Source organism: Petaurus breviceps, unplaced genomic scaffold (genome assembly GCF_028583685.1).
Source record: "Petaurus breviceps papuanus isolate PSGF00001 unplaced genomic scaffold, PetGlider_PUasm1.0 90731, whole genome shotgun sequence".
NCBI lineage: Eukaryota > Metazoa > Chordata > Mammalia > Diprotodontia > Petauridae > Petaurus > Petaurus breviceps.
This window is the reverse complement of record NW_027187325.1, coordinates 4916900-4988988: the sequence shown is the minus strand read 5'-3', so window position 1 is coordinate 4988988 and position 72089 is coordinate 4916900. Positions and strand designations below refer to the sequence as shown.

The 72089-nt window shown below is 35.6% G+C and overlaps 1 pseudogene; it reads left to right on the top strand.

Annotated features, from left to right (window-relative positions):
* Positions 1 to 47284: 47284 nt before the first annotated feature.
* On the top strand, positions 47285 to 47941 carry LOC138145279 (large ribosomal subunit protein eL29 pseudogene; annotated as a pseudogene).
* The last annotated feature ends 24148 nt before the right edge of the window (positions 47942 to 72089 follow it).

Sequence of the window (72089 nt, the reverse complement as noted above, 5' to 3'; positions counted from 1 at the left end):
CAGGTCAACTGGGAAAGAAGTCTTTAGTGGAAAACTCCAGGGCATGTATCTTGGCTCTATACAGTTTGCTATTTCTATCAATGACTTATATGAAGGGTAAGATGGCACAGGATTCATAGCTAACACAGTGGATGCTATCATCCACATTTAAAAAGATCTCAGTAGATCAGAACATTGGAAGAAATCTAAGAAGATGAAACTTAATTGGAAACCCTGCAGAGTCTGACTCATGAATTTGGAATTTGAACTTCACAAGTATAAACTAATAGGGATCATGGGTATTTGTGAGCCTCAGGAGAAACTTGAAAATTGTGCCACTCTGTTAATCAAATGGAGGCTAAGACATTAAGACACTTCACTAAGATACACGTGACTTGACATCACAAAAATCAAATATTTATAGACCAGGAAGAGTGGACTTTTAACATATGTACAGTTAGGGACAGGAAATGAACCAATGATATCTTTTTATTTTGTAATTTGTAATTTTTATTTTTCAAATGCTTTATTAATTTCAGATTTACATCATTCATTCCCACCAGATTTTGAGTTACAATTTTTCTCCCCGTTTTTTCCCCTACCCACCACCCCAAAAATAGCAGTCCCACAGGATATCCCCTCCTCCAATCTTCTCTCTCCCATATTTTCTCCCATACCCCTTTCAACTTTTTCCGGGTATCTCTATGTCCCAGTGGCTGTATATCTTATTTCCCAATTACATGTAAAATAGTATTAATAATAATATATATATATGCATATATATTTGAATATTTTATTTTAAAACTTTGAATTCCAGATTCATTCCCTTCCTCCCTTGTCACCCACCCTTACTGGGAAGACAAGCAGTTCAGCATAGGTTGTACATGTGTGGCTAATGCAAAACAATAACAAAGTAGAAATATTGTAAAAGACTGACTTTATTTCCCTCCCTCCTATCCCACCTCCCACTTGTTCTATTCTCTACTTTGATCCCATTCCTTTTCAAAAGTGGGTGCTTCCAACTTCCATCCCACCCAGCCTGCCCTCCCTTCCATCATACCCCCTCTCATCCTCACCCCACCCCTACTCCCCTGGAGGGTGAGATACCCTGTTTAGTGTGTATTTCACTCCCTCCTCAAGCCAAATTCAATGGGTATAAGTGTGACCCATTCCCTTTTGCCTTCCTATTCTTCCCCTCCCTTGTAACCATTTTCCCTTGCCTCTCCTATATGAGATAGTTTACCCCATTCTGTCTCTCTCCCATCTCCTCTCATTATATTCTTCTCTCACCTCTTAACCTTTTAAGTACCATCCCTTCCTGTTAATTTGGTCTTGTGCCCTCTATCTATGTATACCTGTAAACAGATATACACACATTCACATATGTATTCATAAGCCCATATACCCTCATATATATTCCCTTCAACTACTGAGAAAAGTTTCCTAAGTTACAATTATTGTTTTTCCATGTAGGAATGTTAATAGTTCAACATTGATAAGTACCTCATGATTTCTTTTCCCTGTTTACCTTCTCATGCTTCTCTTGCTTCTTGCGTCTGAACGTCAAATTTTTTTTATACAACTCTGGTTTTTTCAACAAGAATGCTTGAAATTCCTCTATTTCACTGAATGACCATATTTTCCCCTCAAACATGATACTCAGTTTTGCTGGGTAGGTGGCTATTGGTTTTAATCCCAGCTCCTTTGACCTCTGGAATATCATATTCCAAGCCCTTTGATCCCTCGGTGTAGAAGCTGTTATCCTGATTGTGTTTCCACAATATTCAAATTGTTTCTTCATGGCTGCTTGTAATATTCTCTCCTTAATCTGGGAATTCCAGAACCTGTCTATAACATTCCTAGGAGTTTTCTTTTTGGGATCTTTTCCAGGAGATGATCAGTGGAATCTTTCAACCCCGACTTTGCCCTCTGTTTCTAAAACATCAGGGCAGTTTTCTTTGAGAATTTCCTGGAGAATGATTTCTAGGTTCTTACTTTGATCATGGCTTACAGGTAGTCCAATACTTTTTAAATTATCTCTCCTGGATCTATTTTCCAGGTCACTGGTTTTTCGCATGACATATTTCACATTGCCTTCTATTCTTTCATTTGTTTGGATCTGTTTAACAGCATCCTGATTTCTCAAAAATTCACTAGCTTCAATTTGCTCCAATCTAATTCTGAAGCAATGATTCTCCTCAGTGAGCTTTTGAGATTCTTTTTCCATCTGACAAATTCGGATTTTTAAGGCATTGTTCTCCTCGTTGCCTTTTTGAGCCTCTTTTGCCATATAAGTTAGTCTATTTTTTAAGGTGTAATTTTCCTCAATCAGGCTGTTGACTCTCATTTTGTAATTTTCTTGCATTGTTTTCATTTCTCTTCTCAATTTTTCCTCCACTTCTCTTATCTGCTTCTTAAGGTTCTCTACAGCTTGTAACCAGCTTGTATTTTCCTTTGAAGCCTTTGGTGCAGGAGTTCTGACACACTGTCTTCCTCCTGTTTCATTCTTTGCTCCTTTTTGTCCCCAAATTAGGAGTCTAATGTTGGAATCTTCTGTCTGTTTTGTTTCCTTTGCCTGGTGCTGTTGCTCCAAAGTCACTTGACCACTGGGATTTTTGCCACAGTAGGACTCTGCCATCAGACAGTGGACCATTCGTCCCAATTGCTGGAGTGTTCTCAGCTGCCAGAGGTATTAGACTCCGAGGCCTCCACATGCTCTGGCAAGCTGGACACACACCCCAGTACCTCCACCGTAGACTGCAATCCAGATCCAAGCAGGTTAAAGCAAGAGCAATTACCCCTCAGACTGGTGCTTGGTCCCCCTACACTCTGCAGGTCAAAAGCTGAAGCTGCCATGTGGCACTAGCTGGCTGTGCTGGTGTCTCGGTGACTTCTTGCCCCGGGGACAAAATCCATGTACTCCCACTTACTGCGTCCCAAAGTCCAGACTGCACTGACCTGTCACTTTTTCCTTCACATCTATATGTTGATAAATCTGGAAACCATAGATGCTGCTGATCTGGAGTCCCTCCGACTGGCGGCTGGTCAGACCTGCCCTATGGCTAATGCCTTAGTGTGGAGCTGGGCTCGGCTTCCAGAGTGCTGTGCTGGCCAATTCCTGCCAGCCTGCCTGGCTATCCTCAGCGGGAGGTTAGCTTCTCTGTGTCATTTTGTGGGTTCTGCAGCTCCAAAGTTTGTTCAGAGTCCCCTTTTTACATGGATTGGGGAAGGTGGAAGTCGGAGCAGCAGAAAGGTCCTGCTTCTACTCCACATCTTAGCTCTGCCACCCTGGACCAATGATTTCATTGATAAAGTGACTTCCCAGGTAAGGAAGTTTCCTCTTCTCATTAGCAGAGTCATAGCTTCTCTGCAACTTAATAATTTTAGGAAGTTGGTAGAACATTCAAGGGCCAAGGTCATGCCAAAGTTTGTGTAATCAGTGCCTCTCAGAGGTAGGACTTGAACCCAGGCCTTTCAGGGTTTGCAGATAGTTCTCTATCCATCCACAGATCAAATTATATATGTGTGTGTGTGTGTGTATATATATATATATATATATATAATAGATACTCCCAGATACAAATTTTTTTGAACATGTTTTCTGTCTTGTGTGTGTGTGTATATATATATATATATATATATATATATATATATATATATATTAATATTTAAATCATATCATAAGGGCAGCTAGGCAATAGAGTGGATAATGCACCAGCTCTGGATTTGTAAGAACTTGAGTTCAAATCCAGCCTCAGACAATCAATAGCTATGTGACCCCAGGCAAGCCACTTAACCCCAATCACCTCAAGAAAGTATGCCATGTTTTCATGAACTGCCTCATATGCATATTCATAGAACAGCTTCTTCCAGAATATTTGCCTTCCTATTGGCTAATGCTCAATGCCCTAGTGAATAACGTATTTAATGGAATGAGGAAGATCTGTGCTTGAATCTAGTTTCCGTAAATTTATGCTCCAAAAGTGAATTCACTCTTTGTAAAATGGGAATAATCACAACCCCTTCCTCACAGGGTTGTTGTAAGGATCAAATGAGATAAAATATGTAAAGTTCTTTGCAAACCTAGACGTGCTATATAAATGCTGGCTATTTGTGTTAATGCTTGAAATCATCCTGACAATATTCTTTATAAGTAAAAAGTAATTTTACATAGCTGTCATGTATGATAAATATTATAGCTTTAGCTACCTTAACCTTTTCAACCTCTTGCTATTTAGTTCTCCTTTTTTTTAAAATTTTGTTTTTAATTTTATGGAATAAAATAAACATTTCTATAGCATAGTATAATAAAAATGATTGTACATCAGGCTGTGAATCTACTATGCACTATGCATATGTATGTATATAAAATTTCAATTTTTTCTCTGGGTGTAGATAGGGTCTTTCTTCATATGTCCTTTATAGTTAATTTGGGTATTTATAATAGAAGAAATAACTCACTCAAAGTCCCCTCATCTATAAAATTGGGGAAATGATATTTGTACTGTCTACTGAATTGTACTGTTAAAACAAAAACATTTTTAAACTTCTGATTACTGTATAAACCCAAGTTTTGGTTATTTATTACTACCTTCCCTCAACTTACATGTCTAATCTTATTTTCTAGTAATACCAAATTCAAACTCTGCTCTCTATAGATTACTCTCCTTCACTGTTGTCAGCATAAATGTATGCTAATTTAAACTTGGAAACCTTTGTTTATGCTGTTCTTCACTCTCTCCCCATGCTACCCAGAGTGTCTTTCCTTTTCCCCTCTATTGATGCAGATCCTACTTATCCTTCAAATTTAACTTAAGCCCCATGTACTCCACGAGGTTTTCTGGATTATTCCAGCCCATTCTATTCTTCTCCTTCTCAAGTCACGTATGACACCTGGATCTCTGCTACCCTTATTACTTGTTTGCTTAATATGTCTATGTCTTACAACTTCAAACAGACTGTAATTTTCTGCACTGTCAGATCTTATGCTCCTTTGATTAGGAATGGGCACACAGGGGTTGCTGAGTGAATGAGTGAAGATTTTACAATTCTGAAAAGAACTGCAGAGATCGCCAGCAAAGGAAGTAACAAAACTAGAAATGCTTCATACATTAATATAAGGTAAATTTGTTAGTCAGTCCTATTGGGGTCCTAGAAGAATGAATTGGATTTTGTATTATTCCCATAGAGATAGACAAAGGCCTAGGGAGCTGGGAGGAAATGATGGAGTCTGTTACAGAAAGCCGAAATGGAATTCATTATCTTTGCAGGAATACCCTCAGTGAATATCAAGGTAGAAATTGCTAGTGTTAGTGAAAGGAAGGAAGGAAGGAAGGAAGGAAGGAAGGAAGGAAGGAAGGAAGGAAGGAAGGAAGGAAGGAAGGAAGGAAGGAAAGGAAGGAAGGAAGAAAGAAAGAAAGAAAGAAAGAAAGAAAGAAAGAAAGAAAGAAAGAAAGAAAGAAAGGAAGGAAGGAAGGAAGGAAGGAAGGAAGGAAGGAAGGAAAAAAGGAAGGACGGAAGGAAGAGAGAAAGAAAGAGAGAAAGAAAGAAAGAGAGAGAAAGAAAGAAAGGAAGGAAGATAGGAAGGAAGGGAGGGAGGGAAGAAGGGAAGAAGAGAGGAGGGGAGGATGGGAGGAGAAAGAAAGAAAAGAAAGGAAGGAAGGAAGGAAAGAAGGAAGGAAGGAAGGAAGAAGGAAGGAAAGAAGGAAGAAAGGATAGTATGGAAAAGAAAAAAATAAAAGAAGGAAGGACAAAAGAAAAAGAAAAAATGAAATCCCATTTGTCTGATGCCACAGAAGAAAAGAGCATGCTCTTTTTCCATGTCTGATGATGTGATCTGTGCCCGGGAGGACTTCACTGTTGTCATCTGTAATCTCTGTGTTGTGTTTATCTGGAAATTCATCTGTGCTTATCAGAAAATTTGTGGTTTTAAGAGCCATTGAGTCTTCTAGACAAATAAGCCACTGCCAGGTTCACTTAGCCTGAAATTAATTTTTCTGTTTTAGTTCCTTTTTCTCTTGGTCTGTGAAAGCTTTGTCCATCTGCGTCAGTTCAGGTTATTGCTGTAGCCCCTGATGTAACTGTCCTCATGTTTATATAGCACTTCCCAGGTTGCCAAAGATTTGCATGACTTTTTTTTTCACTGACTTCATTTAGACCCAAAGTATGCTTTTCTTTGAGGGTCTCATCAATGCTTATAATAATCAGAGCAGCTCACATTTTCAGTTTGTCTTACATATTATAAATGCTTTACATGCTTGAAATGAGATAGAATGCAAATTAAAACACTCATTAAGTACTTACCATGTGTTGAGCACTGTGTTAAGTGCTGGGAATACAAAAAGAAAATTTAGGAAGTGAACAAAGGAAAATACAATTATTCCATTTTTGCAGGTGACATGAAAGTATATTTAGAAAACCCAAGAGATTCAACTGAAAATCACATACAAAATTTATTAACTTCAATGAATTTACAAGATATGAAACAAATTTACATAAATAATGAACATTTAAAAAATATTACTGACAGAACTCTATAGTTCTGTCAGTAATAGAAATTCCATTTAAAATGACTTTAGAATGTACAAAATACTTGATAGTCTATCTACCAAGACACACACTGGGACTATATAATACAACTACATAATATATTTTAAGGATATCACATCAGGATTAAATTATTGATAAAACACTAATTTATCACGAGTAGGCAACACAAATAATAAAAATGATACCTAATTTAATATACTTATTCAATACCATACCAATTAAACTCCTAAAATTCTATTTCCTACAACTAGGAGAAAAACAATTGAAATTAATCTGAGGAAGAAATGGTTTGGAAGGAGGGGTATCAGTATCATATCTCAGACTATAATACAAATGAATAATCATTACATAATTTGTTTCTGCTTAGAAAAGTAGGAAGATTAATCAATGGAGATGATAAGGTATACAATTTGATGGAAAAACTGGATAGCAGTATGATAATAAATGTATCACAATGACATAAAAAGTAATTTTATTTAAAAAGTAAGGAAGAATCTGTTGGGTATTGTAATGGGAATGCAAATTTGGAAGATCTTCCCTGCCCCTAGGCTAAAATGCACCAGAAGCCTGGGGAGGGAGGCTTGTTTTTCAGAAGATACTTTTTGATTGGTCAGTGGGTCAATAAGGTTGTTACATTCTCTGAGCCAGGAGAAGGCTATATAAGCCCTGATGTGTAGCTTTGTTTTGGGACTCACTTTGAGAAGTGTTCTGTGATTTGATCTGAATTCTGGGAAGCCGTTGTTGAGAGTCCCCCGGCTTTGAAAAACCCAGAATGTGGAAACCCAGATGTTGACTGGGTATGGATGTAATGGTTGGACAGTTTGGAAATCTGTCTACTTGATGTTTCTGTCTTGATAATTATGCCTGTATACTTTGAGGTTCAGGGTGCTGACCTTTTCTCCTGAACAAGGTAAACGATATATGTCTGACTGATTAAAGTAAGCTTGTTAACCCATTTTGAGTTGCTTTCCTTTAACAAAGCAGATCCAAGAACCTGTGGTAGCTGCAAACCCTGAGGACGCTTGGGGTGCTTGCTGCTACAGGTATGTGTGTTTGTATACACACATATTTTTGTATGTGTATGTGGGAGAAATATACATACATACATACCTATCTATCTATAACTCATTGCTAAATAAGGTATGGAGAAAGATAAAATGGACAATTTAGGTTACATAAAATTAAAATATTTTTGAAAAAACAAATCTAATGCAGCTAAAATTAGAATAGTAGCAGGTAACTGAAGGGGAAAATTTTTGAAGTCATTTTCTCTGATAAAGGTTTCATTTTCAAGAGATAGAGTAACTGATTCATATTTGTTTCAGTAAAGATTAATCCTCAATAAAAGTTTAAAGGATAGGAAAAAGCTGTTTTCAAGGGGAAAATTTGTTATTGATAGCCATATGAAAATATCTCTAAATCACTAATAATTAGAGAAATGCTAATCAAAGCATCTCTCAAATTCCATCTCATACCTGTCAGATTGGTAAAGTTGACAAAAAAAGAAGTGACAAATGTTGGAAGATCTGTGTGAATTCAGACATATTAATGCACCATTGGTTAGAGGTATGCATTGGAATAACCATCCTGTAAAAACAGTGGGAAACTAGCCCCCAAAATTACTAAGCTGTTAATATAGTAGCTACTTTATTAGCCCTATACCCCAAGCTAATCAAAGAAAGAGAAAACACCTTATATGTGGACTCACACACAAGTATATTTGCAATAAATATATATGGATATACACACATATATATGTATTTGTACATTTATCAACTCTTTTTGTGTTGACAAATAAATGGAAACTAAGGGAATACTCATCAAATGGGAAATAGCAAAACAAATTATGGCATATGAATAATGAAATACTATTGTGTCATAAGAAATGAAAAAAGAGAAGTCTTTAGAGAAACTTCAGACGACTTGTAAAATTGATGCAAGTTTAGTGAGAAAAGACGAGAGTGATTTATATTATATCAAAAATTATAAAAGTAGGGGCAGCCAGGTGGCTCAGCAAGCAAGAGCACAGGCTCCAGTCTCAGGATGATTTGGGGATCAAATCTGGGCTCAGATACTAAGCACCACACCCAGAATAACTGGCTGTGTAACCTTGAGCAAGTTACTTAACCCCGATTGCTTTAAAAAAATTTATAAAAGTAAACAATTTTGAAAACTTAAGAACTGATTGATGTCATGACTATTTGTGCTTCCAGAGGATTGATGATTAAAAAAAATATGGGAATTTATTTTACTTGATGATGCTTATGTAACAAGAGGTTTTTTTGGGGGGGGGGCTAGGAGCAGGAAAATGTAAATTCTTGATAATTGAAATAAAAAAAATATTTCAACAGTCTAGCAGGAAAAAAAAATGGTGATTTTTTTATGGTGATGAGGAAAGCATTCCATAAAAATAGGAGTCTGTTTTGAGGGAGTTAGGGACATGAAGCCATGTACTTAGGCCAGGTTTATGTGAATGGTTAGGAACTGATACAATCAATTTTTATTTCAAGTACTCAATGGCATATTTTATTCTTTCTGCAACCTCTTTCTTGTAGCAATAGCTGGTTTTCATTTATAGACACACATACACATACATGCATGCATATAGCCTGTCCTGCAATTTGTTTCTATACTACATTATATAATATATCTCTCTCCACACATGTCCTCTGTCACACATATGCACATGGCATGTTATTTTTGTATGACTTAACTACTTGTGCAATCACAAAAAGTCTATTTACCTGCTTCGGTATGCCATGGAGGTAACCATCTAAGGTTAAAGCATAATCTTTTGTAGATTCCATTGTTCTGGAAAGATTTTCAGCATTGTCCTGGAAACATAATAAGTCTGCTTTCTTAGGGGCAGCCCATTTAAGTATGTAGAGGTTCATTGTAAGGAGGTATGCCATAAAGGGATTTATATAAATATGACTTTGTCTATTTGACAATGGCAAACCATTACATAGGAAGGAAAAAAAAAAGATCCTCAGCCATATGTGGCCCCCTTCTTCAGTGACAAAATAGTGGAAAGGAGTCACAGAGAGTTAATCAGTTTTGAGATGATTCATAAATATTAATTAAAATCTTGATACTTTAAGAGTAAGACCCTTGTTTGGCACCTAAGTAAACATACTACTGGAAGAAGTAGAATTTAACTTTCATGCTAAAAAGCAGAAGTTTTTTTAAACATTTTTTGAGTTGCGAACCCCTTTGGGAGACTAGGGAAGCTTATAGACATCTCAGAATCCCCCCCAAAATATACTCACAGACCCCAGCTTAAAGACCCTGCTATAACTGAAATCAGACAAAAGATGCAACTGGATGATTCTCTTCAAGAAGTCAAATAAGACAATTGGGTTTACTATGCACACAACAATAACAAGAGACATCACTTCATGGGACATATTACAGTTCTTATAATTAATATTTGCAAAAGATTATCATACAATAATGTAATATTTTAATAATATAATATTGTAATGTAAATACAATAATTCAATACAATAAACATTTACTAAGTACCTTCTGTGTGCCAGGTGCTATAATAAGTGCTAGAGATAAACTAAATAGGTGAAAGCAAAACAGCCCCTGCCCTCAAGGAGCTTATAATCTAATAGGCAGATACAATACATAAGAGGAAACTGCAAAACGGGAGAGGCGAGAAGGAAGAGGAGGAAAAAGGAAGCTATTGTTGGGGCATGAGACTAAACCAAGCAGTTCAGCAAGTGGAAAATGAATAGTTTGGCTGGACTTTGGTGCCTTCTTTAAAGGGAGAGTCCAGAAGAAGTTGTTAAACCAGATCTATTTATTTCAGATGACTAAATGGTAGAAAAACATTTAGAAAAACTTGATGAAAATTAAAAGAAAAATCTCCAAAATAAGTTAGCATATATATTACTAGTAAATAACCTGAATCCAAAGGTGTATAAGGTGAGGATGATAAAAATTACCGAAGTAGGAAAATCAATAGACAAGGAATGAGAAATAAAGAGGGCAAACTTATGCAGGCTACACAGAAACCTCCTGCCTAGGTATCAGAAATCCTTCTCTTCAGAAAAAAAAATAAATGTCATTCACCTTGGTGAACACTGAATAACATCATAAAAATCAAATAAATTATATTTTAATGACCCCTTTATATTTTTCTTTATTTTTATTATTTTTGTATAAATTAATTCATGTATTTTTAAATTTCAACATTCATTTCCACTAAATTTTGAGTTCCAAATATTCTCCCCATCACTACCCTTTCCCACACCCCAAGATGGCATGCATTCTGATTACCCCTTCCCCTAGTCTATCCTCTTCTATCATGTCCTCATCTTATCCTCTTTCCCCTTACTTTCTTGTAGGGCAAGATAGATTTCTATACCCCAACGCCTTTATATCTTATGTCCCATTTGCATGTAAAAACAATTTTTAACATTTGTTTTTAAAACTTTGAGTTCCACATTTTCTCCTTTCTTCCCTCCCCACCTACCCTTATTGAGAAGACAGACAATTCAGTATAGGCTATACATGTAGATTTTATGCAAAACACTCCCATAATAATCATGTTATAAAAAAACTAACTGTATTTCACTCCATCTTATCCCCCCCCAAAAAAAATTTATTCTATTTTCTTCTTTGACACTTTCCCTTTCCTTTTTCTTTTTATTCAGATTTTTCTTTGTGCTTTTTGGAGCGGGGAAGACAGGGCAATTGGGGTTAAGTGACTTGCCAAAGGCACATGGATATGTGTGTGTGTGTATGTGTGTGTGTGTGTGTTAAGTGTTTGAGGCCGGATTTGAACTCAGGTCCTCCTGACTCCAGGGCTGGTGCTCTATTCTCTGTGCCACCTAGCCTCCGTAACACTTTACCTTTTCTAAAGTCTTTGGTTCAGATTATATCCTTCTCCAATCGGCTCTTCTTTCTACTATACTATCCCCCCCACCCTATCCCTTTCCCTTTTACTTTTCTGTGTAGTAAGATACCCAACTTCATGTGTATGTCATTTCCTCCTTAAGCCAAATCTGATGAGTGTAAGGTTCCTTCATTCCCTCTCACCCCCCCAATTTTCACCTCCATTGTGAAACCTTTTTTTCTCTTGATGAGATAATTTGTTTGATTCTATCCCTTTCTCCTTCTCCCAATATATTCCTCTCTCACCCCTTAATTTTATTTTTAGCTATCATCCCTTCATATTCCACTCACCCTGTGTTTGCCATCCATTCATCTGTCTATCTTCCCTCCAACTACCCTTATACTGAGAAAGGTCTCATTAGTTACAAATATCATATTTCCCTGTAAGAATGTAAGCAGTTCAACTTTGATAATTTCCTTATGATTTCTCTTTTCTATTTATCTTTTTATACTTCTCTTGATCCTTGTATTGAAAGTCAAATTTTCTATTAAGTTCTGGTCTTTTCATCAAGTATGCTTCAAAGTCTTCTATTTCATTGAATATCCATTCCCCCCCCCCCCTAAAGTATTATACTCAGTTTTCCTGGGTAGATGATTCTTGGTTTTAATCCTAGTTCCTCTGACCTCCTGAATATCATATTCTAAGCCCTTTGATCCCTTAATGTGGAAGCTGTGTTATTCTGATTGTTTTTCTACAACACTCAAATTGTTTCATTCTAGCTGCTTGCAATATTTTCCCCTTGACCTGGGAACTCTGAATTTGGCTACAATGTTCCTAGGAGTTTTCCTTTGAGGAGGGTAGATTCTTTCAATTTTTATTTTACCCTTTGGTTCTAGAATATCAGAGACATTTTCCTTGATAATTTCTTGAAAGATGTTATCTAGGCTCTTTTTGTTCTCATGGTTTTCAGGTAGTTCAATATTTTTAAATTGTCTCTCCTGGATCTATTTTCAGATCAGTAGTTTTTTCAATGAGATATTTCACATTGTCTTCTATTTTTTTTTTTCATTTTTTGGTTCTGTTTTAATATCTTGATTTTTTTTTTTTATAAAATCATTAGCTTCCATTTGCTCCATTCAAATTTTTAAGGAATTATTTTCTTCAGTGAGTTTTTGGACTTCCTTTTCCATTTGACCAAATCTGCATTTTAAGGCATTCCTCTCCTTGTTGGCTTTTTGTACCTCTTTCACCATTTAAGTTAGTCTATTTGTAAGGCATTATTTTATTCAGTATTTTGGGGGTCTCCTTTTGCAAGCTATTGACTCGTTTTTCATGATTTTCTTGCATCACTCTCACTGCTCTTCCCAATTTTTCCTCTACTTCTCTTACTTGATTTTCAAAATCATTTTTGAGCTGTTCCATGGCATGCAAACAATTCTTGGAAGTTTTTGATGAAGAATCTTTGACTTTGTTTGTCTTCTTCTAGTTAAATGTTTTGATCTTCTTTGTCATCCAAGTAAGATTCTATAGTCTGAGGTTTTTTTTATGCTGTTTGCTCACATTCCCACCCAAATCTTTGACTTTCTAACTCCTTTTCAAGGTAGGACTCTGCCTTAGGTGGGGGTGGGGATGGGATGGGTATACTGTCCCAGACTTCAGGGGTTTTGTATCAGTAGCTGGATCCACTACCTTCTGTGGATCCAGAGATCCAGATGAAGCCACTGCTGTTGCTGCCATCCCAGATGCCACAGGCACTTTAGCACTCCTTCCCCCCCTCCACAATGGGTGGGGATGGGGGGGCAGGCCATGTTCCTCTTTCACCCAGAGTTTTCCCACTGACCTTCTATTCTGTCTTTGGTGTTTGGGAGTTGAGAGGCCTGGAACCCTCCCTGCTGCCAGTAATTCAGTCCATGAGGACTTCTCTGGCCCTATCTGTGCTGGTATAGCCCACACCACATTGCACTCTACTCCCAGAGTGTTGCAATAAACACTTCCTGTCAACTTTCTATTGGAAACTTCGGCTGGAGATGTGTTTCACTCTGTAATTTTGTGGGTTCTGCAACTGTAGAATTTATTTAGAGTCATTTTTACAGGTATTTGGAGGGGTTTGAAGGAGAGCTCAAGCAAGTCCCTGCTTTTATTCTACAATCTTGGTTCCAGCCCCACCCGCCCACTCATTTATATTTATGGAATATTTCCTAAATAAGGTTTCTGTGTATAATCAGACCACCAAAATGCTAGATATCCAAATTAGAAAAAATAAAATGAAATGTAATTAAACAAATTCATCTTGGCTTAAACTAGTAATTGATGATGAAAATAAGAATATATCCAAAAAAGACATTGACACAGTCTACAATATTTTAGTTTATATGTTTAAGTGATGTAAAATAAATAAACTAACAAGTAGATTAGAAAGCCTATAAAGCATATCAGTCAGCAAACACTTGTCTTGCCAAGTGGAGTGATATTACAGCCAAGGGTAAAAACACTTTAGAATATAAACTAACTTGTAAAATATTTACAGAGAAGAATGATGGAAGACTCAGGTCTTTTCCCACTCTCACCAGGATTCTTAAAACAACCATCTACCTAGTCTCCATTCTTTATGATTCTTTCCATTTCAGTGTCTCCCAAACTCAAATCTAAAGGTGATTTTTCTAAAGTTTTGGTTTGACCACATCTTCTCAAAGCTCAATGATCTCCAGTGCTTTCCCATTTTCTGCAGGATAAATGGCAAACTTCTATGGCAATTAAATTTTTTCATAACCAAAGTATTTTATATTTTTTCTTTCTTCTTATAATTTACTCCCCTTCCTGTACATTGCAATCAAGCAATACTGGTTTATTTGTGTTTCCTTGAACACTGAACACCAAATCCCATTTCCACACCTGTCCTCAATGCACGTAATTCTATGATCTCTTATGTCTACTTAATTTCATTGGCTTCCTTTAAGATTCAGGTCAAATCCCACCTTATACAGGAATCCTTTCCTAGTTAACCAATCAATCAGCAAACCTTTATTAAGCACTTATTGAGTGCCAGAATGGTGATCAATGCTGAGGATATGTGAACAGAGAATAAAATAATTCTTACAAAGAATTTACATTCTACTGTGGAAGACAATGCATATACAATATGTACAGCATAAATATAAAATATGTTTTTGTAAAAATACAGCTCTTTGTTTACCTGGTGAGGCATGGCATTAAGTTATAGCTGCTTCTACCTCCTAGGGCTCCCTATGTCCCTTAAGATATGACACAATCTCAGATCTGGAGATAGTCTGAATTCTCAAATCCTATCTTTGGGGTGTGTACAAATTTATCTTTTCCCCTGAGTTGTCATCTTTTTGGACACGTGTATCTTTTTGGCTCACATATCTTTTTGGACATTTTGACTGTCTTGGTATTACTGACAAATGCTCCAGGCAGGGAGGAGAGATGAGAGTAAGATGAATTTGAAAAAAAAAAAAAAAGATGTTTTAAATGATCCATATGCTATTTCTCCAGAAGACAAAACCCTGGTTTAAAATAAAATTTTAACCTTTGCTTGTGTCTATGTGTATATGTGTGTATGTGTGTGTGTGTATATATATACACACATATAATTTATATATACATATATACATACATATATGCATATATACATATGTGTGTATATACAAATTATTTTGGGAGTGAGGACCCTAGTAGTGGGGGCAATGGAGTAGGGAAAAGGTTTCATTCAGAAAGAAAGATGGTTCCTACACTACTTTTTAAAATCATAGAGGGACTTCTTTGAGTCAGAGGTAAGGAGGAAATGCCTTCTAAGCTTGTAAGACAACCACTATAAAGACAGGGGTGATGAGAGATGAGGTTCTATAGAAGGCTACCACAGCATAGAAAGATACTGGTTCCCCCCTTCTTTGTACGCCGAAAATTTAGTATAGATTCTAATAAGGAGTAAGCACTTAAGAAATGGTTGTTGACTGACCAAAGGTCATAATGTGAATATTTAGAACTCAAAATGAAAGAAAGAAAACAAACAGAAGTATAATGTTAAAATATCTGTTCTGTGAAGATTTTTTTTTATAAAAAAAGACAATACAGTCACTGAAACAGAACCCCGATGTTATATTCCTGAATATACTTATAATAAATAAATTGTCACTAAGGAATAAAGATAGGAAAAGAAGCTGTATTAGAACTAGTGACCAAAGTCATAATCTATATTAGGAATGTCACAGTTTTGAAGGGTTTGGTGAATTGGAAAGATTTGAAGGAAAGAAAAACACATAAACCATGGGAAAAAGAGAGGATGTTGTTAATACCCAAAATGGTGACCAAGAGAAAATAGAAAATGACTTGCTTTCCCATTTACATAGGACTATTTATTTTACTCTCTTAAAACGATCAATAAAATCTTCTATGAGGGTTTTACTAGGGACCAGGTAGTTTTTAAGCAAGCAACATTCTGCAGAGGACATCTCTACCATCCCACATCTGACTAAAAGAGAGAATAGAAGACTCCATTTTCCTTATGTTGACTCTTTAGGGGAAAAAACACAAAGAAAGCTGATTTTATAACTAGGCCTTTAAGTGGAGTGGCCTAGTTATAATACCAACTACAATCCATGCTGTGTGAATTTCTCGTAGAGGACTGGTCCTTAAAATAACTTCATGTCATTTCCTTAAATAAAGAGCTTTAACTGGTCTACTTAGTCAGAAATATGGTTTTCTTCCTCTCATCTTACATAGCACATTGTGCTTGCATGCTCTCCTTATATTTCATTTTGTTTTATGTGTGCTTGTATTTTTTTTCATATCTGGTTGGTGTAGTATGTTCCACCTATTGCCCTGTAAACTCTGTGAGGACACAGATTTTGTTTTCATCCTAATCTTTCTAGCATGGTGCTTCGTATGTAATTTTTGAATGACAGCAGGAAAAAGAAGCATGTTAGTAGATAAGGTTGTGTAACCTTGGAGGAAAAATATTTAGCATCTCTTGGGTGTCATGTTTCTCCTCTGACAAATAAGCATAATACTATGTAGCTCACAATGTTGATCTGAGGCTTCCAGGAGAAAAAAGATGTGAAAATATTTTGAGAAAAAAAAAAAAACCTTAATCCCTTTCCCTCCCACTTCCAGGTTGGTAGAATAAACTACTATATTCAACTTTATGTATGTATGTATGTATGTATGTATGCATGCATGTATGTGTGTGCATTTTTCCTTCTTGAATCATCTCAGATGACAGTCAGGTTCAAATATTGCCCACTCCACCTGCCTCTTTCTCTCATCCATTGTATAAACTCTTCCTTGAAGAGCCCATTTAAGGGGGATATTTTTTCCACTTTCTCCCTCTCCCTTCCTCCTTCTCCTAGTGCATCTTTCTTTCTCACTGTTCTGTTGTTCTTTTGAGATCATTCTAAAATAATAACCTCGCATCAATGTCCCATCTCTAAGTAGAATCTCTCTAACAACCCTAGTAATGATAAAGTCCTGAGGGTTTACGCATTTCATTTTCCCTTTTAGTAAGGTAAACACTTTAACCTTGTTTAGTCCCTTCTGATTTCTGAACCATATTTATCTTTTTATGCTATTCTTAATTCTCATGTTTGAACGTGAATCTGAAAAATTCCATCTGGTTCTAATCTTTTTGTCAGAAATACCTGAATTTTCTCTATTTCATTAAAAAAAAAGTATTTTGCTGGTAGGTTACTCGTGGTTATAGTCTTAGCTTCTTTGCCTTCTAGAATATCTTATTGCAAGTCATCCATTTCTTTATTGTGGTAGCTTCTAAATTTTGTGTGATACTGACTGTGGCTCCAGAGTATTATTTCTTTCTGGCAGCTTGCAGTACTTTTTCCTTGACCTGGGAATTCTAGATATTGGCCATTATATTCCTGAGAGTTTTCATTTTTTGAATTCTCTTAGGAGATGACCAATTTGTTAGTTTCTTCTTTACATGTAGTTCTAAGATATCTAGGCAATTTTCCTTTATTATTTCTGGCAATGCGGTTTCTAGGCTCTTTTCATGATTTTCAGGTAGTACAATGATTCTTAAATTATCTCTCAATCTATTACCTAGGTCAATTGTTTATCCTATGAGATGTTTCATTTTCTTCAAAATTTTAGTGTCTTTTGACTGAATCGTATTGTTTCTTGATGTCTCATCTAGTCTTTAGCTTCCACTTGGCCAATTCTAATGTTTAAGGTTTTTTTTTTTACCATTTCACTGATTCTGGTTTTTAAGAAGTTATTTTCTTCAACATTTTTTTGGTGCGTATTCTATCAAATAATTAATTCTCTTTTCATAACTTTCTTGAATAGCTCAATTTCTTTCCCCATTTTTTTCCTCTACAGCTATTTTATTTTTAGGATTTTTTTGCACTTTAAATAAAACCCTTTATCTAATTCCTTTCAAAATTATTGCTGGGCTTATATCCATTATGCATTTTCCTTCAAAGCTTTGCTTATAAAAGTTTTCAAGTTATTGCCCTCTTCTGTGTTTGTGTCACCATTTTATAAATTTCACTTTTCCAATTTATCTCTCAACTTTGAACTTTATTAACAGTTTGGCTCTTTTCACTTCTAAATGTTTGGGCCATCTGGCCTGAGCTTCTGTCCTTTATGTCCTTCTATGCTTTCATATCTCAGTCTAGGGCCCTGCAAGTTCTTGGTGCTTTCAACTTTGTGTGATCCAGATAAAGGTCTGTTTACTACCCTCCTCATCCACTATCTGTAAATTCCTAACCTAGGTTGGGACTCTTGGATAGTGTGTGGTTAATTTTCTGTAGATTACAGCTTTACTCAGTCATAGTTCATCTGGGAGCTTCTGCAGGCTCAGACCTACTGGGACACTCTTTGTTTTAGTCACCTACCTTGATTTATTCTACTGTGGTTATACGTGAGGTTAAAGGACAAAACTTAGATGTCACTTTGCTTTTGGTCTCAGAGCCACACAGCTATATTTCTGGAACTCATTACTTGTTCCTTATGTAGGTAGAGCCCCTGCTCCATGGCCATCACTACCCATCCTCTTTGCTTGGAAGGGGGCAATTTGGATCAGAGCTTCAGATAGCATCATTCCTGCTACCAGTACTGGGAGCTCTTTCTGCCCAAATGTTCTCTTTTTCCTTGGGTGCTTGACTGGTCCCCATTGCTGCTGCTGTCACCAAAGTCCACTGCAACTTCCACCTGTGCTGTACTGCTGTTACTAGGCTGTGGTAATGGCAGACCTCTCCTTCTAACTTCCTAAATTGCCCTGAACTGGAAAATAATGACTTGATGTGACTGTTTCTTGACTCTCTTGATCAGAATCAGATTTGTGAATTTTCTAGATTTTTGTGGAGGAGAATGTGAAGGATCTAAGGCAAAATTTCTACCACTCACTCCAACATCATGACCTACCTTAGCAACACCCTCCCCCAAATGGTGATAAAAATTTCAGGAACTTATTAAGTAAATCATTCTAGACAAGACCCAAGAAACTGGTTACCAAATTTTGTTCTGTTTAAAATAGTTAACTTATGAAGATTTTTTTGTGTTAAGTTAGGTTTTCTGGTAGACTCTGATGAGAATTCATTTTGTCACAGGTCTTTGCAACAATTGATCCATCTATCTGAAAGGTTTCATCTAATATGGTTGTATTTATCTTACCTACCTACAGTATTAACTTCAACAGATTCCAGTAACCCTCAAGGGGAGATTCAAGACTTAGTGTGGGGATCAATTAAATAAATCAAATAAAGACATTTCAATTAGGTACTACATTACAGATATTCAGATTGGTTTAGAATACTCAGTCAAGATTTGTGGGGCTTGAATAAAACCCACAAGCAAGTACACATATAGTCTTGGCTATCTGGCAGCACAGGAGGAAAGTATTTCATCTAGGACTCTGAGAGGGAACTTATTATAGGAAGTTAGCATTAGAACCCCAATACCACCACCACCAAATTCCTCAGGGTCTACTATAATTCTGTAAGGATAGTTAGTAGCCACGTTCTGAGGGCTCATTAATGTTAGCAGAAATTGGGAGAGTGTGGTCTTAGTTCATGTACTACAAAAGTAACCTCCACTGTTCCTTAAATAATGTTCCCACCCAACCCCATTGAATAGTAGCTGTCTCAGATTGGCAAGTTAAGCAGAACTGTTCATGGTTAGAAAAAGGGAGAAATATTAAGTGCTTTAAGATTAAAAAATGTTTTATTTTGTTTTGTTTTCACAATAGTCCCATTTTACAAATGAGGACCTTGTGATTGAGCAAAGGTAAGGAATATGATTGTGGTCATAGAATTAATTTGTACCGTAGTTAAGTCTTGAAATTAGGTCTCCCAATTAGAATGTGGTATTCTTTCCACTGTATTTTCTTTTTTTGGTCCTCTTGATCCCCTTTTTGATGCAGGAAATGGGACTGTGATTTAATTCTGCACTATTCCTCTATGATTCCTGTTTCATACAACAAATCTCCAGGGACCAGTCTAACTATCATCCCTCCCATGAGTATAGTGACCACCATATAGGGCGCTGTCCACTCACTCCCTAGGTGTCATTCTCATTGACATGTATAATTCCCTATAATTATGACTTTTTATCTGTTCCAGTGGGTATATTTTCTAAGAAATGTCCTTCAGAATGATATGGAGCATTTTTTTGGAGTAATTTTCAAAGTTAGGATAAACTCTTTTGAGATTTTAAATGTATTGTCTACAAATTCTTCTATATCATGCAATATAATTCAATCCAATGTATAAAGTAGACCTCCCCCCCCTTCATGTTTTATTCCTATTTGCAACCAAAGTTGGTGCATCCCAATTGTGCATTCAGCCTTATTAGTTTGTGCTGAGCCTTAGCTGGTCCTGGCTTTTCTCTACTGCTTCTTGATCTTTATCACAAGGGACCTTAGATTAAAAGTGATTTTTGCACCACATTTAGGTCTCTAAGGCAGGTGTCTGCTCACTGGGCAGGGCACTACTGAAAGGAAAAGACACAGTCCTCAGAATTGTTCTGAATGTTTTCACCTCCTGCTTTGATTTGACCCTTACTTTGACTTTTAGCTCTTGGCTTGTGTTTTGGATATCTTTGGATCTGCAAACAGTCTAACCCTGACCTCAACTACTACTAAGTAACCCAGTGCTGACTACTCCTGGCAATCTCATTATATCTCTTGATCCCTTAAAGCAATGCCGATTTGTCTATTCCGTGCTCTGTCTGTGAACATCTATTTAAGAGACCAACTGGGGAAAGCTTCCCATTGGCTACTGAGGGGAAAAGAACTAATGATTCAATAAGGAATGAAATAAAGTATTTAAATCTTTATGGTACTATAAGCATATTAGATGGTCCCCTCCCCCCACAAGCCCAACAACCGAATACTGTAAGTGGAGGACCTATGACTCAAGGAAAAAAAAACCTGAATTACTTAAATCTTGCTATAAAGCCACTGAGTGTTAGAATTAGGACTTAAAACTCAGTTTTAACATTGTAACTAAACTACCACTCTAGCCTTATCTTATCAAGAATGAACTAACCCACAGAGGTTAAAAGATTTGTTGAAGGTCAGAGAACAAGTTAATGGCAGATCATCTCATTTGTACTCCCACAATCTTTTCATTACCACAGAAAATACACCAAGTGAATTTTCTAATATGTATATATTAATTTTGACCAAAGAGTAGAAGTAATAAAAAATTATGCGTATTTAGTTAAATTATTATAGCTTATTTTTCAGGCATGTAGATAATCATCTGTAGACAAATGCAATAATGTTGTGAATAAGCCTCCTATAATTAGAGAATTAAAAATGACATAAATCTTATTATGTCATTATCAGCTTTACCTCCTTGGATGGGAAGGAAAAGACACATACATAATCACAGTGAAAATTACCAGTATTTATTCAGGTTACAGTTTTAAAAATCTCCTGTTTTACATCCTTGAGGAATACCATCTGGACTGATATATAGGAGCTTTCTAAATGTTTCTCTAATAACGAGAGTATGTTGAATTGATCAGAAAGAAGAGTTTTTCTTTCTTCAATCATGAGAGCAGTAATGGAAGCAATTTGTGTAATTTTAGCTGCTGTATTATTTTATGTAAAAGGACACATTTTCTTTCAAGCTACACTCTAGACTCTCTGGCGATACGTATTACTGTCAAGGTGCACATCTGGAATTTATTGCCTGAATAGCCTTCTTGCCTGCCAAATTGTCTTTTTCACTGTTCCCAACAGTTTGGAATATTTTTCTTTCACTTCTTAATATGCCACAAACATTCAAGAACAGGCTAGAAAATCTGTGAATATATATATATATATATATAATGTGTGTGTGGTGTGTATATCCATATATGGGTAGTAATTGCATAAATATGCATGCACACACGTGTGTATATACAAATATGTATGCATTTATGTATGCATGTATGTATGTAATTTCACCCAAATAAGTGGAATGGAATAAACAGGAATGAATGAATGTGTTATAAATGGAAGATGACTAGACTAGTAATTAGATCTCTTTATCAGTCTTGATATTGCTATTAATCTTCTTTATAATATTGTGCATACCAGCTACTTGTCTTCTGCCTCATTTTCATCTTTTAGAAAATGGAGATAATGCCCTGCTTAGCTCACAGGCTCAGATAAGATTCTAAGGACATAACTTTATTATATATATTTTAGTTCAAGAACAATAAAAAAATCAACTAAAACATTTATTAAGGACCTACTAAATGCCAAGAACTGTGCTAGGCACTGAGGGTGAAAAGAAAGGCAAAATCAGTTCTCTTTGCCCTCCAGCTACATGCATCCACACACATATTAGATTGTATGTATATATATACATAAATATATTGTATATGTATATATATGTATGCACATATCTAATGCAAACAGAATAAATATATTCCTGTTTGTATACACGTATGTGCATCTGTACAGTATGTGCACATGTATACATTTATGCAAGTATGTAAATATGTGTATTTTTATACATATATATATGTGAATTTGAAATTCACACACATATGAAATTGAGATAGAAAGAGAGAAACACAGAGACAGAGAGGTAGCTAGGTGGCACAGTGGATTGAATTCCAGGTCTGCAGTCAGAAAGACTCATCTTTCAGAGTTCAAATCTGCACTTAGACACTCACTAGCTGTGTGACCCTGGATAACTCATTTAATCCTGTTTGCCTCAGTTTCCTTATCTGTAAAATGAGCTGGAGAAGGAAATGGAAAACCTCTCCAGATCTTTGCCAAGAAAACCCCAAATGGAGTCACAGAGTTAGACATGACTGAAAAAATAATGAAAAAACACACACACACACAAACACACACACATCCAAGTGTGTATATATGCATATATATGATATATTGATCTGTATGACATAGTGACCATGTTCCAAAATGATTCTAAAGTGTAATCCAATATTTAGATTATACTTTACATAATAAAACATGTAAAGTCATAGCAGAATGGACAACAAAAAGTGGCCTTTTTTCTTGTTAATATTTTATTGGAATTGATTTTAATATGTTTAATTCTTTTTCCCATTGTGAATTGTTATACAGATACCATAATTGTCATCACCATTATTGCAAATTTGTCACCTCTAGAAAATGGTTAACATGGACAAAAGGAACTGTATTCTATTACATCATAACACCGACTCTCAAACTAAGAGAAAATAAAAAGTAAAGGAGCTCACAGAATCCAAAGATGCAAAGGGCCTTCATGGGGCATGTAAAAAATTCCTTTTGCCTATGCAAGGATTGCACTCAAACTTGCTAGATTTTCTGCGTTTTATCTCTCAAATGTGGAGGCTTAGGGAAATTCAGCAGTAGTTCTTTCTGGTCAGAGTGTTATGATCATTAGTTAATTCCTTACCTGAATCTTAATAGCTCAATAGTGAAAGAAGTAACCATCATTGATTCTTGAAACTTTTTTGTATTTGTCCATACTATGTTGACTTCTTACTCTCACTAATTTATATATGCCCTTGGTCCACTTGTGCAGATAACAATCCATATATGTCTTTCAAAGAATTGCCACTTTCCCCTTAGGAAGCCTTTTTACTAGATCTTTTAATATTCCTTCAGTACCATTGCTTTGTGAGGTCTGCCCTTTCCTAATATATCATGCTTTGTTCTCATTATATAATATACCCATATCTTTTTCCCATCATACCTTGCCTTGAAAATGTCATTTATTCTGCTTCTTGTCTGAAACAATCATTAGTAAAATATGCGACATCTCATTTAATTCCATTATGAGTTTCTAAGAGGCAATGTAGCAAAATAAGAGATGGAGTTGGGTGGATTTCAGGAAGACCTAGGTGGCAATACTTTAGTATTGTTGACAATACTGTATTATTTTCCAACTAGAATCTAGCTGGTTTTTTTTCTGTAGTTCTGTTCTGGGTACAGACTATTGCCTCTCTGTAGTTCCTTTCTAAGAAATATGACCTCATGGAGTAATACAGGACTGTTCATAGAAATTGCATGCCATGATCAATGAACTATGTATTTTTCATTAATTCATTTACTCTATGTATGTTGTTAGGCCAATCTTCTTTGAATGGCCATGGAATCATTATAATATTTGGAAAATGCAAAATACACCATGTCATTCACAAATAGGAACACATGGAAAATTTCTCCATTGGAGTCTTCAGGGGATATCTTCCATGACAGTCATGAACCACTCTGATGAGTAAACATTGCTATTTAAAATACATTACTTGATATTAATAATCATTGACTCATTGGAGAAATGACTTCTCAGGACTCTTAATGTAATTTTAACATATGCATGGGAGATATGTAATCAAATGTAGATGTATCAAAAGTGCATTTTGCTCTAACAAGTCTTTTTTTTTTTTACTGCGTGTAAAAAAATCACAATATTCATCTACTTTTCCCTATCAAGTATAAAATACTTCCAGTATACTATTCATATTTTAGTCAAGGGTACATACTGTTTGAATGGATCGTTTTAATAAATATTTTATAATTAGAAAGTAGGCTTACACAGTTACTGATGTCCTCTCAATGACTTAAAATAATACTACCAATTATTCTCTATGTTTTTATAGTATTTTTCTTTCTTTGAGATATCTGGAAAATTATTGCCTGAAAATCCTCACAGTTGTGCTTCCTCTAGTATGGATTGATTCTGTTTACTTTTTCATATCCAACTGTTTTTCTTATCTCAGTCTTATTTAAGTGGTTTTTCAATTTGCATTCCAGTATAACAAATTCCTTCAGAAAGGACTGTTTCAATTTTGTCTTCATATCCCTGGTATTTGTAACAAAACAGATGTTCAATAAATGCTTGATGAATTGAATCAAATATGCACATCAGTTTCTTTGATCTTAGAACAAAATTCAATGGTGCTACTATTTTAAGTTATAAGAATGAATAATTATAAAAAATAGCAAAATTATTCTACCTTGCATCTATCTTCCTTGTCAAATTCATATACAAATACTATTAGGATCCTATAGTTTAGTGAGGTCCCACACCAAGGTTTATGAAAGCTAATTATTTTCCTTTCCTATGCTTTTTGGCATTTTATGAGGTAATACTGCTCAAAAATTTTCAACCACCCTCCTCCTTAGCATTGTCCAAACAATATTATAGTGTAAATGGGTATTCCCCCTTGCCTTCCACATTTCTCTTCTTGACAAGATCAAATGTTTGCTTCCTATGGAAGTTTCTAAGACCTTTAGGCTTCCAAATTTTGGATATTATCTCATAGTTATAAACTCTGACAAGAAATGATGGTAATCAGAATTAGTGTCTTTTCCTTTGCCTTAAAATAATTGAAACCATCTCGGTCAACTCCTTTATTTGTCTTTCTAGGCAGTGACATATGTGAAAATTGATGTGGCACAGTTCTGGAGGGACTTCCTCCAGAAGTATATCACTATATAAACCATTGGTCTGTGGAAAAAATCTTGTATTTATTCCATCAGAAGTTAAATTAATGTTTATAGATGGTCTATAAGCTATAATTCTTAGTGGTCTCTGTTCTACTTTCTTGCCACTGTTGCTGAGGGAGTAGAATAAATTTGCAACTAGACTATTTTATGTATTTTTCTTCTTATTGGACCTTGATAGCAAGCAATATACAGAAATAAATATAAGTTCCTATTTATACCATCAAATCAGAAAAAAATTTTCCAGGACCTAAAATATCATCAACTCCAAATCTGCATTTTTCAGACCAATATTTAAAATCAAATATCTGGAGATCTTCAAACATCCAAAGTATGTCCTCCCAGAGGAAAATACACACACATACACATATACATATATACTTACTATATGCCTGATGGGCAGATAGGTGGCCCAGCGCATAGAACACCAGTTCTAAATCAGAAAGACCTAAGTTCAAATCTGTTAGCAAACACTTATAGCTGAGCTGTGTGACCCAAGGCAAATCACCAAACCCTGTTTGCCTCAGTGCCTCATCTGTAAAATAAGCTGGAGAGAGAAGTATCAAATCATTCCAGTATCTTTTCTAAGAAAACCCAAATGGGGTTATGGAGAGTCAGAAAGGCATGAAAAATCACTGAACAACAATGCTATATGCCAGGCACTATACTTTACAAATATTATCTCATTTAATTCTCACAATAGCTCTATGAGATAGATACTACTATTTTTGTATTTTACAGATGAAGAAACTATGACAGAGTTTGGTGAAATGACTTGCACAGTCCTACAGTTATTAAATGTCTAAGAAAGGATTTGACTTAGGTCTTCCAATTGGCTCAGTTCTTTCTATTCACTGTGAGTTTTAGCTGCTCCATAAGAAGACAGATCATGGACATTATATTCAGATTTTCAAGAGAAATGCATTAAGCCAAGGGATTTTAACTGTGTGTGTGTCTGTGTGTCTGTGGGTTATCCTTTGATAATCCAGTGAAGCCTAGGGACCCTTTCTCAGAATTAACTTCATGAAATAAAATAATTTAGATTACAAAGGATGGAAATTATTTTGAAATGCAGATGTCAAAACACTATAAACAATAACAACATAAGAGTGTGGATTCCAGGTAAAGAATCCTTTCTTTAGGGTATTCTGCTGCTATGTAACCCAAAGAATGGGGACAATATCTTGGAAAGGTTTATGGTGAAAAATTTACAAAATGAGGTTATTTTCAATAGTATTTTTCTGTGAAGATTATTATTTTGGAATAAGAGTAACAGCTCCCCACTTCCCACTTTTCCTAATGGGTTACACACTTGCCCATCCTTATTTTTATCATACTTATCAAAATGAGATAATTAGAAATAATAGTAATCATTTTACTTAGCATTTCCATTTTTCAAAATTCCATTTGCATTTTCCATTCTATAGTAATACAATGCCTTTACATCTTTTAGTTCAGTAACACTATGAAGTATTAGGTAAAGCCATGATCTTAACAGGTAATCTGAAGTACCAAGTTGTTGACTGACATAGGCCTTACTGCTAGTTGGCACCAAAACCTAGAAGGGTTAGAGTTCAGGATGATTCTCAGCCGTGACCCAAGTATCATGAGATACTTCTATTCAATCTGGACTTGTGCCTCATGAATGATCGTGCTTTAGACATTCTAAATCCAGACTAAACTGACCTCCTTTATTCCCCATCTCCTCCACTACTCTGTAACCTCTCCTCCCCACACTCATAGGAAGGATAAAGCAATTACCTCTGTCATAATACCATACCTCACAGAAGCTAACTTCCAACTTTAGGCTGTTACCTGCTTTTCACAATCTGACATTATTGTTTTCGGGAGCTAACACAAACTCATATATCTCATCATCAAGGTTAATTTTTCTTACAATTGTTTTCTCAGTAGGAACAATTGACAAATGAGAAAGCTACCCTAGTCTTATTTATAATCTCAAATACTTTTAATTAGTTTTAGCACTAGAAACTTGCTTCACACAATGCCAGACTGCTACTCTTCAGCTCAAAATATTTTCAACCTCTTTACACTCTTCCAAGCCCATTAAGACACAAAGTGAAAATTGGTACCTCCTTTATGGAAAAAAATCTCAGTTTGTACCAATACACTCAGTCCCTCATTCCACAGACATTTATTAAACTTTAATGTACTGAGGCAGCTAGGTGGCACCGTGAATAGAGAACCGGCCCTGGAGTCAGGAGAACCTGAGTTCAAATCCGGCCTCAAACACTTAACACAAAAACTAGCCATGTGATCTTGGGCAAGTCACTTAACCCCAATTGCCCTCCAAAAAAAAAAAAGAAAAAGCAAAAAACAAACAAACAAACAAAAACTTTAATGTACCACAGACCTGATTGTAAGAGTGGGGTGTACAAAGCAAAAGCAAAAAAAAAAAAAAAAACCCTGTTCTTAAGGCATCCATATACTAATGAGAGGGACAGTATGTATTCATCAGTATATACAAGATAGAAACAGAGTAGATGGAAGGGACTATAGAGGATATGGAACTAACAGTTGCTAGTGGTTGTGACAATGAGGCAATCAAGGAAGACTTCCTTTAGGTGGTGGTACTTGACTTTAGTATTAAAGTAAGCCACAGACTCTAAGATCTGAAGGTTGAAAGGGAGAGCATTCCAAATGTCTGGAATAGTCAGTCGGTACAGAGGCAAGGATATATCTGATGGAACATCATGAAGGACATCTAATAAGATCATCACGTATAAATGGAGAGCATAAGATAACAGGAATGTAGGGAGGTTCAATTGTGAGAAACCTTAAGTATCAAAGGGAGGGGGGGGACTTTATATTGGTTCTTTTTTAATAATTTTTTTTTAGTTTTCAACATTCATTTCCACAAGGTTTTGAATTCCAAATTTTCTCCCTATCTCTACCCTCCCCCCAACCCAAGATGGCATGCATTCTGATTACCCCTTCCTCCAGTCTGCCCTCCCCCCTCTCATTGCTGCCCTCCCCCTTATCCCTTTCCCCCTTACTTTCTTGTAGGGCAAGATAGATTTCTATAACGCATTGACTGTATATCTTTTTTCCCAGTTGCATATAAAACAATTTTTAACATTTATTTTTTAAACTGAGTTCCAAATTCTCTCCCTTCTTCCCACCTACCCTCATTATGAAGGTAAGCAATTCAATATAGGTTATATATATATATATGTATATATATATATGTATATACATATATACACACACACACACACACACACACACACACACATATATGTGTCTATTGATGTGAAACACTTCCATAATAGTCAGGTTGTGGAAGACTGACTATATTTCCATCCATCCTATTCCCCCCCAACTTATTATATTTTCTCTTTTCTCCCTATCCCTTTTCAAAAATATTTGCTTCTGACTTTCCCCTCTCCCAATATGCCTTCCCTTCTATCACACCCCCCATCCTCTTCCCCATTACTTTCCTGTAGGGTAAGATACCCAATTGAGTGTATATGTTATTACCTCCTTTATCTATCTATCTATCTATCTATCTATCTATCTATCTATCTATCTATCTATCTATCTCTCTATCCTCTAACAGATATAATATATTAGATATATTTAGTTATGTAATATATTTCTAATAGATAGATAGATAGATAGATAGATAGATAGATAGATAGATAGATAGATAGATAGATAGATAGATATCTTCCCTCCAACTACCCTTATACTAAGAAATGTGTCATAAGTAACAAATATCATGTTTCCGTGCCAATCCTATCTCTTTTTTGGGGGGGTGGAGATGATTATCTTGTCATATCCTTTGACCAAATAAACCCCACAAAAACAAACAGTTCATTTAGAAACATTTGTGGCAATACAAACTTTAATTTTCTAACCCTTTCAGCTCAGCAGGGCTTTCAGGCTCTCCAAACCATCTACATTTCTTCAATAACTGAGCCTATCCTAGCCTATCACTACATGGTGTTTCCTACCTCAAACGTCACCTGGTTACTATGAACCCAGAAAAGTTTATTTGGTCTCAAATGAAGTAAAACCCCTGTTTTTTCTGCAAGTCAAATCTGGTCCATTCCATAAGTCACATCTGCCTATATCAGAATGCAGAAGTGGGGCGGCAATACTTGAACATGGCACTGAACCTGTCTGGGCCTTAGTTTTCTCATCTATGAAAGAGAATTAAGATTACTCTCCCACTGAAAATGAGACAATGCATACAAATGTTTTTCACTCACCAAAATACCTCTTTAAAATGTGAATGTCAGAGGACTGCTCCCTGAATTGTAACATTCTTTTAAAATTAATTTTATCTTTATTATTATTGTCTATATATTAATAATAATAATAATTTCTTCACTTCTGTGGATTTGTCTATAAAATATCTGAATCTATCCAATAGCATACATGCTTTGTAAAGAGGTTTTCATTTTGGCTTCCTGAATACCTTCTGATTCCATGAGAAAGGAAGAAGTTCCTCAATTAACCCAGCAAATGAACTACTATGCCAACATCAGTAAAAATGGCCCCCCATTTCATAGATTTGTGTAAGGTGTTGGAAGACAATGAAATAGGAGCACAGATGCCCAAGGGAAATGCAGACTGATTCTGAGAAAAATTTCTATCCATACAGGGAATCCCTGCCAGACCCTCAGGCACAGTTGGCTCACTGTCACTGCCAATATCAACAGGAAGCTAGTTTATTAAGAAGCACCTTTCAACCTGGGAAAATTACTGACCTAAATTAAGAGCAAGAAAAAAAAAATATATTATAATAGACTGGCCTTGATATGCTTGCAATCAAAGGATTTAGAGATGGCATGAAGCAGATTGGCCATCTAATCCAACCATCTTGTTTTATAGAAGAGGGAAAAGTGGGTCAAGAGGGGAGGAATAGTTTCCACATGATTACACATATTGGAAGCAGGAAAGTAAGGATCAGAATTTGGATTCTCTCACTAAATCCACAGCTTTTTGGTTAAAAGTGAAAAATAGAGAAATTGTACAGTGTTTGTTTTTATTAAATGGAATCTCAGTAGTTCTTTCCCCATTCTCTAATGCTGCAACAAAATTTAGAGAGAGAGATTAAATATATAATATCATTGATAGTTAGGCCTTCCAGATGAGGAAATTCCTACCTCCAATGCAAGTTGGCACCTTCTACATACAACTGAGAATTTTAAAGACTTGCCTACACCACCAAGAGGTTGAGACATGTCCAGGGTTAAACAGCGTGCATGTTTCAGAGATGGGTTTTAGACTCGGGTAGTATGTCACCAAGGTCAGATCTGCTTATCAGCAGAAAAAAATTATGAAAATATAGAAGCATAAAATACAGGTGGAAAGAATGCTGGAAAACAGTGAGACTAATTTTACATATTTCCTCATTTTGCAGATGAGGAAATCAGGTCCACAGAGGGGAAATGACTTGGGTCTAAAACAGGATAGTGTTTAAGAAAGTATTTGAACATAATCCATACTCTAAATTTGATGCTTTTTCCAATGTGCCACACTGCTAAAATATAAGAAAATAAAAGTGCAATTACCACTTCCCCTTTTCTACACTAATCACAGAAGATAATCCTGAGGCTGTTGGGAGAAAAATATTGCCAGTCATAATCAACTCACACTTATTACATGCTATTGGGTTGATGACACAGAGGCAATACATAGATAATAATTAATTGTACACTCAGAGAGAGATTTCTTTTTTTATTCCCCACAGAACATGTAATTCAATTATAATAACACTTTAAAAAGAATGCAGTATTTCACAATGAGATTGCTTTGCCATCATTAATTAATGCATTCTCTCAAGGACACACATTTTTTATGCTTCAGGTCCCTTCAGTCTTTCTGACTCTCATAGTTAAAAGAAAATCATTCAGCAGTCAGGATATCTTTGTGGAAACATGACAGCACTAAACTTAGGGTCAGGTTGGCCTGGATCTGGTTAGAATTAGAAAAAAATGTCAGATGTGGAGTTCAGGTTATTTTTTCCCCCAAAGTCATTTTGGTATAGCATGTATTATTGAATGTTAGAAGTTACTGAGTAGATTAAGTTCATTTTCACCGAGATGTGAATAGTTACCTACTTAATCAGCTCTACTTCCTGGCATTTCCCTTGTAACACTTTAAATGTCCATGAACAAATTCATTTGTCTGTCTATCCCAAAGTTTGGCTTTCTGAGATACCCCAATAGAATCAAAGAGAGAAATAGTACACAAAAATGAAGGGTTTTCCTCTTCCTCTTTGTCTTGAGAAAATTTCCAAAGGAATCCCCTCCCAATCTACTCCCAAGAACTTTGGAGACAGGGAGTAGTAAAGGGTAAGGCTTCCAAGTAAGCTAAAGCAGTGGATTGATGACTGCATTAGGCCATTTTGTGAGCTTAAAAGAGGCTTCCACCAGAGAATAAGACCAGTCAAAACAAAAAGTAATAGGCTTTTATTATTTCACTTTTAATTCACAGACCAGAGGGCATAATATGGGAAACCTGGGAGCGGGAGCATGAGAGCAGGAGTTACAAGTGATTGATTTGAGCAGAATGGTATCTGGTTTTGCAGTATGATGAACTTTAGGAAATAACAGAATAAGAAAGGCAGATGGGATAATTAAGTATCATGTGGCTACGTTCTTCTCAAACTTGATAAACTCTGCTTTGCCAGAGATCTGTCATTCCTCCTGTTCAATTTCCCAGTTTGATGGATTCTTATATCTTCCATACCAGGGCAGCTCATTGCACAGACAAACCCTGTGCATTTTAAGGGATGGCAGAATTCTCACTCAAATGCATCTGATGTTGTAATACAGAGTTATTAGGAAATGGTCCAGGAAGCCCCAGCTTCCATGAGGAAGTATCAAACATAAGGATAAAAAAAAAACTTCACAGATAGAAACAAAAGGGATCCAATTTCAGGTGCTCATAGAGGCCCAAACTATATACATACATATATGTGCATGTAAGTGCACATGTTTACATATATACATGTGTATGTATATACACACCTATACATATATTTATATGGGTGTATTTTTGTATGATCACAGTGTAGTTAAAAGCATTGTAAATTCCATTGTGGAAAATAATAAAATGCTTCTTGCAAATAATGCACCAAGAAATGAGCAAATTTATCATATGGATAATGATATTCTTATATAGATTTATAGCTAATTCAGAGGGTCTACATCATGAAATATCTTTGCATCCCTGATTCATTCTTTCACTATCGCATCTCAGAATTTAAAGGGATCTCAGAGGTAACTAATTTTTGTGAACTGTGCCACTGATCTAAATATATCTATCATAGATTCAGTCATGTTGTTGGATCTTTAAGAGTCAAATGGAAATGTTTTAGAAAAGGCAGGTTAAATTTATCACTATTAAATGTCATGTTAGTATGATTAAATAATCCAGTAGTCACTTATAGGGGTGGGGAACCTATCAAAGTCATTTAGAATACTAATTCTGTTATCCAATATGTTAATTATACCTACCTTGATTATGTAATCAGAAAATTTGACATATTATGAATTTCCTCATTTGCAGATTAAAAAAATACCCACCCCAAATCCTCTATTACACATACTTCCATCCAGGTTCATTTTGATCAACTAATCAATTCTCTTTAGTCCCAGTTAATTTTCCAAAATGAAAGTTATTCATTTGTAATATTATGTAATTTACACCTTTAGTATTGTCCATCAAGATAGTATACTACTTTTATTTGCCAAATTCCATAATGAATTTTAAGGACACTACATATACAAGTCTAATCTCTATCAAAAGGAAATTATAGTTAGTTTTTATTATATTAGTCTTCTTGATTAAGCCCATATTTTTCCCCAGGATAAAAATTTAATCTTACTATATATGTTCAATAACCTACCTACTGGTCTGCTTGGAAAATCAGTTAATACTTTCTTGCCTCTACTTCTAAAATCCACATCTAATTTCTTCACATTTCATCAAATATCAAAGACAACCTCTCAGAGATTACATGTTAAAGTTCTTCTGTATCCCAGAAAGCAGTTCACTTGGATCCAGTGACTTGAATTCATCGATGTTCGTGCTCTCATGTCATTGCTGCACTTACCATGAGTTTCAAATTGCTATAAACTATTTTTCTCTATCATTCCTGGTACAAAAATAATTTTCTTTTTGAGAAATAAAACATAGCAAGTTGAATAGCTCTGCCTTTTCCAATCTATCATCATTGTTCTATTTATCCCAAGAAATAATCCTAGTCCTTCTTTGATCTTTTTCTAGCTCTCAATATAGCTTTTGAAAGTCATTTTGGTTGTCCACAGCCATCATTAACAGCTTCAGCTTCCTCTGAGCTTTTGAAGTCTCTGATATTTTTTTTTTATAGAACCATATCACTCTTTTTAAATTCACTTTTGTTAGTTGGACTTATTTCTGTCTTTTGAGAGGAAGATTGGAGTAGGGATAAGTGTCAGGACATGAAATCAAGAAAATCTCTGTCTAAATCCTCATTCAAACACTTATTAGATCATGCACACTTGGGCTATTCATTTAAGTCTTTTGCTCTAAGTTTTCACATCTCTAAAGTGGAGACGGTAATAGTATCAATAGTATCGATATTATTTGGATAAAATCAGAAAATACCAATTTAGTGCTTTGTAAATCTTAAAGTGTTATATAAAAGTGTACTCTTATTATGACATGCCGCTTTAATATCAAATTGGTTGAGGAATTCCATGTATCTTTATATTTGTGTCTAAAACTATAGCTTTCCTCCAACCTCCCTGTCCTTTGTTGAAATTATCAGTCATCAGAATTTCACACTTATAGATTATCCCATTCCTCTGAGATTAGCTTTTCCTATAGAATTTGGGCAATAAGATCTTACTTGACTAATATTTTTTTTTTCTGAAGTCTTTGAAATCTACTTGCCCCAAATCCAGGGTGGTTGTATAATGATATTTTTTAAATCTAAAATGGAATTATCTTTCCCTCTAAAGATTTCCATAATTTCAACTTCGATAACTGATTTATTAGATATTTCTTCATTATTTTTTTTAGGATTACATTAGATACCCTTCATGTGTTCATCATTGTATTGAACACTCCAATTAGATGAAAACTTACAAAATTAGAGGAAAAAAAAACATAAGACAATCCATTCTCTCAGACAATTTCAAATCTATCTGAGGATCCAAGACACTAACACAAGTAAAAGCAAGCAAAACTAAAGAAAACAAATAAAACCAATAACAAAATAAACAATGTGAACTGGAGTCATATTTATATGTTTAGAGTAAGGATCACTGATTAGCTTCTCCTTTCCCAGGAAGCAGTTCATAGTCCATGGTAGCTCAGAGTTCTTTGAAGCTATGTGTGATGGGATTATGCATGGGATACACAAGGGGATTATGCCTGAGGATAAACACTAAATAAAAGTTAAATCAAGAGTTTAAAGAAATAACAGTGAGTAGAGCACCAGCCCTGGAGTCCTGAGGATTTGAGTTGGGTCCAGCATCAGACACTTAACACAAAAACTAGCCGTGTGACCTTGGGCAAGTCTCTTAACCCCAATTGCCCTGCAAAAAGCAAAAAAAAAAAAAAAAAGTTTAAACAAATAATTTTAAAAAGCCAAAAGTAAAATCCTATAAATGTAAAGAAAATACCAAGATTTATTGTTTTTAGTAAAATGGAAGCATCTGTAGGACTTGAATCCAGGTCATGTCAAGCCATGCCTATCCAACTGGTCTTAGTAATGGGCTGCTACTGTCAGAGGTGACAACTTGGGGATTCATTGGTTCATGCCACTTTGGCAGGGGGGGAGTCAGTGTTCAAGTCATTCATCCATAACTATAGTACATATAGTGGGATAGTGTGAGTAATTTATTTGGTCTACTTTCTTGTTAGGATTTAGTCCTTTAAGGTATTGACAGTTGTATGATGCAGAAAGATGAGATTTTGCAGGGTCTTCTACTATAGCCATAATGTGCCATATTGAAGTGTCTTATCTGTTACTAATACATCATCTATGCTAGCAAGTATGTTGTTAAAACTTTCTTATCAATCCAGAAACGAGCACAATATTCTGAATACAGGAAACATAATAATTGTTGACTCTGGAAACGATAGTAGTGGGCGACCTCAACTTTGTCATCTCAGAATTAGTCATATCTAATAATAAAATAAATAAGAAAAAAATAAAGTGATGAATAGAATTAAGACAACCAGTAGTATTCTAGGCTAGTATAATAATATTCTAGTATAATGCTAGGGTTATTCCGATAGCATTACTGCTTTGGACAAGGATTCTTAGTGGTGTAAACCAGCACCTTCCTTGGTGAAATTTGGACTTCCTTCTAGAGACGGTGAGTGTAAACTATTAAATGGAAAGGTCAGATAGCTTCATAGGCTGAGTTCAAAGGGACATCAGAGATCATTCAGTTGAACCCCTCATTTTACAAATGAGCAAACTGAGGTCTAAAGAGGTTGATAATTATAAAATCATAGGTTTGAAAATGCAGGGGACCTTGTGATCTAACCCCTTTATTTTATATATGAAGAACCTGAGATACAGGTAATTTAAGTGACTTGCACATGGTCACAGAACTATTTTCCATTTATTTATTCATTTCATTTATTATCATTCATTTCTTTATTTATTTTAAAAAGTTGGGACAATTTACTCTTTGTCTTGTGCTTTTTCCATTTATGATTTCTTGAAATACAGCTCTGAAAAAACAGGCTTTAAAATATCCAATTGTGATTTAGATCGGCTTGGTTATGCTTTTAGACCCAAATTACTGTGGCTTTCATTGAATGATCAGTAGCCTAAGCCTCTGTTGGTCATTGTTTAGTTTTGATGTCTTAGAATGAATGTAAATAGAAATTATTTTCTGTTCTGGACAGAAATTCTTAGGGTCTTCTGCTGAGGGACTGATTCTTTTGTGATGGTATACTAGGCCAGTTTTCCTCTCAACTCTAACCTAACCCTTAGTTTTTGAATCAACATTGCCTCAGACAAACTGAGACCTGGGACAGGTCTTAATTTTAAAAGTTCAAGGTCACCCACTTCATCCCAGGCCATCAACAGTTGTCTTGACTCTTCTCTTGCCACTAGACTCAAGATGATTCTGGAGGAGAGAGGCTGATGACTGTGTAGTTCTGCCTCACCTAAATCCGATTCAGTGCACAAATCAAGATATTACCCTCCACGAACAAAGGAGGGACAATAACAACAATAATCAGTAGAGATAACTTCCATGAGATTTTCTTCAAGGTATTTTACCAATATTATTGAAGCTGCCATACATTTTTCAAGACTATCATCGTTATTCAGGTGACATGACTGGAAAATTGACTGGTAGTGCAGAAAACATGATACAATAGAAAACACAAAGAATTTAGACTCAGAGGACCTGGATTTGAATTCTGTGTCTGCCACTAAAGACCTGGGAAAGGTCTTAATTTTAAAAGTCCAAGGTCACCCACTGGTTGTGACAACTTGTGCATTGAATTGGATTTAAGTGAGGTAAGTTAGGTAAAGTGTTATAAAGGTAATTTACTGGATTTGGGAATGAGAATAACCTAGCTTAAAATCCTGCCTCAGATAATTACTAGCTTTGTGACATTGTGCAAATCATTTAATCTGAATCTCAGTTTCTTCACCTATATAATGAAGAATTTAGATCTTAAGGTCAATTCCAGTTTTAAATCTATGATCTTATAACTACCAACCTCTTTGGACTTCAGTTTGCTCATTTGCAAAATGATGGGTGAATTAAATGACCTCTTTGAACTTGGCCTATAAGGCAAAGTGACCCATTCTTTTGATAGCTTCCACTTCTTCACTTAAGAAGGTACTGGTTTATACCACTAGGGATCCTTTTCTAAAGCAGTAATGCCATTGGAATAAACCTGAAATAATATTAGAATATTATTATACTAGTCTAGAATACTACTGGATTTCGATTGTATTTATTTCCTTCACTTTTTTTCTAATTTATTTTATGGTTAGATATATCTAATTCTGAGAGGGGAAAATTGAGGTCTCCACTATTTCCTGGTATCATTCATTTAACATTTTCTTTAATAATTTTGAGCCTGTGACATTTGGTGCTTACATATTTAATGTTAATATTCCTTCATTGTCTCTAATAACTTTCAGCAAAATGCAATTTCCTTGCTTATCTCTTCTAATTATCCTATTTTTGCTTTTGATTTGTCTCAGATCATGATTACTACCCTTGCTTTTTTTTTTACCTCATCTGAAGCTTAAGCGATTGTATTCTAGTACCTTATTTTAACTTTGTCTCTGTCTTATAAACAACATATTCTTGAATTTTGATTTCTAATTCATTCTACTCTGTTTCCATTTTATAAGTGAGTTCATCCCATTCATATAAACAGTTATGATTATGTCTTTTTCCTTCTGTCCTGCTTTTTTCCTATTTATCCTTCTCCCTTTCTTTTTACACTATTCCTCCTCAAAAATCTGTTTTGCTTCTGACCATCTCTCTTAATCCACTCTCCCTTCTATTACCTCCCTTCCATTATTCCCTTTCCCTCCCACTTCCCTATTGGGTTAGATAGATTTCTATATTCAACTGAATGTTGCTATTCCCTCCTTGAACTGATTCTTATAAAGGTAAAGTTCAAGCATTACCCACCACTCTCCCATCTTCCTATCCATTATAAAAATTCATGCTTGCATCACTCTTTTATGCGAGGTAATTTTCCTCATTATTTCTCTCCCTTTCCGTGTATTCCAGAGCACCCCTCTTTCTCACTGCTTATTTTTTTCTCATTTTCCTATCATGATAAACTCATACCTGTGTCCTATCAGAAATGACAAATGATCACTGACAGGTAGAAAAATAGGGATATTAATGCACTGTTAGTTGAATTATGAACTGGTCAAACCATTGTGACAACAGAGTAGAACTATTAGCAGTATTACTATTGGGTCTGTATCTCAAAGAGATAAAAGAAAAAGGTAACACATATTTGTTAAAAAAATATTGAAGCGGCTTTTATGGGGTGACAAAGAATTGGAAATCAAGAAGATGCCCATCAAATGGGACATGGCTGAACAAGTTATGGTATATGATTGTGATGGAACACCGGTGTGCTATAAGAAATGATGAGCAGGATGGTTTCAGAAAAACCTGGGAAGATTCATATGAACTAATGTAAAGTCAAGTGAGCAGAATCAGGAAAACATTCTACATAGTAACAGCAATATTGTATCATGATCAACTGTGAATATAATGTGTAGTATAATGATCCAAGATAATTCCAAAAGAATTGTGATGAAAAATGCTATCTTCATCCAGAGAGAGAACTGAGAGAGTCTGAGTTAAGACTGTAACATGATTTTTTCACTTTTTTGCTGCTGGATTTTGGGCCAAATGGCTAATACAGAAATCTTTTGCATGATTTCATATATATAATTGATAATACATTTCTTGTTTTTTTTTCAATTTGCAGTGGAGGGGAAGGAGAGAAGGAGAGAATTTAGAACTCATTTTTTAAATGTCAAAAATAAAAAAGAAATAAATTCATTGTGAAAAAGAAAGGTTTGGGCTGTATGATATATCTGAGTGAAATAAGGCAAATTTAAACTTGGCACTTCAGGGTCACCTTCTTAGGTTACTGTAATGCTTTTGGTGCCTACTTCATCCAAACTCAATCCATTGATGCATCTGCTCCCAAAACAAAAGAGGAATTAAAAAGCCTTTCTATTATTCAATTTCTGCCCTGCTTTGGATTGTTGATCCTTTCAATTGGCTTTTGGAAATTGGAGCATTAGGATGCAGGAGTATGCTTTCTGAATGCTCAAACAGTTTAAAACTTTTTGTGATTATATCACAACAAAGCTGAGCTCTTACTTTTTCCCATAAACAATTCACCTGAATTGTGCTTAGTCAAAAAAGTCAGAGGCATGAAATATCTGCTGGTTTCTACTATAGGACAGTATCCCTTACACAACATGATAATGCATTCACATTGTGGAAATCAAATCCTTTTTTACTGCTTTGTTTCTAAAATTTCTAATTGTAAAAATATCTTGCATTTATGTATGACTTTCCATGCACTATCTCTTGTTCTCCTCATAAAAAGCCTGTTTTGAGCACTATTATAATCTCTGTTTTAAAGATGTAAACCTTTGGGGTCTGTGGCAAATTGATTTGTCCAACATCATACAACTAATACCTATCTGAGGAAGGATTTTTAACCTAATCATCCTGTCTCTGTTATGTCACAATAGATCTTTGGCGATATACTTCTAATGGGGTCTACATCTTTAATTATCTCACCATGAGTTCAGTATTTGGATATCTGACTCAGAGACCATGTTTACACATGTGTGTCTAAACATAAAAAATATGACAGCTATTTTGAGTTGAAAGATACCTTATAGATTATCTAGTTTCCTTATTTTACATATTATGAAATAAGTCTATGGAGTTGCCAAAAGTCACAGACAAATTAAATAGAAAAGTCCAGGATATGTTAATACAAATCCAGTGGTCTCTGTACTGCACTATTCCATTTTAATTTAAGTTCCTTAATTGAAAGAATAATTTCACTTTTATCTTTGTATCCCTAATGCTTAACAGAGTGCCTGTCAAAATTAGTAAGTAATTAAATATCTGTTGATTGATTTGATTGAAAATTCTGCCGATACTTGGGGAATATCTACCACTTCTAATAGCAAAACTTTCAGTACATGTGTGCTTCTATTTAACTCTTTTGCATACATCTCACAATTAACTGAATTATAATCTAGATGGATCTGTGTGTTCAACTGTGTGTGGAGAGTGTAGTTGGAGAACAAATTGCTTGAAAAATAAGACATTCACAAAACATCAACTTGAGTTATGTTCCCATAAAATGCCTTTAATGAGAAGATCAAGTTGCTATCTAATGAGTGGACACAACACATCCTTTAATGTGCTTTTTCACAGATCAAATGTTGGAATGAGTTGAATGGACCATGAGCCTCTTGGTTAAAGAATAAAACTAAATGAATTCAACAAACATTTTTTTTTAGTTCCTATAATGCTCAAAGTTATCCAATTAGTGTGACTACCAAAAAGGATATTTCTTTTTGTTTTTAGAGCTTTGATTGACCTTAGAGTTGATTTAACTCAAATGTCTGGTTTTATAAAAGAGGGAACTAGTACTTAAATATCTGAAATGACTCGGCAAACATCACATAGCTAGCTAGTAGAAATAGAGCTATAACCTTGTCCTCCACATTCCAAACTCAAGATTCTTTCCACTAGTATCTTACAGTTCAAATTATTTTCAGATTCTATATCTTTGTTGACTAATGGTTAGCAATAAAAAGAGAAATTTATGATTAACTTTTTTGCCAACATAATATCAGGCATTTCCTCAGGGGACCTATGTAATAATGTACTTCAGACTTTTGATGACTAAGGAGAGGAAGACATTCATCTAAATTGAGCAGAAGGCATCTTGGCTGCAGGTAGTATTTTTTTTTTCAATATTGCTATTCATTGATACAATGGATTGGGGAAAATATGGTGCTATATTAAAAGTCAGGGTTATGAAAATGGATAAATGAGATATGGAGCAAGAATATAATGGAAGGATTGCTCAATAAGAAATGATATATATGAGCACCAGATTTCAGGAGAGTGAATCATCAGCAGTTGAGGCGGTTTCCAGACTTCTCGACCCATAAATGCCAAAGAAAAATTAAAAGGTCAATGGGGAAATCTGTTGGAACCAGGCAATTAAAGAGAGTGGTCCAGCCCTTTCCCCCGGGGCAGGAGATGGTAGAGATGAGGCAACTGCAGTTGCTGCCACATGACTGCCTCTGGAGCTCCTGGCCTGCAGATCAGGCAATCATTCAGAGGGTAATCGCTCTTGCTTTGACCTGCTTGCTTAGATGTGGATCTGTGGTCTTGGGTGGTGGCCCTGGGGTGTGCCAGAGCTTGGGGTGTCTCTAGAGATGGCACCCACCTCAGACCTCTGATAACATGTGGAAAAAAAAAACAGGGATTTGGGACATAGCTTGATCCATTCTTGAAGCAGAGTTCTTCTGTGGCAAAGAGCTCAAAAGTCAAGTAATTAGCCAGCAAGATGAGGAAGTACAATCAGACCATAGAATCCTCTTTGTAGACAAAAATATCAAAACACAGAAGCAGAAGAAGTCAACAAAGCAAAACTTCTGCATCAAAAGCTTCCAAGGAAAATATGAACTTATTACATGCCATGGAGGAGCTCAAGAAGGATTTTGAAAATCAAGAAAGGAAGTGGAGGAAAAAATTGGGAAGAGAAATGAGAATGATGCAAGAAAATCATAAAAAGTGACTCAACAGTCTGCTAAAGGAGACCCAAAAAATACTGAAGAAAATAACACCTTAAAAAATAGACTAACTAAAATGGCAAAAGTGGCCCAAAAAAACAAGGAGGAGAAGAATATCTTAAGAAGTCAAATTGCCCAGATAGAAAAGAAATTTCAAAAACTCACTGAAGAGAATAATTCCTTCAAATTTATATTAGAACAAATGGAAGCTAATGACTTTATGAGAAATCAAGATACTATAAAACAGATCCAATCAAATGCAAAAATAGAAGGCAATGTGAAATATCCCATTGGAAAAGCCACTGACCTGGAAAATAGATCTAAGAGAGATAATTTTTAAATTATTGGACTACGTGAAAGCCATGATCAAAAAAAGAGCCTAGAAATCATCCTTCAAGAAATTGTCAAGGAAAATAGCCCTTATATTCTAGAACCAGAGATCAAAATAGAAATCAAAATAATTCACCAATCAACCTTTGAAAAACATAACAAAAAGAAAATTCTTAGGAATATCATAGCCAAATTCCAAAGCTCCCAGGTCAAGGAGAAAATATTCCAAGCTGCCAAGAAGCAACAATTTTACTATTTTTTTATAAATACAATCAGGATGTCACAATATCTAACAGATTTTACATTAAGGGATCAAAGGGCTTAGAATATGATATTCTGGAGGTTAAAGGAGCTAGGACTAAAAGCAAGAATCACCTACCCAGCAAAACTGAGTATAATGCTTCAGAGGAAAATATGATCATTCAATGAAATAGATGACTTTCTTTTTTTTTTTGAAAAAAAAATCAGATGAGAATATCAGAGCTGAACAGAAAATTTGACTAGCAAATACAAGAAGCAAGAGAAGCATGAAAAGGTAAATAGGAAAAAGAAATCACAAGGAACTTATTAAAGTTGAACTACTTACATTCCTACATGGCAAAATGATAATTGTAACTCATGAGACTTTTCTCAGTATAAGGATAGTTTAAGGGAATATATATATGTGTATATATATATAATGTGTATATATATATATATATATATATATATATGTATCCATACACATATGTATGTATAAGAGGGTATATATATATATATATATATAGATTCATATATGAGTGTGTGTATATGTATGTCCATGTATACATAGACAAAGGGCACAGGATCAGTTGAATAGGAAGGGATGATATCTACCAAATAAAATTAAGTGGTGAGAGAGGAATATAATGAGAGGAGAAAGGAGAGATAGAATAGGGTGAAACATCTCATACAAAAGAGGCAAGAAAAAATTGTTACAATGGAGGGGAAGATTAGGAAGGTGAAAGGGAATGGGTCAATTTTACTCTCATTGAATTTGGCTTAAGGAGGGAAAAACATACACACTCAATTGGGTATCTTGCCCTACAGATAAGTGGGGAAGGGGATAAAAGGGGAAGTGATGGAGGGGAAGGCAGTTTGGGGGGAGAGGGTAGTTAGAAGCACATACATTTAAAAAGTGACAGGGTCAAGGCAGAGAATGGAATGGGTGGGATAGAATGGAATGGGTGGGATAGAATGGAAGGAAATTTGGCTAGTCTTTCACAATATATCTACTACGGAAACGTTTTGTGTAACTACACATGTTTAACCTATATTGAATTTCTTATCTTCCCAGTGGGGGGTGGGTGAGGAGGGAAGAAGGGAAAGAATCTGGAAATCAAAGTTTTAAAAAGAAGTGTTAAAATGTTTTTTGCATGTAACTGGGAAATAAGATATACAGGCACTGGGGTATAGAAATCCATCTTTCCCTACTAGAAAGTTAGATGGGAATGGGGGAGGATGTAGGAGAAAGCAGATTGGAGAAAGGGGTATCCAGTAGGCTCACTATCTTGGGGTGCAGGTAGGGGAAAGATGGGAGGAAAATTTGTAACTCAAAATCTTGTGGAAATGAACGTTAAAAACTAAAAATAAATTTAATAAAAAGAACGAGAAATAAATAAAAAACCTTGAAGGAAAAAATAAAAAAAAAGAATTGATAAATATGAAAACAGAGAAGGAAGGGAAGGTGTATTCACAGATACACTGTTAAAAGAGCAAAATTGGGAAAATATATACAATGATAACAATGTAATTGGAAGAAAGAACAACCAAAATTGGATGTGTAATTATGACATTCAAGCTTAACCACAATATGAGAATTTGCCTTTTCTTGCTTTCTTTGCAGAGTTACGGGTATGTAACATTGGAAATACAAGACCCGACATACTGATTTTGCTGAAGTTTCTCCCTCAGTCTGTCTCTGTCTCTGTCTGTCTGTCTCTCTGTCTCTGTCTCATTCTTTGTTGAGAGGAATAGCTCCGGGCAGCCAGGTAGCACAGCGAGTCAGACTGACCTGGAGATCGAATCCCGGCCTGGGACACTTAGCACCCACCCAGTAACACCTGGCCGTGTAACCTTGAGCAAGATACTTAACCCCAATTGCTTAGGGGAGGCCAGGTGGCTCAGCGAGTAAGCGCACTGGTTCCAGTGTGATGACCTGGATCAAATCCAGGCTTGCATACTCAGCACCACACCCAGAAATAACTGGCCGTGTAACCTTGAGCAAGTTACTTAACCCCGATTGCTTATTAAAAAAAAAAAAAAAAGGAATAGCTCACAAGGTAAAGGATAAAATTTAGAAAAATGGTTGACATATAAAGAAATATGGAAAGAAAGTTTAAAATAAAAAAGGCAGATAGGAAGTGGGCAAAACCTTAGACCCTCTCTATATTAGACCTCTGCAATAATCTAAGAGTATTATAATTATATGATAATTATATGATTATTTAAATGTCATAAATTCCTTAAATATCACACACTAAAGTATATATGGAAAACAAAAATTTCCAAAGATAAACAAGTTGGTTTTTTTTTAGATTATTTGCAGTTTGAGATTATCCATGCCATTGTCTCTATCTACAAGTTAAATCAGTTGTTGATTACATTTTCTGTTCCATTTACTTTATTGAATAAAATGGGTCTCTCACACTATTGTTTCTCCAGTGATTCTCTAGTCATTTTGGAAGTTATGAGTTATCTGAATATTTACTGTAGCTGCGTTAACTTTGAGATGCTAAATGACTTTTGGCTTTTGGTCACTTCAAAAATGCAAATCCTGGAATCCATGTCAGGTATAAACAGGATTGATCATGTCTGTAAAGTGTGAATTGTCATAGAACTTCCAGACTTATATATTGATTTAAGCTACTGAGGACAAGAAAACACACTTTGGAATGAGTATCCAAACAACAAGGTATTTAAGTTTTTGTCTCTTCCCAGATTGTCTGCTTTGCAAATGTGACAGACTTAAAGAAGCAACTACCTCTCATTTATACCTCTAAGAAACCCTTGCAAAATGGAGACTTCATCAAAGAAGCAAATCTTTGGATGAATATTTAAATAAATACAATAAAATTATAATGTTCTTTGTAATTAGGTAGTGTTGAATGGCAACCCTGGACCAGGTTATATTTTTGGCAGTGGACTGATTATAAAGTGACATGCCCTTACCAGTATTTTTTTAACTTTCAGTAGAAATGATTTTTTGTTATTGTGCATTAATCAGTAGGCTAATTCACATTTTCTAGAGATAAATCTATCAGAGTTCGGAGATGAACTAGCATAAATTATTCATTTACTCAGAATCAGACTGGACAATTTCATTTCTGCCCCACATGCTTTTACAGATGAAAGATAATCTCCACGAAGCATTCTGATGCCAGCCTGTATTATGACTCTTCAAAGTAAATGACCTAATGCATATTTAGTTTCTGTGTATTCATTGCTACTTTGGAGGAACGTGTATTGCCCCTCACATTAACTTTTGGCTAACAAATCAGTCCTGAATTGTGATTTACCAGACTCAGTGTTTTTACTTTAAATGTCAATCTTTGTGAAATTTTTTCTGTTTATATGAAGATTTTTTTTCTTTTTCATATCCAAAAGCCTTTTTCATTCATTGTTCTCTATATATTGAGACATTGTTGTTTACTGCTAAGGAGTGGAACAGAAAAGAATGTTGTTTTCACCAAAGAACAAAACACGGACATGTGAACAAAGTCAGTAAGACTTCTCAGATGTTTGAAAAAGGTAAGGTCAGAAGGCCCTTGGGAAGACATCCGATTTCCATTGCTGCCTTCAGGAAGAACTGCATCAAAGTTAGGATGGTGAGCTTCCTTCTTCTCAAAATGTCAATATACCAATAATTAAATGACCTTTGATGACTAATACATATGGCAACACATGATCTCACGTGAAATACCTGAAAAAAGCAACAGTTATAAGTGCCCACTGCTCCCTGGAAATGTGGCAACTGTCTACTTTCAAGAGAAAATCCTCACACTAATTCATTAGAAATTTTTCAAATTAGCAGTAATAGTCCAGGTTTTATCTCATAGTGCATTATGAGTATTTAGGGTTATAGACTTAGAACAATAAGCTACAACACAGACCTAGAAGGTCCTTTAGAAGTTATCTAGTTGGGGCAGCTAGGTGGCACAGTGCATAGAGGACCAGCTGTGGAGTCAGGAGTACCTGAGTTTAAACCTGGCCTCGGATACTTTACACTTACTAGCTGTGTGACCTTGGGCAAATCACTTTAACCCCAATTTCCCTGCCTTCCCCCTCCCTCCCCAAATAAACCAACTTCTTAAGTGATCAAGTTATCTAAGTGGTACAGTGGATAGAGAGTAGATATGGAATCAGGAAAACTGAGTTTATATCTTATGTCAAATTATTTAAATTCTTTCTGCCTTGTTTGCCTTATCTCTTAAATGTATATAATTATAACTCTTACTTCATAGGGTCATTATGAGGATCCAAAAAGATAATATATGTGTGGAGCCTCTCTTGGGATACTCTCCCTGACTTGTATTCAGGCTCATGGGAGAAATCTCAGAAGTATGGCTACTATCTCAGATTCTAGGAATAAACCTGTGGTTAAATACTTCTAAAAATTAGACCTCATGAACCCCCACCAGTGTGTTCCCCATTAGAAAATGGCCTATAGAAAACATTTAGATTCCAGAAAAAGTTTTTATTAAGTGACATAAAAACTAGCTACAAAATATTTCCTTCACAAACCTAGTACACACTCTTCTACAACACACAGTACCTATGAGAAGAGTAGACAAACAGAATGCAGTGGGAGTGAGGTATATGTATAAGATACATATCTGTTAAAGAAAACTCTAAATTCTTGGTCTTTAAGGGCTTCAATGTGGATTATTGTCTGTTCCTAGTGTCCCCAAAAGATCCACCCTTCATATGACATCACTGCTAAAAGGGTTTTTCACCTGGCTGTGTTCCTCAGAGGACATTTTGTCACTTCTGGTCAGGAGATAATTCATAGTCTCCACTGGCCTTTTAGAATGCACATGAATTCCTAAAATGTTTTAATCCATTTTAAGGTACAAATGTGACCACTAAAAGCTTTAATTCCTTTACAAAGTGTGGAATAATCAACTCATGTGTGAAAAAGGACTCTACCTTTTAAAGGGTAAATACAATTGGAATAAAACATGCACTTACATTTTATTATTTCTGTCTTGCCATGTAAAACATGAAAATATTTAGAATTCACTCTTTCTCTCTCTCCCTTTGGTCTCTTCCAGTAGGTGAAGTGCCTGTTAGTGCAGGCTGCGGTGTAAAGATGGCTAAGTCTAAGAACCATACCACCCACAACCAATCACAAAAATGGCACAGAAATGGCATCAAGAAACCTAGCTCACTGAGATACGAGTCTCTGAAAGGGGTTGACCCCAAGTTTCTAAGAAACATGCGTTTTGCCAAGAAACACAACAAGAAGGGGTTGAAGAAGATGCAGGCCAATGATACCAAAGCCATCAAGGTGCTGAACACCAAGGCCTCCAAAGCCAAGCTCCTCAGGACCAAGATCCCCAAGGCTAGAGCCCAGTGTGCTGGCCACAAGATGGCTACCAAGTGTCCAGGTCCTAGTATTGGCATCAAACTTCCAGGCTCCAGGATCATGAAGCCTTACTCTAAGGTTGCCAGAACCACTGACCCCAAGTCTACTAAGCCCACTGACCCCAAGGCTGCCAAGCCCATTGACACCAAGTCTGCCACCAAAGTCAGTAAGACAGATCCCAGTGCTACCAAACCTGGACCCAAGGCCACCAAATCTGATGCTAAGGCTGCCAAATCTGATTCCAAGGCAGCAAAGTCTGACTCCAAGGCTGCCAAGTCTGATCCCAAGGCAGCCAAGTCTGATTCCAAGGCTCCTAAGCCTGCTGAGTCCAAACCCAAAGATTACGGGGGCAAAGCTGCTGGTCCCAAGTCTTCAAAATAGATGCTTCCAGACAGAAGGACTTGTTTAAAGCTAAAACCACTCTTTTTTCCCAGGCAGGGTATGGCTATTCACTATTTTGTACAAATAAAGGAAATGGTGAGTCATAAATAAGAAAAAAAAATAAAATATTTAGAATTCTAAAAGAGGGAGTAGTAATAATAGCAGCAGTAGCAGCAACAGTAGCTTCAATAGCAACAATCATATTAGTAGCAATATAGTAGCAGCAACAGCTATAGTAGTAGCAGTAATAGCAGCAGCAGCAGCAGCAGTAGTAGTTGTAGTAGTAGTAGAGACTCTAGGAAACCCCTTGAACTCTGAATCTTCCCACTTGTATATATGCATATATGTGTGTATGTATATAAGTAAGTATATATATGGATGGGTGTGTGTATGCACACAAATATTTGTGCATGTATATATGTATGTATATATGTTTATCTGCTATACTATTGCCATGCCTCCCAATTTGTCTGCCTGCCTCCAGTTTCTTTCCCTGTATCATTCCCCCTTCACACAGACTCAGTTGATGTGTAGATAATTTCTCCTTAATTACTATTTTTTTTCTTTCTCCTCAGAACTGAGAATTGAAAAATAAAAATGAACAAACAAATAAATAAACAAATGCCACTGGAAGATCATGCTACTCCCATGGATTTAGTTATCATCCCTGAGTGATGTGTGAATGCATGCTGTGAAGGAGGTTAGCTAGTCAACAAGATGTCCTGTAAGCATCTCAAACTCAACATGTTCAAAACAGAGCTCATTATCATTTCCTTGAAACTCACCTTCTCCTCATTTCCCTTTCTTAAGGAAAGGCACCCATGTCTCCCTAGTCACCTGTTTGCAAAATCATAATATTCTGCAGCTTGGAACCAATCATTTGCCACATCTTGTTGATGCAATCTCTACAATATCTCTCATGCTCCATTCAAATAGCCATTAAACTTACTTTGAGTCCCCATCATATATTTCCTGGATTATTGCACCAGTCATACATATAATTCTGATTTTTTTTTCTCCAGCCTGCTTCTACTTGAATTAGTCTCCCATTCATCTGCAGAATTTATACTCTAAAAAGTATATCTTTAACTGTACCACTTCCTATGGGGTGGCTAGGTGGCCAGTGAATAGAGCACTGGCCCTGGAGTCAGGAGGACCTAAGTTCAAATCCAGCCTTAGACACTTAACACTTACTATCCATGTGACCTTGGAGAAGTCATTTAACCCCAATTGCCCTGCCTTGCCCCTCCAAAGAAAAGGAAAAACAAAAGAAACTATTACTTCCTTGGCCAGGAAATTTCTGTGGTTCTCAATTGCCTGAAAGATAATCTACAACATCTCTACCCTTCTCTGCTTTTTTGGAAACATTTTCTCTTTTCAAATTCACTTCAAATCCCACCTAATGTAAAAGACATTTTCTATTTTTCCAAATTAGTAGGACTGTAACCCAGAAGTCACTTTGTGTTTACCCTTTAAACATTATTTATTTGAATATGTGTCACCTACCCCCCCCACTAAAATATAAACTTCACGAAAGCACACCTGTCAGTGTCTTCTATTTTATTTTTATATTTCTATCTCCAGAATCTAGTACAGTACCTCAAAAGCATTAGGCAATGAATATTTGCTTATGGAGTTGAATTGAATTTAACAAAAATGCTTTTAATAGCTAAGAGAGATTGAGGGTAATAATTATTCCAGCAATGTCAATTTTCTTCTTCTAACTTTTGAGTAAGAACCTTTCTAGATCCACTGTGTTTGACTAACTCTTCAGGATACAAGGGGCTCTTTCTCATTTCTAATAAGAGTTTCTTACTATCAAGGTCATGGGGCATAGATAAATTTTCCCCAAACAATGGAGTAGGAGGGTCATGGGAGTTAAATATCCCAGGGACTCAGGATTCACGATTGTTTGCCATAAAGTACTTCTAGGTATTACTCATGAAAAGACCAGAGAGGAATAGAAAAAAAAAATGACTGTCAAATACAATATTTAAAAGAAGTATAAAAAGGTGAACAAGAAAGAGAAATTATAAGGGATTCAATAAGGTTAAAGTCTTTATTTATATTCCAAAATATGAAGATGATACGTGCAACTTTTAAGATTTTTACTGCTATTTGGGCAGTTCAAAGGAGCATGCAGAGACAGAGGACATGGGTAGGAATTAACTTTGATTAGATGATGTATAAAACATTAAGGGGTGAGAAAAAGGATTATATTGGGAGAAGATAGAAGGGAAAGGCAGAATGGGGCAACCTACAACACATAGAGAAGTGCAAAAGAATTATTATAGTGGAGGGAAAGAAGCGGGTAGGATGGGGTGGACAGTAGAATAAGTTTGAAGTTACTCTTACTAGAGCTGACTCCAAGAGAGAATAACATAGTGGAGCATAGAAATATGTCTCACCCCCTAGGGAAGTAGGAAGGGAAGGTGATAAGAGAAGGGGGTGAACTGACAGATGGGAGGACACATTGAGATTGGTGGTGGTCAGAAGCAAGATGCTTTTGAGGATGGACAGGATGAGAAGAGGAAGTGAGAAGGATAAAAAAAGGGGAAAATGCAATGGAGGAAAATCCACAGTTAGTAATTATAACCATAAAAATAGTTGCAGCAAGTTTTCCTGATAAGGACCTCACTTCTCAAATACATCAAGAAGTTAGTCAAATTTATAAGACTATGAAGCATTCCCCAATTGATAAGTGGTCAAAGATATGAACAGGCAGTTTTCAGAAAAAGTAATTAAAGCTATTTATAGTCATACAAAAATGCTCTAAATCACTATTAATTAAAGAAATGAAGATTAAAACAACTCTGAAATACCACCCCACAACTATCAGATAGAAAAATATGATCGAAAGGAAAAATTATAAATGTTGGAGATGTGGGAAAACCAAGACACTAATGCACCTTCAGTGGAGTTGTGAATGTGACCAAAGGAATTATAAAATCCTGCATATCCTTTGGCCCCACACTATTGCTGCTAGGTCTATATCCCAAAGAGATAGAAAACAAAAATAAAAAGGATACATACATACATACATATACATATATACATATATATGTATATGTATGTATATACACACATGTGGGGTGGGAGGTGTAAAATCAGGTATTTTGTGGTGGCAAAGAATTGGAAATTGAGGATATGCCTCTAGATTGAGGATTGACATAACAAGTCATGATATATGATTTTGATGGAATACTATTGTGCTATAAGAAAGGATGAGTCACATGAGTTCAGAAAAATACTGGAAACACTTTCACGAATTGATGCAGAGTGAAGTGAGCAAAATCAGGAAAACATAGTTACAGCAATATTGTATGATGATCAACTGTGAATGACTTAACTATTCTTACTAATACCATGGCCCCAGACAATTCCAAAGGACTCATGAAGAAAAATTCTCTCTACTTCCAGAAAAAGAAATGATGGACTTTGAACGTAGATGGAATCATAGGTTTTCAACTTTCTTTCTCTTTTCTTTTTTTTGTGTTTTCTTTTTCACAACATAAATAATATGAAAATATATTTTGCACAACTACACATGTGTGACATATACCAAATTGCTTTCCTTTTCAAGGAAAGGGGAAGGCAGTAGAAAAATTAGGAACTCAAAATTAAAAAAAAAGAAAATATTAAAATCTGTATATGTGTTTGGGAAAAAATATTAAATGAATTAAAAACCAACAATATAAGACTATACTTGATTGTGTTGGGGAACTCCCTTACCCTTAAAATACATTGATGAAATCTTATCTTAATGACTTTTTGAATCAAAACAATTTCTATGTATGAAGATTTCACCTCATTCTACATATCAGGGAGAAGGTTGATCCTGTTAGTCATAGATTCTGAAGTATAAAGAGTTTATAACTTTTCTAAGTCATCCACCATTTTGTAACAGCCAGCATAAACACAAATTTTAAGTGAAGTCAATTAAAATATATGGTTCAGTTCATTCCAACAATTCCTTCCTCTCAAACTCATTCAACATGAAATAACTGAATGATTAATTTTGTTACATTTAGATAACTTTTGTTTGTATTATTAGCTGTATCTTAATCTCCACAGTTCAGGGATCTTAAGCTGGAACATAACTTGTTTATAAATTTATTTTATAATTATATTTCAACACAGTTGATTTTATTTTCACTCCTATACATTAAAACAACAGGAACAAAATTATTTTGAGAAGAGGTTCACAGGCTTTAGCAGACAGTCAAGGGGGTTCATGATACAAAGTTAAGAACCTTTGCATTACTATATTTCCTTATATCAAGTTCAAATATATCTGGCTGCAGTCAAATTCCTCACAAATAACACAATAAAATGTTCCTCTTTCTAGGCAGTGACATGTATTATGGAACATACACTGTTCCTGTAGTAAGGATATTTGAAGTTATATGCTAACCCTCCTACCTGTGGAACATTAAACAAGTTACTTTATTATTATTATTTATAAGCATTGGGGTGAAGTAACTTGCTCAAGGTTACACTGCCAGTTATTTTTTGTGGGTGCCAAGTATCTGAGGCCAGAACCGATCCCAGGTCTCCCAACGCTGGGGCCAGCGCTCTTACTCAGTGCTCCACCTGACCGCCCTGACAAGTTACTTTATTTACAAAAGGAGGATGTTGAATGGGTGATCTTTTGGGTAAATCTGCTAGTGCCAGAACAAGAACCAAGTGTCAGAACCAGAACGTAAACCAGAAATTTAGGAACTAATGATGGTTTACTGATTTCCTGGAAAGGGAGTTCCATGCATATAGGTGAAGACTCCCCAAAGGAACAAAGGCAAAGGTTATATAATTTTCATTTTAGACAGGGAGTGAATTGGGTCTGAGATACCTCAGGATAGGAAAGAGTCTGTTTTGGGGCCAGTAACAATGAAGGCTCTTCTTCAACTTAGCTATCTCTTTTTTTTTTTTTGAGGTGGAAAGGCAGGGCAATTGGAGTTAAGTGACTTGCCCAAGGTCACACAGCTAGTGAGTATTAAGTGTCTGAGGCCGGATTTGAATTCAGGTTCTCATGACTCCAGGGCCAGTGCTCTATTCACTGTGCCAGCTAGCTGCCCCTTATCTATCTTTTGTAATCCCTTTCAAGAGATAGAACTTTTTCCAAGACTTGCTGTTTCAGCAGAAAGGAAGGTGGTAAGACAGGATGATAGGGGATGGAGAATGGGGAAAGGGGAGACAGCGCTGCAGTCCAAACAGGGTCAGAGGCAAGACAGAGGAACTACAGACAAAATGGAGTTGCTTTAGTTTTCTCAACTATCCATATTCCTCAAGGTCTCATTTAGGTCTAAATCCTAGCATTATACAGTCTTCATGCTTTCATCAATGGCTGTTTTGTTCTGGGGAAAACAAAGAAACAAAAAAGAAGAAACTGCAGAAAAACAAGATCCAGCTTTCTTTGGGACAAGATTCCTGGATGTATCATTCTTATTTGTTCTGTTTCTTTCCCTGGTATTGCCCTTGTAAATCACAATCCCTCCTTGGTGTTTACACTCTTCAAATGCCATATGTCGCTCTCATTATTGTAACCTGCCTGGGGCTGTTATGACAAGGACCAGATACATGTAGAAATGGGATGGAATAAGAATGCTTGAGGACACTTCCCTATAGGTATTACTAGGTCATGATAAACACGTTAATTCTTTCAACTTTCCTGCATAAAATAGGCTCCTTCAGCTTCCACTTAATCATTTTTGAAATGACTAATCATCATTGCCATTATCATCCAAAATCATTCATATTAATTGTGTTTTACAAAGACAATTATTTAAGTTCAGCTTTCCTCCCTAAAAACGTGCAGTTAAGAAGTCAGCACCGGCATGACTAAACCTATTATTCAATTTAATTCCATTTAATGTAAGCCAATTCAGTATACTTTATTGAGTACATTCTATCTGAAGAGCACTATGTTAAATGTGAAAAGAGAGAAGATGATAAATGAGATACAGTTATTGTCTCTCAAAGAGCTTTTAGTCTATTTATGACTAAGACACATGCAAAAATAAATATGATTCAAAGCAGACTGAGAACTACTCTAAGGGGAAGGACAAGCAAAATACTTCAAGATTGTAGAGAAGGGAGACATTATTTCTATAATGATGGATCAATGAAATCTTCATCAAAGCAGTCCTATTTGAACTGGACTTTTATGTAGAACAAAAGCAGGCAGACAGTCAGGATGGTTAAAGTATTCTAAATAGAGGGTATTACATGGGCAATGGTACAAGCATATAAAGGTATGCACTATGTTTAAGAGATGCTCAATCCAATTTCATCAGATAATAGAATAGATAGAAAAGTGGTTTGGAAATAATTCAAATGAGGCAGGTTGAGGTTAGCATTTTTTTTAATAAGAACTAGTGTGAAGTTGGAATACAGTAATTCAACTTTTTGACAGGGTTAAGAACCTTTTGTTTGAAGGGAAGCAGCAAACAAAAATAAATACAGAGGGTTGGGGGTGGTAGAACTAATTCTAGAAGATCTCCATGCTATTTCCTGCAAAGATAAAGATGAGATTAGTCATGGCTTCATATAATCATCCAAGATGGCTTCCTGGAGGAGAGTAAATGGCCAGGACTTTCTGATAATTGAAGACAGTCACATTGGTACGTTATGATGGACAAAATATCGGAGGCCAGGTGGTACTTCAGGATTGTTCAAATATTTTCATATATTTGGATAATTAAGATGACCAGAACAAATGAAATTCAGTGAAGTAGATTTGTATTTCTCTAGAGATTCTTCACGTTGATGAAACTTCTAAGTTATCTTTGTCATAATTGATATTTATTGTGCTGCTCCACAAAGTATCAATAGGAGGTTTAAAAAATTGGCAAAATATTTCATAGAAACCTATTTATTGATTTTTAAAACTTATTTCAGATGACGTATAATTGTTAAAGAATGAGTACCATATTGATCACCATAGCACCCGACTACAGGATAAATATGCAGCTTGGAAAATGTAGATTTTTTAAAAGATTTTTGGAAACTGCAAAAAAAAATACATTGTCATAAAACCAAACACCTGTGGGGAAATGAAAAGATTTGATGAATCATCTGAATAGTCCAAGACATCCAGATGTTTAGCAGTATGGAATTATTTTATTTGGATACTTTAGCTGATGTTTAAATGTGCTATGTTAGGATATCCCTTTGTATTTGTGAAGAGGGAAGAAGAAAACAAACTAAGAAGACTTCTTGGAAATTTAGAAACTAGAAGGTAACCTACTTCCCCCCCCCCAAATTTAAAAATGCTCATTTTTAATCTCTAGAAACAGTAATATTAAAACTGATTGAGTCATTTGTCCATAACTTTCTTTAAAAATTAAATTTCCATATTCATTATTATGTGAAGGTGATACCGAGTTATGCCTGGTTAAGTTCTAACTTGAATTATATCAAATTTTTAAAAAATGAGTGAAGCTGCTAAAAGGATACTGATTTAAGGACCAACTGAGCTTGGGAAGGATCATTACCAGAAGAATGACCACAAAGCATTTATTTGTTGTTTTATTAATCGCTGTAACACATTAACATTTTTGAACTGGTTGAAGGAGAGACCATACAGCCATCATAGATCTCTTGAATTCTGAAGTAATAAAATATTAATACCTAAGGTTTACATATTTGAGAGAGAGGTTATGGAAAGAAGAGAGGAAAGTAGTATTACTACAAATCTATGTAGTAGATTCTCATCTGTAAAAGAATAGAGTTGAAAATAATAAGTTGTAACAACCATTCTAACTTTAAGATGATATAATTCTATATAATTCTCTAGATGTAATTAGTAACAGAAGTATGTTTTTAAAAGGTGTTAAGTAACTTATAAAAGCAAATCTTTTGAAGTCTAACACAAGGGTGAGAAATTCAATTAAATCCTCCAAAATCATTACTGGCCACCTCTTATGAACTCAGTTGTGCCCTAGTCACTGCAGAGGGATGCCAATGATCACATATAGTTAAAATTTAGTTGCTGATAACAAACCATGGAAATGTAATTTTAAGCAACATCACAAGTTGAAATGGTTTCTCAATTCCTTTTCCAATGGATTTTATGGATCCATTTTATCTAACAATTACAAGTTAAGTGATTTGCCCAAGGTCACACAGCTAGGAAGTACTGAGTGTAGATTTGGACTCAGGTCTCGCAGTCTCTAGGCTCAGGGCTCTATTCACTGAGCCACTAGTTGCCTCTATACCTGTGTGTGTGTGTGCTTGACATTCAAATTAATAATCAGTAAACATATTGAATAACTACTAATAAACTGCCACAGAGTTAGTTACTAAATTAGAATTTAGGATTTTCAGATTTCTATGTACTTTGCAATAGTGGCATAAATGCTTTCCTGTCAGTACCTCCTTCTATCCCTCTATTCCTTCAAAACTATGAACATGCACATGCGTGCACACACATATATTACAAAATTGGAATTTTTAACTCCTATCTATTCTTTTCCTACCAAGATTCACTAATAACTCAAGTAAATCTCAGCTCTCTTCAATTCTCAAAACCCTTTTCTCTCATTTCTGAAACTTAGTGACATGATAAATGGTAGTAAGCAAGGTTAGGTTGAAGGACAAGCCAAAAGGAAAAAAAGTGCATGTTTCCCATGATTCTCATGACTGAACATATGGCATGAAAGATATTATCAACCTATCTGCACAAGTGTATGGTCTCCATGTAACTGTGTTAAGAATAACGAGTGGTTTCACCATGTGTCTATAATATATAGTGTAACTCATGAGAACACATGAAGGGGCCAGTCCTTCTAGTGATCCCACCTCTCTTAGGTTTGCAAAGTCCACTTAAGTGGATTGGTGATGATGATGAGAAATTCAGGATTCCAGGATGTGGTCAGGGCACTAAAATAGGGACTAGCTTTTATGCAGGTTACGTAAGTTTGACTATCTGCTAAAGAGAGAGAGCATTTGACAGTAGCTCACATGGTATCTGAACTGATGTAACCCATAAAAAAAATAGCTCCATTTTGAGAATCTTAATCATTAGAAGAATAACTAGCACTTATAACACACTTTAAGATTTGTAAAATATTTTACAAACTCTATCTCATTTTGTCCTCATAACAACTCTTTAAGTTAGGTGTCATTATTATCTTATTTTACAAATTAGGAAACTGAGGCCAAGAGAAAGTAATTGATTTGCTTGAAGTTATAGAGTTATCTAATGGTCTGAGGGAAGATTCAAAATCAGGTCTTTCTGACTAGTCCAACATTCTAAACCCTGTACTACCTAACTGACAATAGCGTTCTCTGACCTCTTTCTCTTCACAATTACTCAATATTGTGTTAGGTGTTTATTGAGTGCTTGCTATATTTCAGTATTTGTGCTAACTGGTGGAGATGTGAAGACAAAAGTGATATTATCCCTTCGCTCAGAGAGTTCACATTCAAGTGGTGGACTTATATAAATGGTAGAGATTGTGGTTATGCCATTTGTACCTCATTCTTGAAGAGGATCATAACATCAGGGAGATGATCACATGACTTGTATCTGAATTTGATTTGAGTGAGGGAGGGCTGTGCAAGGGCACCAGCCTCACTTTCTCCTCCATAGCCATCTGCATCCAGTGACCAGATGTTGGTCAGGACAATTGGAGATGGCCCAGGAAGCAGTGAGAGACCTTGGCATTTTTAAGCTAAAGTTATAGCAAATGCTCACTTTGAATGAGGCAACTTCTATTCAGTGAATAGGCCTCTTTAAAAAGTGAGTCAAGGGATGACCCCTTTAATCTGAAAAAAAAATCATACTGGGAGAGGAATACTCTCAAGGCTGGTGGTCAAAAGAGAAAGAGTTATTATATACATTCACTCTGAGCCAGGAGGGCCCAAAAGATAACAATTAAGTGGTGTTTGGGGAGGGCAGGGACCTACTGGTGTCTAATCAATGTGATCCACAGTGAATTGTGTTTAATGCTTGGTTTTTGAGTCAGAAATCTAGCCAGTGAACCCCAATTTAATTAAGTAGGTTTTGGCCACCAAAATTTGCCTTCCTTTGGGCAGAAAACACTTAGTTAAGAGCATGATACCAGAGAGGAGAGGAGAAAAGGAATCTATCTATCTATCTATCTATCTATCTATCTATCTATCTATCTATCTATCTATATGTATATATATATACATACACATATATACACACACATATACACATATATATGCATATATACATGTAAATAAGGGAAATTTTTACTCCTTTCCATTGTAGCAGAAATCATTGCTACGTAAATCTGTGCCAGATTCTAGCCAGTTAGGTAGGCTTCTAGGCTAGGACTCTTCACTCCAGTTCCATTGCTGCCTAAATTCTAGTGTGTCACCAATGGACTTACAGTACATATCCATAAGGTATTTCCAATCACTAAGCTGAAATGTGATAACTGTATAAAAATAAATATTTTATGTTTAACTCTAACTTTGTATGTCAGTCAACAAACATGTATTAAACACTTCTAATGTACCAGGCATTTTATTAAATGCTAAAGATACCAACATGGCCCCCTGCCCTTAAGAATCTCATTATGATGGGTAGATCTCACATGTACACATTACATACATACATACATATGTGCACATACATCATAAATGGAAAGTAATTTCAGAGGCATGGTCATGAATTTGGGGAAGAGGATACTGAGAACATCACTTTGCGGGAGGTTTAAGCTCAGTCGAAGAGAGTCAGAGAAACAAGGTTGTATATGAGAGGAAGGAACTTATAAAAAACATGGAGCCAGGAGATGGAATATTGTATACAAGGAAAATCACTGTGTGTTGATGCTGGATTGTAGATTATATAGAGAACAATGAGTTATAGGAAGTCGGGAAAGGTAACGAGGGACATGGCTGCAAAGGACTTTAAAAGTCAAACAAATGACTTAAAATGTGATGCCAGGGGTAGCAGAGAACTGTTAGAGTTTATAAGTAAGGGATCGACATGCTCAAACCTGCACTTTTGGAAGATCAAATTGGAAGCTGAGTGGAGGATAGCCTGCAGTATGTGATGATCTTTAACCATGTCTAATTTTTTAAGCTTTTTTTTTTCTTCATCAGGCCTATGCCTTTGGCTTCCAGGCATTGGAAATTCCTTAGTCTCACCTTACCTTCCTACACTGTCATTAAAATTGATATTCTCCCTTTCTTTCAAACCTCTTGCACTAGTTCTTCTAACATTATGGCTGAAATGATATGCAATCTTTTTATGACACCTTAGAATTTACTCAATTCTATTAAAAAGAGTCTATAGTTTCTACCTGTGGATATTATATTTTAGCCAGCATAGAAGTCTGAGAGGGCAAAATCATATGAATCAACTTTGTGGTAACGTAAGACCTTTCAGTTTTTTACTTCTGTTTTTCATCATATATAGTTCTTGAACTCTGTTATCTGATGTACAGGATGGAGGTGCTTGACATGAATCTGGGGAAGGCAGTATTTTGCATATTTAATAAAGAAGGGAAAAAATCAAATTTGGTATCTTCTCCAAAAAGAATTACCAAATGAGAATCACTTGGAGGAAGTGGGGATAATAGCCAAAATACATTCCAAACTTTTCTTCCAGTTTTGATTGCAAAATGTTCAGTATTTTCCTTCATTTGAATTAACATAGTATCGTATACATAGTATATACTCAGACAATATTTTTAAATGAATGATTAAATGAATGAATCTTTGGTGATTTTTGCCATCATTTTCTATAGAGCATGGATAGTAAAAGAATGTCAAGTATGGATTGACACTTTGGTCTTCAGTATATCCTAAACATTCTCAGTTTTTTCCTACCATCTTAAAGGCCTAACCAAAAACTGTATCTCCTTCTACTAGCTATGAATCATTCTTGGTGTTTTTATAGGCTCTGTTGTTTTAACCATTCATTAATAGAATGACAAGTATTTGAGGATAAGGATTTTTTAAATTTTGTCTTTTTTTTATCCCCATTGCCTTTATAGTACGTCACAAATAATAGGTGGTTGATAAGTATTTGTTGCATTGGACTTGATTAGATTGGTTTATATATAAAGTAAAAAGGACTTTTTTGCACATTTTTAATGTATGTTAGCCTTATCTTTTAAGTGGCTTTTAAGTTCCCTGAGGGAAAGGATAGAGTACTATAATTCTTTTAAACACATTAAATCAAAAAGGTTTTGTACAAATTAAACAAATATAGCCAATATCAGAAGGAAAGCAGAGAATTGGGGGAAGGGATTATAGATTTTTCAGATAAAGTTCTCATACCTCAAATATATAAACTTTGTCATGTCTATAAGAATATGAGTCATCCCCCAATTGATAAATGGTCAAAGGATATGAACAGGCAGTTCCAATGAAGAAATCATGACAACTTATAGTCCTTTGAAAAATGCTCTAAATTATTATTGATTAGAGTAGTGCAAAATAAAATAGCCTGGAGATATCATTGTATATGTATCAGACTGGCCAAAATGATTGAAGGGGAAGGCAACGAACATTGGAGGTGATGTGGAACAATTGGTACTTATTCATTATTGGTGGAATTAAGAAGCCATCAAACATTTTGGAAAGTAATTGGGAATTATGCCCAAAGAGTTATTAAATTGCCTATACCCTTTAACCCAACAATACTATTACTAATACCTATTTTCAAAGATGATTAGAAAAAAAAGAAAGAGAAGCTATATATTCTATAATATTGATAGCAGCTCTCTTTGTGATTGCAAAAAAAAACTGGAAATTGTGAAGATGCCTGTGCATTGGAGAATGGATGAACAAGTTGTGCTATATGATTGTGGTAGAATACTATTGTGGTATAAGAAATGATGAGCTCATTGGTCTTGAAAAAAACTGGATAGACTTGCATAAATAATCAAGAATGAAATAAGCAGAACCAAGAGAATGTTGTATACAGTAATAGCAATATTATTTTAAGAACAACTTTGAGATACTAAGTCATTTTGACTATTATAAATACCCAAATTAACTACAAAAGATATATGAAAGAAGATACTATCTGCATACAGAGAAATAACTCATAAATAGAAGCATCCATATCATGATTTTACACTCACACACACACACACACACATATATATATATAAACATTAATACATGTTTGTCTAATGGTAGCTATATTTATGACAGGAGGAAGGGAAGAAAAAAAGAAAAAATACATGATAACTTTATGACATATTTAAAAGGAATAAGAATATCAAGCTGTACATAATAGATTTCAAGTTTCATGTGAGATCCTTTATTATCATACTATGTTATAGAAATACTTATTTTATTCCATAAATCAAGAATTAAATAAAAAAGAAAAAAACACAGTGGATAACATATAAGCAATTAATAAAAGCTTGTGCAACTAAGTTCCTCAGCCGAAGCAAAAGAAATATCTTGTGATAGACTTTTTTTTCTTTGCTAGGTCTCCTTAATCACGTGAAATGGAGAACTCAAGTAAATATCTGGATAAGTCATGAAAAGTGATATTCAAATGAAAAAATTTCTATTGACTTTGTCATCAGTATGATTTGAGTTACTTATTGTGGTTAATCAACCACTGTGTTCCCAGCACTTTGTTATACCATAAGAGGGATGCAAAGTATTTTAATACATTCTTAACCTTAAAGGATTACAATTTGAGGAAAATATCCACTCAGAATAGACATAAAATATTGCTTCTCTAACGTACAAATCAAACATTATTTTGTAGCATTTTGAGTGTGAACATGAGTCTGAAGGAGAAACAGAAAAAGAAGCAGAAAAGACAGAGAAAGAGACAGAGACTCAGAGACAGATCAAAGATAGAAGCAGAGACAAATAACCTAAGGTCTTGGCCTGACTTTGATACAAAACAATTTTATAATTTTAGGTAGCTCCATTTCTGTTTCATTTTTTCCTTAAATTAGATATTAAAATTATTCTCATGGTTCATTTAAGCAAACGTTTATTTAGTTCCTACTGTAAACCTGGCTTTTTACCAAGTTTTGTAGATATACAGACAAAAAGTAAATAACCCCTACTCTCATGGAGTTTTCATTCTTTTTTTTTCTAAGTCTAAAATTCTATATCTATCACAGATCCTTCATTGCTCATTGGATAGCCCTGGCTTAGGTAAATGAAATTTATCAGCAGTATCATAACAGCCTTAGTCATAACTTCCTCCATATCTTAACCACCTAATAATCATCTTCTTTGGGGCTTTAATAGTCACTTCTACCCTTAACAAATTCACAACTAGTAGACCTCAAAGCCTTATTATTTTAGTTAGATCAAAAAGTGTTACAAGAATAAATAAAGAATTCAAGCAAACCCTTAGTCCCTTAATAGTGCTTAGCATAGTGACTAGCACATATCAGGTACTGAATAAATGCTTGTTGAATGACCTGCTGATTATATGTAAGGTAACTCTTCTTAATATGCCTATGCATTAACTCTAAAGGATACTTGAGTATATTTGCTGTTTGTCATCTCCCTCAATTTCTAATCTTTTATTCCTTGGCAATATCTAGATTTCATTTTCCATTAACATCTTCCTAAGATTCTCCCTCTTCTCTTTTCCTGGTCTATTAGTCCCCTTCTCAAGTGACCAGAAATCAATTCGAGAAATGTCAAAAACTTTCCTATAAAACAAGGGTCAAGGAGAAAACAGTCTCTATATCTTTCCTTAGGTTACCAGGTGAGTTATTGGAATGGATATGCTTGGGCCTGAGCCAGTTCTTTCTCAAGCTTACCCTGCTTACCCCATCTGTTAGCCAGTTAGTTTAATCCCTTGTCTAATATAATAGATGTCTTTTCTCTTTTCCTGTCTATCTTTCGGTACAGTAATGCCAAGTAGCAACAGGGTGGTCAACAAGGAGAGAAAAGAGGAAAACAAAGGCTCTGGATAATCCATTGACTGTACAACCCTCACGCAAGTAATTAAGAGCTAAATAAATTAAAATTGAGGGTAGTTTTGCTGAATTCTCATAAAAAGAAAAATTATCAATTAATTAATTTTTTTAATAAATTAAAATTGAGCGTAGTTCTGTCGAATTCTCATAAAAAGAAAAGTTGTCAAAAGAAACGAAATTTTGACTGGGTATCTATTTATCAGTTAAAAAAAAGTCCTTGCTCTTTTGCTGACAATGTAGAGATTATAAAGTAGGTCATGAAGCAGGTCCATGAAGTGCTTCCAAACAATTTTTATGGTCTCTACTTTACTCTCAGAAGAGTATTGATTTATTTTTTCAGTGAACTCTATTGAAATTAAAACCCAATTATTTAAAACATGAAGTGTTTAAAACAATGACAGTTGGTCCTCAGGGCATTTGGGGAAACAAATGATTTGCTGAGAGTTGCTGGGCTTAAGGTACAAAAGAATCTCATTAACACCAAGTGGTCATTCATTCCAAGGAAATGTCTTCTGCAGAGATAGTTATTGCTAATATAAGCAATTTAAAAAAAATAAGCATATAGATGATATACAGGCTATTTCCAGGGAATTAGTGGTCTATACATTGACCAATCAAAACTTCCAGTACATTCCTCAGCAATTCATTCAGCTTGGTAATTAACATGGGCAAAATAATTCAAGGAAGGAGCACAGAATTCTGAGAGTGTGGTTATCTATGCTGATTAAGAGACAGTAATGTGAAGAGTCTTCTCATTTGGTATTTCCTCACAGCATCAGAGAAAATTACTATGGACAAAATGTCATTTCTCATATGTGTGTGAAATGAACAATCTACCTTTTGTCCTTTGTGAATAAATAAGCAGGAGAAGGTATTGCACCTGTGATACTGTTGATAGAGAGAATGCCATAAGATAAAACTTATTATACCAGTGAAGGTCTGCAGCTTCTTTGCAAGTTAATATTCATAGAGAGTTGCCTATCAAAAATATCACACTTGTGGCAAATCTAGTGCAAAACGTAATCTGAATTAATATGAGGGATCAAGGATCCATTTCTATTTGAGTTTGTTAATACCGGCCTGCATCACTGAGAAGATAAATAACTTATGTAGAGTCGGAGGCAGGTCTTAAACCCTGAAATTCCTAGATCCAAGGTCAACTGTGGAGCTGCAATGAGACAATGGGCATCAGTACTCATGGAATAGTAAATTGTTCCAGTAATTCCAACAAATATACTCCTTACATCATCCCTGAAACAAAATAGAAAAGAGATTGGAAGATACTTTTTGATAAAAAGGAAGGTACCCAAGGTATGTTGGGAGAATACGTCTTAAAACCCTAGACTGGATGATATATCTTTTTTTAATTACCTTTAAATTGGGAATAGCAAAAAGGAACTTATGATTAAATTTGAAGTACCTTTTTTAAATCTTGAAAATTTTATTTTTATTCTCCAGGTGAGCTAATCTGATAAGAAGGCAGTCCTAAATTCATATGAATGCTGGGGTATATTGGAGCTACTTCATAAGGAAAATATTAAATTTTCAGTGTGAGGATTATCACCTCAGAAATTGGAAATCACTAGAAATGAGGTCTTAATTTATTGTTGTTTTGATTGAATTATCCTTAAAAATGGTGCAGAAAATGTTAATAATGCAGAGTAAAGTTCAAAGTATGTTCTATGTATGTACATTTTACCTCATTTTTCTATATTTTCAAGATGCCTAATAATTATCATTTGTCTGAGATTGTTATTTATGTTACATAAATCATGAAACAACTCACATGTGTGAGGGCCTCTCCCAGAAGTCCCACTGTGAATCTCTGGCAGAAATGAAAGCCCTAAAGGCTTCCCAGCTAGGATATTATTTCTTTCAGTCATTTCTCTTCTGTTCTTCCTATGACACAACCCTTCACCTCACTGGCATTATATTGAAAGTCACAGTCTGTACTAAATCCTCTATACATCCATACTAATTTCAGAGACAGATTTCACAATTTCATAATAATGATTTTCCAGCTTTTTCTGATTCTTTTCTTCACTGAAATCCTCTCCAAATGAATCATAATGTAATGGTAACCCTGAGTCCCCACAGACTCTGCAAAAGGACTACAGCCCTACCAAGTCACACAACAACAACAAAATCAATCAATAGACATGTCTGGTAAAAGACTGTTGTCTAAGGACCCACCTAGCTAAGTTCGGAAAGAAATTCAGGAGTTTGGCTCTAGGGTGATCTAATTTTTGACAATGGTGGCTCTTGAAGACCATTTGTCAATTATAGAATAGTGATATGTGAATGAAATTTAAGATTCTTGGAGTATAAACATCATTCTAAACTTTTTCTATTATCATCAGAAACCTCACTCTAAACTTCATCACTTTTCCTTCACATTATCACATGGTCAAATACCAGTCTTTGGTAGAAGAGACACTTCTATCCTTCAGGATAGAGAGAGACAGATAGACAGACAGACAGAGAGAGACACACAAAGAGAGACAGAGAGACACAGAGAGACATAGGGACAGAGACATAGAGACAGAGAGAGGCAGACAGACAGAGAAAGAGACAGAAAGAGAGAAAGAAAAAGAGAGACAGAGAGAGACAGAAAGAGAGAGAGAAAGTGAGGGAGGGAAAGAGAGAGAGAGAGAGAGAGAGAGAGAGAGAGAGAGAGAGAGAATCTATTCTACTGCATGCTTGCCTTCTGGACTGACCTTGACCTCCTTCTGCCAGTAGGGGATCAGAGAGACACAATTCCTTCCTATGCCCATCACCTATCTCCTGACCTGAGCAGGCTTCCACAATTTAGATAAAAACAACATTGAATCAGCTCCCCATACTGTCACATTCACCTGAGCTTCCTGACATTCATGATATCCTAATGTCCAAAGGACTATACCATTGAGGCCAAATGCATAGTGATATTAATAAAAGACTTGAAATGATTTGGTAACAAATAACAGACTCCCTCTTCACCATACCCTTTCTATTTCAGTGATCCTGAACCTCTAGCTCTCATTATTCAAACCTGATTCTCAGCCTTTCACTGCTTTCTTCCTTATCCCCATCTTCCTCAACTTCATTCCATTTCATCCTCCCACTGCCCTGCCACGTACCTTGTTGCCCTTGAAAGCTAACCATTGTTTTCCCACTGTTCTCTATTAAAGACTTGGTCTATAGGTAACAAACTTACTTTTATCTTAAATCTTTTCCTTTCCTATCCCTTTCAACTTCTAGCTGTCATTCAGCCCTGGCTCCCACCTGATAACAGCCTCCCTGACCATCTTTTCTAGAACTGGTTACATTTCTCTCACTCTCCCCATTCACTGTTGAAGACGGGAGAGTTGAAATAATCCCTCTTCTCCATTGACACTTCCAAACTCTCCCTCTACCTTCTTCACTCAGTAACTTCTTTTCCTTAGACGTTCATTTGATCCATATTCATCAAGCAACTGAAATTCTGGTATTAGCTGTCCACCAACTTGCAGGGCACTCCTTTTCTTTCCTCAATGAGTTCAGCACCTGGCTTATCGTCTTTTTCTCCTCCTCCACTCCTGCCCTCATACTAGGAATCTTCAACATATGTATTAATATACCTTCAAACCCCTTTACCTCAAATTTAATCAGCTGATTCACTTTCCATGATCTCTTCCTCTTCCCATTGTCAGCTACACCCAGAGATGGGCATATACTTCATCCTACCAACCTCCAAAATGCCTAGATGGTCATGTACTCTGAAATTCTCTTATTTGATCACAATCTATTGTCATTCTGTCTCTCCCTCTGTCTTGCCACCCTGAAACCTATTATTCATTCTCACTAAAATTTCTAATCCCTCAACCCATTACTTCTTTGGAGGTCATTACCTTTGCACTGGTTACCTTCTCTTCTCCTTCACCTTTCACCCTTGGTGAACCAGTTCAGTTTTATACTACCTTCTATCTAGAATCCCTTGCTCATCAATCTCACCCTACCTTGCCTCAGGCCTGGATTTATCTCATTCACTCATACTCAAGCACTTTCAAATGAAGCTGCAGAAAATGACAAAATAATGCTGACAGGAAATTCATATTATATCATCTGAACTGGCCATACACTTCAGAATACTTTTGGACTTCCTTAATTGGCTTACTGTTGCACTCACCCCAGCAGCATTTCCAAACTTTTTCATCCCTCCTCAAACCTCCCATGGCTCCCTTTCTGCTACCTCTCAGCTAAGAACTTTGCCTGGTATTTTACTCAAAAAAATTGAGGCCATGCACTGACAGCTTTCTTGTTTCCCCTCTCCAACTCATTCCTACCAGATGACTTCTGTCATTATTTCTACCTTTTCTCTTATCTCACATGTTCTACCAAGGCAAACCCTTCTGCATGCAGACAGGATCCCATTCCATCTTATCTTATACAGTAGATTTCTTCCTCTATTATACCCACTCACTTGCTTTTTTCTCCTTATCTGATGGCTGCTATCCTACCTGTAAACAAGTATCTCCCAACCTCAAAAAATCCACACTTGATTCATCCATCCTTGTTAGGTACCATACTATATCTTTCTTCTTTATTCTTCATAGTATGACCTGGAATCTCATCATTCAATAGAAACTGCTTTCTTGAAAATTACTAACAATCCATTCATTGTCAAATCTAATGGCCTTTTCTCAATCTTCATCCTTCTTGGCTTCTCTGCAACCATAGTCTTCTCCTTGATACTCTTTTTTCCTTAGATTTTCATTACACTACCTTTTCCTCATTCCTCTCCTACTTCTCTGACCACTTTTTGATATATTTTTCTGGATCTTCATCCAGGTCACACCTACTAAATGTGGGGGTCCAGCAGGGTTATCCAGGGTCCCCTATTTCTTCTCCCTCTATACTATTTCACTTGGTGATCTCATCAGTTCTCATGTATTCAATTATCATCTCTCTTGGAAGACTTTTAAATGTCCTTATCCAGGTTTAACCTCTTGATTGACTTCTGATCGCCCATCTTTCAGCTGTACACTAATTTCTGCAGCCATCTTAAATTCAACATGTACCAGACTAAACTCATTACCTTTCCTCCCACACCCAATTATCTTCCTAACTTCCCTGTTACTATCCTCTCAGTCACCCAGGCTCACTCTGTATCAGCCTTGATTTCTATTTCTCTCTTATCTCTGTTGCCAAGATCTGTCGGTTTAACTCTCATAACTTCATATATATATATATATATATATATATATATATATATATATATATATATACACACATATATGTGTGTAAAAATGTACACACACATATTTCTTCTTACACTAGCACCATTTTGGTACAGGTCCTCCACTTCAGTCCATTATCTACTTAATGTCAAAATTATCTTCCTAAAGTTCTAAGCTGTATCCCCCCATCCACTCAAAATCAATAAACTCAATGATCACTATAACCTACAGGATCAAATGGAACATTCTACTTGGTGTTGAAAATATTTCATAACATGCCCCCTCTACCTTTCTAGCCTGCATCCTGAGCCATCTACAGTTGTCCTGATTGATATCTGGCCACTAGACCCAGATGGCTCTGAAAGAGAAAAAGAGCCTGGTGACTTTGCACAGTTTACCTCACTCATATCAAAGACAATTGCAAGCCATGTCACCATCTCCCTGATGTCATGGTCCTCTTCAAAAATTGAGGACAAACCACAACCTGTGAGTAGTCTGAGCTGCCTGAATAGGAACTCAGCTGGTAAGTTCTAGTTGGGTGATTCAGATCATCCTCTCCTCTCCTCTCATCTCTGCTCCACTCCCGTTTCCTCCCCTTCCCTCCAATCCCCTCCCCTCCTCTCCTCTTACCTGAGGATGTTCTACCCAAAGGAAAGTCAATTTTGATGGCTGAAACCTACCTAGTTAACTGGGAGTTTACTGGCTGGATTTATTTCACAAGACCAAGCCTTAAAACAAATTCACTCTGGATCTCATGGATTCTACAACAATATGTCCCTGCCCAAGTCTTCTTATATCTTATTCTCCCCCCCCCCCCACTCTGGTATAAAGTGCAATGACATCCTTGCTGTTTCTCAAATAACACATTCCATGTACTGACTCCTCCAATTTTCACTACTAGTTCCCCATGGTTGGAATTTTTTTCTTTCCTCATTAACACCTCCCAGCTACACTGGCTTCCTTCTTCATAAGATCTCGGTTTATACAGGAAGCCTTTCCCAATCTCTCTTAAATGTAGCACCTTCCCTCTTTTGATTATCTCCAATTTATTGGGTCTGCATCTTGTTTTTACATTACTGTTTGTGTGTTGTTTCATTAGATTGTGAACTCCCTGAGAGCAGGGAGTTTCATTTGCCTATATTTGTATGCGCAGTATTAAACACAGTGCCTATCAAATAGTAGAGTCTTAATAAATATTTATTAATTGATTCTTTTAATTTTATTTTTAAATCTTTTTAATCAAATGCTTTATTAACTTCTAGTTTATATTATTCATTTCCACAAGATTTTGAGTTACAAATTTTCTCCCTGTCTTTCCCCTACCCACGACACCAAAACAGTGATCCTACTATATATCCCCTCCTCCAATCTGCTCTCTCTCATATGTGCTACCATATTCCCTCCGACTTTCAAGTAGGGCATAATGGATCTATATACCCCAGGCCCTGTATGTCTTATTTCACAGTTACATTTAAAATAATATGAATATTAGTATATATGTATATATACATATATACTATTATTAATTCAAAGTTTTAAAATCAATTATGTATATCATTGATTTTAAAACTTTGAATTCCAGATTCATTCCCTTCCTCACTTGTCACCCACCCTTATTGGGAAGATAAGCAATTTGGTATATGTTGTACATGTGTAACTATACCCATTTCCATAGTAGATACATTGTAAAAGACTGACTATATTTCCCTCCCTCCTATCCCACCTCCCACTTGTTCTATTCTCTACTTTAATCCTGTCCCTTTCCAAAATTGGGTTCTTCCAACTTCCCTCCCCCCCAGCCTGCCCTCCCTTCCATCATCCCCCCTCTCATCTCCTTCCCCCCTACTCTCCTGTAGAGTGAGATACCCTATTTAGTGTGTATGTCATTCCCTCCCTGAGCCAAATTCAATGAGAATGAGGTTGACCCATTCCCTTTTCCCTTCCTGTTCTTCCCCTCCATTGTAACCATTTTCCCTTGCCTCTTCTATATGAGATAGATTACCCCATTCTGTCTCTCCCCATCTCCTCTCATTATAGTCCTCTCTCACCTCTTAATTTCACATTTTAATTATCATCCCTCCCTATTCAGTTGGTCCTGTGCCCTCTATCTATGTATACCTGTAAACATATAAATACACATTCACATATGTATTCATCTGCCCATACACCCTCCTATACAAACACACATACACGCACATTTCTATTCCCTTCAACTATTCTCATGCTGAGAATAGTTTCATCAATTACAATTATTGTTGGTCCTTGTAGGGATGTAAATAGTTCAACTTTGATAAGTTCCTTATGATTGCTTTTCCCTGTTTACCTTCTCATGCTTCTTGTATCTAATGTCAAATTTTCTATTCAAATCTGTTTTTTTTTCATCAAGAATGATTGAAATACCTCTATTCTACTAAATGACCATATTTCCCCCTGAAATATGATACTCAATTTTGCTGGTTAGGTGCTTCGTTGTTTAAATCCCAGCTCCTTTGAACTCCAGAATATATTCCAAGCCTTTCAATCCTTCAGTGTGGAAGGTGTCAGATACTGTGTTATACTGATTGCATTTCCACAACACAAAAATTGTTTCTTCCTGGCTTCTTGTAATATTTTCTCCTTGATCTGGTAATTCCAGAACCTGGCTAGAATATTCCTAGGAGTTTTCTTTTGGGGATGTTTTTCAGGAGATTCTTTTAGGTAGATTCTTTCAACCTCTATTTTGCCCTCTGGTTCTAAAATATCAGGGCAATTTTCCTTGATAATTTCTTGAAGGATGATTTCTAGGTTCTTTTTTTGATCATAGCTTTCAGGTAGTCCAATATTTTTTTATTACACTTAATTTTTTTTATTTTTTAATTATTTTTTTTGTTTCCTTTTAGTTTACAGGATTGATTTCCACAATTCCTTGAGTTTCATATTTTGTCCACCTCCCTCCCATGGCGGCATATAGTCAAGTATACAATCTGTAAATACTGTCACATTATACATTATTCAGGTTATGAAGACAGATTGTATCAGATGGAATGAAAAATGGTAAAGAAGACATAAAACCAAAAAAGAGAAGGAAAAAGAACAGGTATTTTGCTTCCACCTAGTTATAAACTCAGTTCTTTGTAGTTCTTTCTCTGGATGCACATATTTCTCTCCATCATGAGTCTTTTGGGATTGACTTATATCGCTGCATTGCTGAGAAGAGTCCTGTCTATCAAACTTGGTCATCACACATACGTTGTGTCTGTAACTGTGCACAAATTTCTCCTGGTTCTACTCTTCTAACTCAGTATCAGTTTGTATAAGCCTCTCCAGGTAAATATGAAGACTGTCTGCTCCTTGTTTCTTATTGCACAATAGTATTCCATGACATGCATATGCCACAACTTGTTCAGCCATTCCCCAATTGATGGGCACCCCCTTAATTTCCAATTCTTTGCCACCACAAAAAGAGCTGCTATAAACATTTTTGCACATATGGGTCTTCCTCCCACTTCTATGATCTCTTTGGGATATGACCCTAGGAGTGGTATTGCTGGGTCAAAAGATATGAAAGCATTTATAGCCCTTTGGGCATAATTCCAGATTGCTCTCCAGAAAGGCTAGATCAGTTCCCAACTCCACCACTAATGCATTAGTGTTCCAATTTGCCCACATCCTCTCCAGCATTTGTCATTTTCCTGTTTCGTCTTCTTAGCCAATCTGACTGGTGAGATGTGTTACCTCAGAGTTGTTTTGATTTGCATTTCTCTAATCAATAGTAATTTAGAACATTTCTTCATGTGCTTATAGATATCTTTAATTTCTTTCTCTAATAATTGCCTGTTCATATCCTTTGACCATTTATCAACTGGGGAATGACTTGTAGTCTTATAAATTTGACTCAATTCTCTGTATATTTTAGAAATGAGTCCTTTGTCAGAGACATAGGTTGTAAATATTCTTTCCCAATTTCCCACCTCCCTCATAATCTTGGTTACAGTGGCTTTGTTTGTACAAAAGCTTTTCAATTTCATGTAGTCAAAATTATCCATTTTACATTTTATAATGTTCTCTAATTATTGT